This window comes from Cenococcum geophilum (genome assembly GCF_001692895.1).
Source record: "Cenococcum geophilum 1.58 unplaced genomic scaffold K441scaffold_66, whole genome shotgun sequence".
Lineage (NCBI taxonomy): Eukaryota > Fungi > Ascomycota > Dothideomycetes > Gloniales > Gloniaceae > Cenococcum > Cenococcum geophilum.
The window spans coordinates 446,298-517,406 of NW_027137624.1; the positions used below are offsets into that span (position 1 = coordinate 446,298).

The 71,109-nt window shown below is 40.6% G+C and overlaps 8 protein-coding genes across 8 annotated transcripts; 3 read left to right on the top strand and 5 right to left on the bottom strand.

Moving 5' to 3' along the window:
• Nucleotides 1–10,676: 10,676 nt before the first annotated feature.
• Nucleotides 10,677–14,334, bottom strand: K441DRAFT_668932 (uncharacterized protein). The gene is made up of 3 exons (XM_067650071.1): nt 13,527–14,334; nt 12,876–13,474; nt 10,677–12,825 (listed from the first exon to the last, which is right to left on the bottom strand). The coding sequence occupies exons 1-3, from the start codon at nt 13,995–13,997 to the stop codon at nt 10,875–10,877; spliced, it is 3,021 nt and encodes a 1,006-aa protein (XP_067498033.1). The 5' UTR covers nt 13,998–14,334; the 3' UTR covers nt 10,677–10,874.
• A 4,809-nt stretch (nt 14,335–19,143) lies between these two features.
• On the bottom strand, nt 19,144–20,825 carry K441DRAFT_668933 (uncharacterized protein). Its single transcript, XM_067650072.1, has one exon. The coding sequence runs from the start codon at nt 20,582–20,584 to the stop codon at nt 19,592–19,594; it is 993 nt and encodes a 330-aa protein (XP_067498034.1). The 5' UTR covers nt 20,585–20,825; the 3' UTR covers nt 19,144–19,591.
• Nucleotides 20,826–21,445: 620 nt separating this feature from the next.
• K441DRAFT_668934 (uncharacterized protein) lies at nt 21,446–22,807 on the top strand. The gene is made up of 2 exons (XM_067650073.1): nt 21,446–21,834; nt 22,098–22,807. Exons 1-2 carry the CDS (start codon nt 21,778–21,780, stop codon nt 22,455–22,457), a joined length of 417 nt encoding a protein of 138 aa, XP_067498035.1. The 5' UTR covers nt 21,446–21,777; the 3' UTR covers nt 22,458–22,807.
• A 246-nt stretch (nt 22,808–23,053) lies between these two features.
• On the bottom strand, nt 23,054–24,243 carry K441DRAFT_668937 (uncharacterized protein). The gene is made up of 2 exons (XM_067650074.1): nt 23,266–24,243; nt 23,054–23,191 (listed from the first exon to the last, which is right to left on the bottom strand). Exon 1 carries the CDS (start codon nt 23,909–23,911, stop codon nt 23,429–23,431), a length of 483 nt encoding a protein of 160 aa, XP_067498036.1. The 5' UTR covers nt 23,912–24,243; the 3' UTR covers nt 23,054–23,191; nt 23,266–23,428.
• A 2,024-nt stretch (nt 24,244–26,267) lies between these two features.
• On the top strand, nt 26,268–27,833 carry K441DRAFT_738189 (uncharacterized protein; the record flags this gene model as incomplete). Its single annotated transcript, XM_067654332.1, has 4 exons — nt 26,268–26,781; nt 26,917–27,452; nt 27,554–27,650; nt 27,710–27,833. 4 exons carry the CDS (start codon nt 26,268–26,270, stop codon nt 27,772–27,774), a joined length of 1,212 nt encoding a protein of 403 aa, XP_067498037.1. The 3' UTR covers nt 27,775–27,833.
• A 4,556-nt stretch (nt 27,834–32,389) lies between these two features.
• On the top strand, nt 32,390–35,873 carry K441DRAFT_621044 (uncharacterized protein). The gene is made up of 6 exons (XM_067645956.1): nt 32,390–32,838; nt 32,893–32,943; nt 32,992–33,187; nt 33,253–33,722; nt 33,773–35,578; nt 35,631–35,873. Exons 1-6 carry the CDS (start codon nt 32,563–32,565, stop codon nt 35,733–35,735), a joined length of 2,904 nt encoding a protein of 967 aa, XP_067498038.1. The 5' UTR covers nt 32,390–32,562; the 3' UTR covers nt 35,736–35,873.
• Nucleotides 35,874–36,429: 556 nt separating this feature from the next.
• On the bottom strand, nt 36,430–38,179 carry K441DRAFT_588223 (paraben-hydrolyzing esterase precursor; the record flags this gene model as incomplete). Its single annotated transcript, XM_067644705.1, has 3 exons — nt 36,430–37,688; nt 37,741–37,764; nt 37,843–38,179. 3 exons carry the CDS (start codon nt 38,177–38,179, stop codon nt 36,430–36,432), a joined length of 1,620 nt encoding a protein of 539 aa, XP_067498039.1.
• A 10,965-nt stretch (nt 38,180–49,144) lies between these two features.
• Nucleotides 49,145–51,495, bottom strand: K441DRAFT_668943 (uncharacterized protein; the record flags this gene model as incomplete). The annotated part of the gene is made up of 3 exons (XM_067650075.1): nt 51,428–51,495; nt 49,935–51,374; nt 49,145–49,796 (listed from the first exon to the last, which is right to left on the bottom strand). Coding segments are annotated over exons 1-3 (1,843 nt in total), but the record flags the coding sequence as incomplete, so codon positions are not given.
• Between the last annotated feature and the right edge of the window lie 19,614 nt (nt 51,496–71,109).

A 71,109-nucleotide genomic window follows, 5' to 3' on the forward strand; every position in this document is an offset into this window, starting at 1 on the left:
CCTTTATATCTCCGCTTTCAGCTTCTATATCTCTAGCTATTTTTTTATAGCTGCTTTATTCTCTTCTCGTAACACGTCTATAAGCAATAGAATCCCTACCTTATCTTCTTATAATAATACTAACTTCTTAGAGTATTCTCTTATAATGGCTCGTGGTCCCTAGACCGGCGGCAGTGTTATTAATCTCCTAGTGACGCCCTAGACAGCGTCTGTTGCTCCTACAGCAGTTTCCCTAAAATACTATTGTCGCTACGTTTATGCTCTTACATAGGATCCTTCCTATGTCTATAAGATGCCTTACTCCGGCAAAAACAAATTCAAGTACTCCTATTGTTGTAGTAGGAGAAAGACCTACGTCCTAGTATTTCCTATTCCGTCCTATTCTAGATTTCGCTAATTATACTAGATCCCCGCTATCTATACGCATAAGACTTATAGGCTCCAACGCGCCATCTAAGATTTCCGCCAATATCTTAATAGTGACAGGTGGGGACAGAAGGTGTCTTCCCTTATTTACAAACTCTTTAATTCTATAAGGGTTTCCACCACTATAGAGATGTAACGTTTTTGGACACATAGTATCTAGGAGCGCATATGCAAACAGCTCGTCCTTATTAATAATAACATTTATACTCTTACGCGGGCTACTCTGGCTAGGTAAGTTTCTCTAATAACTTGCTTAGGAACTGTGCTAACTCCTTTAGCTAATATCTCTCTAATCCCTACTTAGACGCCGATTTAGAACCTAGGGATACTAAGAATAGCGACAACAGTTAAAATAAACGTTCTCCTCGCCAGTCTCCCGCCTATGCTAGTCCTTCTAGCACCTGTTGTTCTAAGAAGAATATTAATAGAAGTGCTAATACTTCTAGGAATAGAGGAGCCGATAATACCGTTAATAATAACATTAAGATAAAAGAGGAGGCTCCTATTACTGCTGCTAGTGTTTAAGTTATTACCTAGCTCTTTCCTTTTTTTTGTAGAATAGCTTTATATAGTGCCTCTTAGGTACCTCTAGGATGCCCTATTATTAGGAATTAACTTTATACTTTAGGGATACCTTTATTCTAAACTTTGGTAACAATCCATATAAACGCAGTACACTACTATAATCCCTATATGTAATAAACGGGTAGTATTCCTATAGGTGCCTTATAATTCCTTAAAATTTCTAATTCTTTATAGGCTGTCCTTTTGCTCCTCTTCGTACTATTAACTTTACTGCGTATCTCTAGTGCTAGGCCAGATACTCTCCTTTCATCCCTAGGGGATCTTTCTAAATCCCCGAGGCCACTTCTTATAGTACTACTACTCCTTCTTATACAGCGTCTTCTTCAAATAGTATCCCTAGTGGTTCTCCTATAGGTCCCTATAGGCTTCCTCTTATAGGATTCTAGGATCCCTATTATAATAGCGAAACGTTTCCATTCTTAATGCCTATACTTACTCCTATAGTTTTAATTTATGGGGTCTTCCCTATTACTTTACCTGTAGCATATCTGGAACCATTTCTAAGTCTTTACCTTTAGTTCTTAGGAAGGTTTTAATTACAGTATCGCATTCTAGCCGAAGGTACTCCTTAGGTTCCTAACTATTATACGCCTAGGAGTATCCTTCCCAATAAACTAAAAATTCGCGCTTCTTCTAGCGCCATCTTTAGTCTAAAATATCTTCTACATTCCATTCCAGTTCCCTATTAATTTCGCTAGGTAAGGGCGGTTCCGCACTATCTCTTCTCCAGTATAGCTCTAGTAAGGAAATATAAAATATAGGATATATTAAATAAGATTTTGGTAATTCCAATTTATAGGCTTAGTTTCCTTTAGTTTTCTTAACTATCTTAAAGGGTCCGAGCCACCAATAATCCAGCTTCTTCTTAATGCGTTTTATTCGGATATTTTTCATAAATAGTAAGACTTCGTCTCCTATCTCGAATTCTTTCGGCATATATTTTTCGTTATAGTACCTTTTTTACACAGCCTAGGCGTTTAGTAAGTGCTTTTTAAGTTCCTCTCTACGAATTCTTATTTACTTAATTCTTTTAGATACCGCCAGTGCCTCTCTTTTAGAAACAATGTCCTTAACGTTCCAGGGGTTATTTGCTTTTACCCCAAACAATGCTTTATAAGGGGTCATTTTTATACTGCTATAGATGCTTATGTTATATACGTGCTGCGCTAGAGCTAACCACAATATCTAATTATCCTGTTAATAATTAACATAGCAGCGGAGGTAGTGTTCCAATAACGCATTTAGATGCTTTGTTTGCCCGTCTATTTACGGGTAAAAGGTAATGCTTATCCTTTACCGTATTTTCAACAAGAGACAGAATAAAGACCAAAATGCACTGTTAAATACGGTACCTCTATTAGACACAATTCCCCTTAGCGTACTAAACAAGAGCTACTGTTCTAAAAACAGGTCTGCCAGTTCTACTGCTGTAATCGTTATTATAATAGCAAAGTATCCTAAAAACTTTGTATACCTATTAATGATTACTAGGATAGCGTTAGCAACCTCTCCAGTTCTTATCTTGGTAGGGGGTAAGCCTATAATAAAATCTATTGTTAATTTTAATATAGGTCCCTGCGGAATAGGAAGCACTAATAACTCGCCGTATAGGCAATGCCTGGATATCTATATCCTTTGGCACGTATTATACCTTAATATATAGTCCTTAACCTCTTTAGATATTCCGTCCTAAAAGTATTTCCTTTAAACGGCCTTAAGGGTCCTATTGGCACCGTAGTGACCCCCAAGAGGGTCGTTATAAAAGACCTTTAGAATTTCGTCTTAAATCGCTTAGTCCTTTAGGACATATATAGCACCCTTAAAGCGCAATAGACCCTTTTAATCTTACTACTACAGCTTCTTAATAACTCTGGCCAAGTTAGTCTCTACTATATCTTTCTACCTCTCCCTAGAGGCAAAGGCGTCCCTTTATTAAGCTTAAAGGAGAAGATCTGGAAAGGTTTCGTGCAGATCGCTTACTTCCATTTCGCCTACCGCTATTACGGACTTAAGGCGTGGCACGAGACGTTTCGAACCATTAGTGCTAGCAGATTCTCCTACCGTTATATAGTGTGCCACGCTGCGGATAGGCATCTCGCCTATCCCCCTTAGATTTAAGAACTCGCAGCTAATGCGCCGTTAAGTTAAAGGTACCGCGACACCTCTAGTATATTCTATAGAATTCTTGCTAATTCTGGGGTACGCCAACTTTATAATGTCTGCTTAGTCTATAACCTAGTCTATAACTATATCCTGCGGCTCTATAATTATATTACTTCGTAGCTGCATTGCTGGGACCTCTGCCCTGCCGCGAAATTCTATAGTTCTAAAAAAAGAGTCTTCTTTCTTCCTAAGCAAATTTTGCAATATGGGGATTATTTCCCCTATACTATCCTAGATTCTCCCTATCTTATAATCCAAACGTCTTAATAACCTATCAGTAGGATTTATCTTTCCTAAGTAGTACGTAATCTTAAAATCGTACTATAATAGTGCCTCTACCTACCTGGCTTGTTAACCGCTTAATACCTTTATAGTTATAAAGTATTCCAGGTTATTATAGTCTGTAAGGACTTTAATAGGATAATTGCTTCCCATATAATAATGTCGCCAGTACTTCATTACTGCAATTATCACGAGTAGCTCCTGGTCGTGCGTTATATAACGCTGCTCTATAGGGGTTATTTTCCTTAACCAAAACGCTACAGAATGCCATTTTCCGTCTTTTAATTAAGATATAATTGCCCCTAGGGCAAAGCCGGATACATTCGTTTTAAGGTATATATATAGCTCCTAGTAGAAGTATATTAGGATAGGCGCCAACGTAAATAAATCCTTTAACTAGTCTATAGCCTGCTTAGCAGCTTCCCTAAATATAAAGGGTCCTAACTTCCTGCTATTCTTAGATCCTTTTAGTAGATTGGTAATTGGGAGTATTACTTATAAGTAGTAAACAATAAACGTTTGGTAGAAGTTCGCCGTGCCTAAGAAAACCTATACTTCTCTAAATGTCGTAGGGTAGGGCTATTCCCTAATGGCGTCTACTCGACTTTTCTCCATTAACACTCTATTAACGCTAATAATAAAGCCCAAAAAATTAATGCTAGTAGTATAGAACGTGCACTTTTTTAGGTTTATATAGAGCTTGTATTCCCGCAGTCTTTCTAATACTATTTGCACATAGTGCGTATATGCTTCGTAGTTATTAGAGTAGACTATAATGTCATTAAGGTAGACCATATATATTGTGTCCAACAGGCCTAATAATGCCTTATTAATATAGGCCTAAAATATCGCTGGTGCGTTGGTAAGCCTAAATAGTATTACTAGGTACTTAAAGTGGCCGTACCGTATTTAGAACGCTGTTTTCCACTTATTGCCGGCTTTAATCCGGATTTAATAGTATATATCTTTTAGATCCAATTTTATGAATATCTTCGCGCCCGATAGCCTATTAATAAGCTCCCCTATTAAGGGTAACGGGTAGCGATTCTTTATAGTAATCTTGTTTAGCGCCTAATAGTTAATATAAAGGCGAAGGGTCCCGTCCTTCTTAGGTATAAATATAATTGGCGCCCCTACCAGGCTTATAGAGGGCCGAATTCATTCTCTCTAAAGATTGTCCACTATATATTAACGTAGTACCACTAGCTTATTTTCTAACAGGTTATATAGTGGTCCAAAAGGAGGTTATTTGTCCCCTATATCTATCTCATGTTTAACTAATATAGGGTTAGGTAAGGTTTATGCAGCCTCCTTACTAGAAACATCCTCTAAGTCCGTATATTCCTGTAGAATCTCTAGTTTCTTAACTACGCATAGCCGAATATCCGAAAATGAATATCCCGTGTCCCTGTTCTTGGTGTTAAGAGTAGCATATATAGTATATACCCACCCTTCTTCTTGTATATAGTTTAAGAAAGTCTCTTAATCTTCAACTATAATACGCGGTTGAGACTTCCGATATTAATACGAGGCTAAAGGCCAATTAATGTCTGGATTAACTTAGTGAAGCCATAGGTATCCCAAAACAAGGTTATACCCCTTAATTTCTGCGGCATAGAAGTATATTTCCTACGTGTCCTATAGACCATTGCGGTCCTAGCTGGCCATAGAAAAAGCCTATTCCCCGTAGCATAGAATCCGGTGGCCTCTAATGCTTCGAACGGTGCGCACCTATAAGCCGCTAAGGTCCAAATCTAATTCTTTTATTAGTAATTAAGAAATAAACCCTATACTCGCGCCGCTGTCCATAAGGCAGTCTTACGTCACCTATTTATTATTAACTTAAATAGAGACAGGAATAACTATATGGCAGTTTACTCCCTCCTTCTTTTGCTGGCCTAGTGTAAGGGAGTAAAGATCTACTAGGCTGTCTCTTTTCCCAATTAAGCCGACTCTTACTTCTTTTGCTGGCAGAAGCGGCTTATATAGCCCTTCTTGCCGCAGTTATAACAGGTACGTGTCTCCCAGTTCCCCTCCTGCGGATTAGGTCTCTGCCTATTATTATTTTAGGGTTAACCAGCGTTGCTCTAAGGCTGCGAGGCCTGCTTACGTTATTCTTCCGCAGAGCGGTTAGGTCGGAATCTGCCCCTGTTATTAAAGCTAGGTCTAGTCCTACGCTCTTTATCATTGGCGTCTCATTCCTTTTACTTGCCTAAATGGTCTCTTTTAGCACTCTTAATCCGAGTAGCTTCAGAGATAAGCTTTTCTTAAGAGGTAGGAATTTCGCCCTTCTCTTATATGGCCTGTTAAATCTTAGGTCGTAGCTTAGCAAGTAGCTAATAAAGTCGTATAGCGTTATCCTATAGATCTAAGTAGGGTATATTATCTTCTAGTTCTTCTAAGTAGTTTACAAACTAGACCACAGTCTAACCATCCCGCTGTTTGGCGTCGTAGTATCGCTAGTTGTAGTCTATCCCTTAATTAGTAGGGTCTTAGACCTAATTAACTAACCAGGTCCTAAGTTCGCTAAATTTAAGGGGTATAGTAAGTTTCTTCTCGTAGCGTGTCTATAAACTCTTAACAGTGCCACGCAGAAAGGTAGAAGTAATTAGTGTCTAATTATACTCGTTAGAGTAATATTTCGGATCTAGCCGAAACTTGGTTTCGCATTATTAGATAAAACGATTGCAATTCCGAAGACTATTACTATAGTACTTATCAGGTTCCTTTATGCGGAATTTAGGTTTTTCTAACGTTACAGCATAGTATTGCGTTACCCCTTTAAGTCCGCTTCGTGTCTAGGGTGTTTATGCTTCCCCTAATTATCCTTACAATTGTTCTTGGTAGTCTTAATATGCTTATCTTAATCATATCTCTAACTCCTTTGTTTTTTATAGGGTCTTATATAGCGACCGCTCCGATAACTCCTTAGCGGTAATCGTTTCTAAGGGTCTCGTAAGGTTAGACGGACCAGCTATAGCTTCTTTATAGGAAGAGGGAATGCGCTCCTCTAGGGAGACTCTTTAAGCCTCTTGTGGTGAGGGCGTTGCTTTATAGGGTACAGGAGTATAGTTTGTTATTGTTAATTAATAGCCGTACGTTCCTAACGGATTGTAAGTAATTAGAATTGTAAGAGGCCAGCCTAACCGGAACATATAATTATTTAATTAATAGTGTTACTAGTAAATAGAAGGTAAGTCGAAGGTAAATAGAAGGTAAGTTAAAGGTAGAATAAGTTTTACGTATTAAAGAATAAATGCTTCTAACCACTTCTATTTAGAGACTAATCGCTAATTCTTCTCTAGAGGAGAACTAGCTCCCTATATAATCTTTCTAAGACGCCAGTAAAACCCTTTGCCCCTTATCTGTCTGACCGTGTCTTCTGGGACGTAGATAAAACATAGGTGAGACCTCCTTCTGGAACATAGATAAGACCTCCTTCTGGAACATAGATAAGACCTCCTTCTATCTCATCTAATATGTACCTTCTAGGGAATTCCGTTACACCTCTATGGTTAACGTAGAATTAAATACCTCTTCTTAGCTTCTTAGCGAGAAGGATAGGGGCGGCTGCTAGTAATATACTAGGACGAATAAATCCTTTATTAAGGTGCTCGTTAATATACTTTTTTATANNTAGAAGTTTATCTTTTAATATTAAGTAGGGTCTCTTATAAGGTAGCATTTTTCCTTATTTAATGTTAATAGTATAGTTATTAGGTTAATATAGGGGGAGTATATCCACGCTCTTTTATAAGCATATATTGGTAAAGTTATAGTATCTCTTAGGGAGGAGCTTACGGAGTTCTTTATTGGTAAGTCCTTTTTTAAGCTTTATAAACTTCTTAAAGTTTAAAGGTAAAAGTCCGTAGAGTTTTATAGGGGCGTCATCTTCTAAAAGGTTAACTATATCTATCCTATTACTATAGAGGATATAGTCCTATTCTTTATTAAGCTTATATAGTCGTAATTAGAAAGCTATAGCAATAATTTAGCCTTTTTTATATACTATATGGTAGAAGGCCAGGGCACTTATATAGTAGTAGTTAATTATAGGTAGGATAATAAGGGGTTCCTTAGGTTAATATCCTAGGGAGTAAATAAAGGCGGCTAGGCTATACCCTAGGCAAGTCTCTCTATAGTATTTAAAGTTAAAGGTTACTTCTCTCTTCTTCTAGTTAATAGTGGGGTTATATTATTTAAGCTAGTTTATTCTAAGAATAATAGGGTAGTTAGTAAGTAGTATAATATAGGCCTAGAGTTCTTCCTAGTGCCTATTTATATCTAGGTGGAGTTATACTATATAGGTAATCTTCTATACGATATAATTACTATTAGTAAGTTATAGGGCGCGGGCTTTAGTAAGGGGTAAGGTAGGTAGGTTATAAGTATATATAAATTAGATATCTATAAATTTATTAATAACTCCGCAATTAATTATAGAACGGCTTTTATATTGTTTTTTGGTAGTAGTTCCTATTATAGGTAAAACTATCTATTTTCGTCTATTTATCTTTATAGAGTTATCTATTAAGTAAGCTAATATATAGATCCCTTTGTTATTAGGGCGTCCTAACCTATAACTTAGGGCTAGGACTTAGCGTTTTCTATTTCCGTATTTAACTCTACCGCTATTACTACGTCTTTATCTTATATAATAGTAATATATAGTAACGTATTTAGTATTTAGGGTATTAGGTTAAGTATTAGGCAGCAGCTACTAAACCTAGCTATTAGGTAGTTTAGGTTATTATAATAATAGCCTTCTTAATAGCATTTATAGTAGCGTCCTAGTTTCTAAAGTAGCTCATGCTCTCTATCTAGGAGTTTTTATAGAAATGTTAGTATAAAGAAATTGATATTAGTTCCAGTAGTACTTAAGGTAGTAGGCGTCGGTGGCTTAGTATATATAGGCTTAGTAGGCCTAGGGGGCTTCTATAAAGAGATCTTTAGGTAAAAGTTAGTAGTAGTAATCTAATTTAGTTGTTATTTAATCTTCTATAGAGCTGCTACCATATTATAAATATTGTTATAGTTATAGCTAGCGGCTGCGTAACTAAGGCGATAAGTAACTTTTTTAAAAAGGTCCTTTTAGTCTTTAGTATTATCTTAGGCGAGGGCTCCGGTATATTCCTAGAATTTAATATAGAATTTATTAAATAATTTAGTAGGGCTTATCTTTAGGGTATATAGTTTAGCTTAGTTAGTAGCTAATAGGTTATAGTCGCGGTATATTAGGTTAAGATTATTAAGGACTTCTTAGTGGGACTACTACTTTTAGGGGCTACTAGTCTCCTATTAGGCGAAGAGTCTATTAAATAGTATACTCTTTATTCGCCTAATAATATAGCTAATCTTAGTATCTTTTATAGGAAAAAGGTAGGCGCTCTAAGTTAGTTTCTCACGGATTTATATCTTTTAGTAGCTATATTCCTTACGGTCTCCTTAAAAGACTAGGGGATTAAGGTAGCGTATATTAAACCCTATAGTAGTAATTTGGGTCCAATTATTATAGCTTTTATTATTACTACTTTAGTAGGGGTTCCTATTAGGTAAAGCTGCTTAGCGCTAGCCCTTTATTAAGCGTTAAGTAGGTAAANTTNCNAGGGGNNTAAANACTTNGNTGGCGTTATATNTAGTAAANAGGTNTCTAGCGTTGTTANNAATNTNCTTATTAAGCTAAGATTATAGGTATTTAATTATGCCTTCTCTTTTAATAATCGTAGTAATTAGTGCAATCTTAGCCTTCTTTAACTATTAGACGTCGCGTTTAGATACGCGGAGGCTATCTTTAGTTTCTTAATATATATTATTAGCGAGCGCCTTATAAGCTTATAGGTCTTAAATAATATTACAATCTTAGGTAATACGCATCTCGGCTTATATAAGCTTTAGGTAATAGTTCTATAGAAGGTAGTAGTATTTATTAGGGTCTTATACTACTATTTTTATAAACGTCTCGGCGTCTTATATTTTAATTTTAATAGGTAATAGCCCTTTTATTTACTTATCCGTAGTTATATAGTTACTAAAAAATAAGATATTATTAGTGTCCGTCTCCTTAGGGGTTAAAGCTAAGGCTAATAAATTAAATTCTTTTAGGATTAATTGGCGTTATAGGTTAAGTATAGGTATTAAATTATTCTTTAGGTTTAATATAGTAGCTAGTAAGGGATATTATCTTACTATTATAGGTTCCTTAGAAGTATAAAGTAAGGTAATTTATAGATATGCTACTTTTAATAGCGCCTATAGTATTGCAGAGACGTAGAATTAGTTATAGGCTAAGCGTTAGTAGTAAAAAAGGCGCAACATAATGTTATAGGACGGGGGCAGTGGCTATAAAGCGTATATATTCAAGGAGTCTACAAGACATTGCGCGATCGATCGTAAGGGTCGAGGGCGTAAGGAGGTGATATACTGTCACGGAACGAGGGCAGTGGCTACAGAGCGTATGTATTCGAGGAGTCTACAAGACGTTGCGCGATCGATCGTAAGGGTCGAGGGCGTAAGGAGGTGATATACCTACGCGTAGCTGACATAAGCTGTACGCGAGGTATACGCGAGAGCACGGGGCTCTCCTATAGAGGCCCCTGCGGTGGGGTTCCGTGACAATTTTATTCCTTATATTTTTAAAATAATGTTTTTAATTTTTAATTTTTATTAATAAAATAACTATATTAGCTTAATATTATAAATAAAATCCTTTTATATATTAGCAGCTATATTTAAATTTTTATTTAAATATCTTTAATAGGGGTAGAGTTATAAAAGGCTAAAGTTGGTAGAATTTGGTGTGTTTTGGGGTGGCTCGACCGGGTGGCTCGACCGGGTGGCTCGACTGGGTGGCTGGCTCGACTGGGTGGCTAAGACCTTATGGTAGACCCACCCTTTAGCGTGGTAAGACCGACCTCTCCCCGCCGTGTGATGCGCCATAACCGGAGGCTTTTTTTTTCAGCTCATGTTGGAAATGAGCGACTTTTCATTGACAAGGGATACACACGACTCGACAGAACGTACCCCTTCCTCTGACTCGATCTAAAACGCCACAGTAATACAGCTGCTCAGAGGTAAAGCCAAAATTTTACCAGAAAGGTGTTTGTTTCAGTTTGCGGGAAGGTCCATGCGGACGATCCAAGAGGTGCGAGAAAGACGCAAACAAGCATCCTCCCCTCCTCAACTTCAGCCGCACCAACAAAGCACCATTGAAATCTTGAACAATATGTATTCTCATATCCACCCCCAGATCCCAACTGGGGTTCGGCTTTCCAATAGGCATTACAACTTCCTATGTTCAAAAAGTCCAAAAAAATAAGGAATCAGAGAGTAGAAGATCCGCTATCATCATGGAGTAATAGATCCATCATCTTATCAACAGCCCGCTGAAGCCCTCACACCGCTCTCATCGATTCATACAATCACCTGCTCCCTTCTGCCGATGTTGGCGTCAACATCGCCGCACCTGTACTCACGCTCCTTTTACTCCACCCCCAAAACCCGCCGCCACCACCACCTCCACTCGACACCGGCTGCGGCGACGGCGTAACCGCGACCCTACTCGAAAAAAACCCACCACCGCCACTTCCCCCACTCTCACTCGGACTCGTCTTGTGCCCCGGGCTGCCCCCCGCGCTCGGCGTCATGACCCCCAGCATCCTCCGCATACCCTCAAACCGCGCCTTCAGCTCCTCAAGCTCCTGCCGCGCAACCGCCTCCGCCGTCTTCGCATTCACCAGCTCGAGCAGCAACGCCTCGCTGTCCGCGGGGGCATGATTCTCCGTCGCCAGCACCGCCTGCGTCGCCAGACTAGACGAGCGCTTCGCGAACTGCTGCTGCTTGACCGATCCCGATCTGCAGAGCTTGAACTCGCGCAGCCCTGTCGCCGTGCTGACGGAGCTGGCCGCCGTGTCCGCCGTGTCGGAGCGGCTGAGGCTGGGCGGCGTCTCCGGAGAGTTATCGGCAGACCACTGCAGGGAGGGCTTGCGGGCGTTTTGGCGGAGTTCCTGGATCGTCTTCTCCAGCCGCTGCTTCTCGACGTACGATTCTTGCAGCCGGTGCCGCGTCTCGCGGATCGTATCCTGGGCGGAGGAGAGCTCGGTGTCGCGCTCCGTTAGTTGGCGCGAGAGGGCTTGCGAGCGGGTTGTTTCGAGGTGCAGCTGCTCCTTTGAGCGCGCGAGGGAGTCGCGGAGGAACTCTTTGGTTTCGAAGCTGGATGATTTGCGGTTGTGCAGCTGCTGCGGCGCGAACCGCATATCTAAAGTGTCCACCATCTCTAGAACATCGTCTGGGAGTACGAGTTTAGAGGATGCGGCGTCAGCCATGAGAGAAGCGATTGGTGTTGTTTGGCGACGGGCATCACGGCTGGTACTACTACTTGATGTGTCGGTAGATTTGATACGATCAACCAATGAGCGGACGACGCGGTGATCTTCGCGTCGTTCCTCTCGCTCCTTCTGTAATTCTGCGGCAAGGGCTGATTGTTCACGCTGCATTTGGCTGATTGCAGTCAGGAGGTCTTCGATTTGGCTATGTAAGTCTTTGTCTTTATTTGACACGGGCATTCTGAGGGCAGAGGCCATCGACTCCGTGTTCGATTTGATGGAGAAAGCGTCGGCAGACGACTCTCTTGATGCGCTTGTTATTTCGGTCAAGGCTGTGCTGGCGATGCTCGTCGTGCTCTCCGATCCAGCTTCTATTGAATTCAAAGTGGATGCAAGACTCTGTTTAGACGGTGTCCTCCGCAGAAAACTGACAGGTCTTGAAGGGGCAGATAGTCCAGGGCTAAGCGAGGCAGACTTCGTGGTTGAGTTGGATGGAGCCCATAGCCGGCCAAGGAACGACGAAGCAGTCCTCTGTACACCAGGGAAAAAGCTAGTCCCCGCTCCACTATCATCCTTTTGGGCTTCCTTAAAGCTAGCTTCCAAACTTTGGAGGCTATCTCTTGTCACAACACTAGTAAAACTGACAAAATCGTTGACAAGCTCATCCGCAGACTTTGCGTTCCGTCCGTAGGGATCCCATAATGCCCGTGACAAAAGGAGCTGCATTACCTCTTCGAACTCGTTCGACGCCAAGATCTTCTTCTCGTTTCGCCGCATGATGGAAAGTGCCACACNCATGATAGTCTCGGATGCACCCTCAGCGAATATAACATCGTAAATCCGGAAAAGCATTGGCAATGGACAAGTAACCGCAAAAAATGACAAGAACCACTGGGACAAGTATGCGGCTTCCACTTGAAGGGAGTCAAGATGAGCGGCCAGCTTCGGCATATGTTGATGTAACAATCGTTGAAACTGATAGATCCGGAGGTGTAGCCCGGAAAGATCGGGCAGGAAGCATGATCGTAAATCGTAGTCTTCCATGAGCCTACAGGATAATTAGTTGTATCCATCATAAATCAAGTTTTGGGAGCATACCGGACAAGAACGCAAAAAGCTTCCTTATCGCCCATCTGCATTAGAAGCGGTCCCACTAGAAAGCCCAACCCCTGACAATACCCAATCTTATGGTCATATAGACTGAAGCATTTCAATACCCGTCCCATCATCTTCTGTCCTTCACCGTCTGAATCCCTGAACATTTCAACGCCCGGAAAACTTCGTCCGATATCTTTACTGATTATATTTTCGTACGGACTCGACTCCCCACACAGCTTCTCGTACTGGTCCTCAATTAAACGATCGCGAGCGCCTGTCATACTCTGCCAGACTACACCGCGCAACGGAGCCGGTATTCCACCTCTTATCTTATTCAGTGTTAGAGTCGGAAGGCGCTGCACGGTCTGTGGGTAATCCCTGACTAGAGCTGCCCAGAATTCGAGCTCAGTCATCGGCGGGGGAGAAGGTAGGAGGGAAAATCGGACGGAAGAGGGGTCTTCTTCTTCGACTAGTCGCTTGAGTTGGTGTATTGACGGTGGACGTGATTGACTCCTAGTTCGGGCTTTCAGCCCCGATTTTGGGTCTGTTGCAAGGGCATTATTTTCTTGCTCTAGACGAGCGAGAAGTAAAGCCATCGACTACATATATTAGTTGAGGAGTTCAATACAAGTGTGTTATAAAACATTATACCTCATCGGACCCTTCTTCTCGGGGTTCCTGTTCCTCTGTCTTCTCCAACTCTTCCCAGTCCACCTGGGCGCTTCGTTCAGAGCTGTTGCTGTTGCTCCTCGGTCGGTCCGGCGTGGTAGGCGTCTGGATGTGGAGTTCCCCGGATGAAGACACAGAGGGGCCATCGAAATCAACTACCGAGTTACTCTCTTCACCCTCACCTTGGAATTCCTGCTCTCTATTTAATCCTCGCACAATATCCAGCGATGATGGTCGAGATGATATCCTATTCTCCACAATAGTTATCTCTGCTTGCGGAAACGTTGTGGTGGCATCCTCTTCCCTCTCTGTTGTCTGGCCCGCATCAGACTCTGATAGACTGACTGTTACCATCGAGTCCGTTGGGAGAGGTTGACTGTCGACATGTGTTCGTGGAGATCGTCTGACCGCATCTGCGGCCGTATGCTCGTTTTCCACATTTTCGATAGCCATGGTAGTTGCACCTATGGCAATAGCATCTGGAGGGTGCGTTCCAGAATAGAATGTGGCGGTATTCGACGAGTGAGGCTTGACAGCTGTAAGAAACGCTCGCCCTTCTTGTTAGGATTTCTACAACGGGAAAAGACTCTTCAGGTCCTGTTTCAGGTGCAAACGATACTGCGGCGTTGGTGTTTCAAAGGAGTGTAAAGCCTTGGAGATGCCGCGTGACACGCGCCGAACGAGTGAGGCACGCTTTCACCAAAAAGCAGAATATCAATGAGTGACTAAACATCAAAACAATACACAGGGAGTCGTGTATGAGCTTGAGGGGGCGGTGGTGGGAGGAGAGGCCGACAAGCAGTTGAGTTTAGCTTATCAACTTCAGGAGGCCCTGTAGCCCTTGGCGCAATTCTGCATTCAGGCAAGGATCACCAATCGACCCGCGCAATCAACCGCGTTACCCTTTTGTCCACACTCTCATAGGAGAGAAGGAGATGTGCTAAATTTCTTTGATGTTTCCTTGAAACACGACTATTTCGTGTAGTCTTCGCGGACAGGGTGAAACTTCAAGCTAGGCTGCATGCAGCTGCAGGCCCCGATGTCGTACCTGCCAAGGCTGTTAGAACTGGGCGCTTCGAACGATTAGTACCCTCATTGTGATTCGTAAACTCTACGTCTGCTTTAAGCTGTAGAGCCAAGGCGTTCCAAGATGAATCTCTGTCCCCAGACAATGACGGCATCTTGGATACTGCGGACTCCAACCTATACCATTTGCTAAATTTCAAGAAACGACGGTCCTAATGCATAGGCAGCGCCTTTTCAAGAGACTAGCATGTCAGTTTAAACGCTAACGCATACTCTTCTCTTTTCTCATTCGAGCTTCGTAAACACCTCTTACGGCTTGTTGTCGACTTGATGACGATTGAACAAGTCCAGCCATCAATTCCGACTAGTTGAATGAAAGCTCGTCTTGATATTTATAACCAATTTTTAAGCTCTTCCAGCATCATGCAGCTGAAAGACACAATCCCATGCAAAATTTTACATCTTTGCTATTTATATTTCTCTACTCGCGTCCGGCGTCCAAAATTGCTCGTCGCTAACTAAATTGAAGCTCTAATTAACCATAAATTGGCCTAAATTTCTATAGGTATTCCGTTCTCGGTGACCTTGCATCGAGCCAGCTACATTAACCTTTTAACAAGAACTTCCGAGGCTATTTCTAGTGATCCGCTTACTCACCACCGCACACGCGCGACTTAGGGCCCACATAACATCGCGAAAGTTCATGTTCATTTGGAAATTATTCAGAAGCTATGTGCGACACACAGTCATCTAATATATCGCGTCCTAAGTAAAATCTTACCGCCGTTTTCGCTACGCGCCTAAGCCTTCGCCATGCAATGTAAGCTCCTTGCAGGATTGGGGGCGGGACCTCGGGAGATGCCTTGCTAATGCTGCAGGTAAGATAAAGCTGAGATGCATATTGTGGGGATCGTGATGCTTTGGGTCAACCACACCAGGAAAAGAGAAACGTTGACAACCCTCCACACAAAATTTTGGTGCTTTGCCTAATAGAGTCACACTTACTAAATTAATTGAGGTGAGTTTTCTCTTTCCGTTTCTCCGTTTCTGGGTTAACCTCCGGTTCTACAAATGGGAACGAATGCAGGCCCCTAGCGTCTCCTTCGTCAGCATAACATCGATAGTCCCAAACGCCACGTCGCGGTCAGACTTGATCCCGCCTCCAGAAAGTCTAGAGACTAGAAATAGAGAAATCTGGATTTACATTCGAATGCCTAAAAAATGGAGAAGGCACCCGGACATTCCAAGCATCTCTAAGCAAATAGGACAGCCATAACAACTCAGCTCACTCAAGAAAAACTCTCACATCCGCTCTCCAAGCTTCTTTAAGAAAATCTTGAAATCCATCCTATCACGCCAAAATAAAGCTCAGTATCGCTATCATCACCGCAGCGCTTGCCGCTCTTACTCATGCCGCTCCAGCTGCTGATCCGGCTCCACCGCTCTCCCAGAGGGCTTCGCACCCATCACTCGCGATGAAATTCTGAGACGATTGGCTGAGCCAGCGGATTCCCTTCAGAAACGCACTATATAAGGGGTACGTCTTTAACACTGTTTCCAGTGCCACCATCATAGAACCAGTCTAGTTAAAATCACTTTTACGAGCAGATCTTCTGCACCGGATCAAAGTAGAGCGGAACCTGCGGGTACAAGATCTAACCTGTCTGCTATACCGATGACTGCAGTACTGCATCTGGAATTGCCGCGTACTGTGTCATCCTCACCTCGCTGTGGCTTCGCAACCTTGGTTCCTTCGGCCCGATTCCGGCGCTACAGTGCTTATTTCTAAATACGTAATAGCCTTAACCAATTTAACCATTGAAACGGATCGGATGCTAACCAGGTTTTCTGCCTTATAGCAACGGTGGCCGCAATGAAGCTGTTGGCAGCATCAGCTATCCAGGTTCTGGTGACTTCAACTATGAGGACTGGTTGGGATCTCAGATCACGAGCTTTTTGGTTGACGCTAATTAAGACGCGCAATTAACATTTCATCCCGTTGGCGCCCTCAAACTCCGTTTGCTTTTGCGTTCCCTCAAAAATGAAATCATTTCATTAGGAGATGACGAGGCAGAAATGGTGACGTACGCGTTCTCGTAGTAGTCCGCCATGTTTGAAGACTCGATCTCCCAGTCGCTTTCACTGTTTTATATTATACAGAGCGAATCTATCCGCTGGATTTGGAGCCTGCGGGAAACTTGGATAGCATCTTGAAATGTCTTCGGCAAGTCTTTCCAATCGATACCATTTTTCGTATCCTCGATTATTTCTTTGGTCGTCTAGAGAGGTTAGTGATCGCTCCAGCGATAAGACAGGCCGGTGTATTTGCCGTAAGCAATATTAGGCTCGACTAGTTTAATCTTATCTGGGTCGTGGAGTCTAGTACTCAGTACCCGTCTAGGAAAAGCCGTATGGAGAGGCCACTTGCATTTCTGGTGCGACTGATCATTTTGCTTGATAAATTGAAATCATCCGTCTGAGTCTGAATGCGAAGAATAGTTTTGAAGATTGCCGGGTAATGGAAGAACGGCAGTTTTTGCGTCTGTCATACTCATTAACGACTATGTTGATGAAAATCCCGTAAATCATAATAGTATGGCAATGTACTTGAAGGCATGTAAAAGTGAAACGCTGCTATGAGTCGAAATGCTCTTAGGCTTTGCTTTGAATTTATGCCTGCAGCTTTCACATTTGTAGCGCAACCCTGTCGTACGTGAGACTAGAGCGTTAGCATCGGACGGACGATATGGATATCCGGTGCAAAGTGCAAGACCACCTTGCACAGCAAGTTGCAGAAGTTGAAGCCAGCCAGTGATGCCTCGAGGGCTTTCGAAAAGGCACACCGAAGGACGAGCTCCGTGGCTTGGGGCCGGCCATGCATCGGCGTACTCTGAGGATGTTCACGAGGGCCAAGATTGTTACAGATGTTGCAAGTCATTATTGGATTGTTGATGTGGAGGATGATTTGGCTAGGCGGAAGCGCTAAGTGTCAATGCTACTAGAATGATACCTAGACAAGTGTGTTAAAGCGAGTGCGACTCATGTGAGACTTAAAGAGGCTATATAATAGCATCGAATGCTGTAGTTAATATCTTAATCGTGGTACAGACGAGATATCATCAGGGCTGAATGCTGTGAATTTTGCGTGTCTCGTCATGGCAGAAGCAGCATAATCGTCGTAGACTCACAGAGTGCGACTCAACCGTTCGTCTTACTTTGGAATATTCTTAGCTTACGCCTGGATTTATGTGGGGGCTTAGAACAACCCGCCAAAGGTTAAAAACTAAGGCCTCAATATATAAATAACAGCATAGCCTACCCAGGGCCCTAAACTCCTGAGTAGCATAGACTTTTCTAAGTAGGACGAAAATAGCTACTAGAAAGTGGCTAATGGAAGCAGGACCTTTAGAAGGAGGTAACTCCTACTAGACTCCTAGTAAATAGACAGTAGTGAGCAAAAGGACAGAAATAAACTATAAAAAGTACAGGGGCAGGCGTTAGGACTCTTTTACCGTTTTCTTTACCGTTTTCCTACTGTTTTAATACCACCTAATAGTTGTCGTAGCCTAGTATTTTACTAGGAAACGGTAAACCTCTAGTTTAGATATTTATAAACTACTAGGACATAGCTACTAGTACATGTTAAGCTGCCTAGAAAGGATTCATGTATATAGAACTATAGCGCCATAGCCTAGAGGCTGCATGCGCAGTATTGTACGTAGTACAATACAATGGATATAAAAATAAAAATAAAAAAGCATAGACTTTTATATGCCATTTAAATCCATATTACTACCTATATCTAGATCCTACTACTTATAATAAGCTCAACGCATGTATTATAGATACATACTATGGCCCTAGGAGCTTATGCATAGAGCGGGAGAACCTTTCGGTTTGTGCGGGGGCGGCAGAACCAGGCCTACACCGTGGGTGTAGACACCGATAAATCCTTCAGAGAAAAGGGCCTAAACTAGGAAAGGTGATGCACCTGGAGTAACTTCATAATGCATAAATCATTGTACCTTTACTATATATATTATTTAATAAACGGTAATCATTTTCAGGTACGTATCAAGAGCTTGTGGCAAGGACCTGAAATTCTATCTCCCTCGTACCTCGTATTATTATTTTTTCATTGATAACTCTGTTGATTGAAGAGGGCTCTAGAAGCTCTCTATATACATAAGGTAGGTCCAGGCAATGGAAACAAATATCATAGGCAACTGAGACAAAATAGGTAACAGAAACAGGTGGTGAGACATAGGGTACTAGGCATCAAAGACAGTAGTAAGACGGTGGTAAAGAAATCCGATTCAGGTCAACATTAAGTAATGAGTAAAAAGTAATGAAACCTTGCAGCAGTATTCGCTGAATCTATAATTGGGTATGAAAGGAAAACAGGTAACAAAAATAATATAATACTCGCAGCCGTCTCGGGAGTCTAAATGTTTGACAATTAAAATAGCCTCCCCCAGCTATATTAGGGAGATCGAAGTTTTTTAGAATGTCAATATTATCGAGGCTCTCTTGTCTTACGCTGTCAAGATTAGATGAACATACACCTATCATTGGCTTTACTAATTTCTAATGAAGACTGAATGATAAATGACAGCATATTGTCGAACAAGACATAAGAGTGGTCAACCACCGCTGAATGGCGTCTAGGCTCCACAATCAGAGCCCACAAACCGCGAAGCACAACCACACCCATAACCACAGTCCACTTTCTCTTATCGAACCGGAAACAAGATAATTTCTTAGCCTGGATAAATCTCGTCCGTCGAAACCGCCTCAAAGAATAAGATCAACTGTACGGTAATAAAACGTCTCACTTATATGGGCGCCTTACGCACGAGGACAAGCTTCGTTCTCTGCGCGATCCTGCACACTCTAACCCCTTCATCTAAACATCTTTACCCCACGCCTGCAATCTAGTTTATCCCCTACCAAATATCCAGGACTACCGCTAATGGAACCATAGTACGTGCCGCATTTTCTCAATATAGCGAACGCTGCATTTATGACTGAAAGAATTTCACAGCAAAAGACGGATCTATAATATCTCCGTTGATCTGTCTGCTGTTATGTCGGGCAGTTATGCCTTCATAGTGTTTTCTTACTAACACATTACTGAAACTTCCGCCAATATTTCCGTTCAGTTGGTAAGAATTGTCAACTGAGCAGACATTTGAATAAGTAGTAAGAGACCGCTTGTTGGGGAATCCGATATGTTGATTTTGTTCAAGCGGAATGATTGTTGGGCTGCGGATCCCCGAGCTATGGGTTGGAATGCTATAGGTGGATCCATTGCTTGCATCAAAATGGGTTTCGAAGTTGGCTAAAGCCTGAGGTTCCGGAGCTCTCGACAGCAGACCAGAGCTGCCTCCCTCTCCACAAGGAGCCCTATTTGATATATTGCCATGAGAAACTTGCATAGAAGCCAAGTTTTCTGTCACATCCGCTATCTGATCCTGGATTTTGGCTATCTCAGATAAAATATCAGGAAAATTCTGAAGTGCCTTGTCGATCTGGTCGACTTTCCTTCTGACTATCGGCAATTCTTCAGCCGTTCCATTGCGAATCTCCAATAAAAAGGCGCCATACGTGCTGACGATGCACAGGGTCAAGGTGGACTTCTTGTCATTCAGGGAAGCAAAGCCTTTATGCATTTCACGCTCATGGTAATTGTTGAAAACTGCCTTCAGATACATCGTCTTCGATTTCCGCCCTGACCCAGAAACAATTCCATCGAGTATTCTCTGCAGTCTCTTAGCTTCCACAAGGATATTGTCCAGCTGATTCTCAACGCTAGGTGTGTGAAAAGTCTCGGTGGCTTTCACGAGCTGGGCGGTTTCGATCAACTGTTGGACCTGCTCTAATTGTCGGCGATAACGGTTCGACTTTCCATGCACTAGTCTGTAGATATCGTGAAGTGACGCAATAATCATGACGCAGTAATCGGTGAGCTGTGATGCGCTGGCAAGAACTCCAAGAACCTCGAGACCAGACATTTTCTGAGCCGCTGCTTTCGGAGATAACCTCGTCTCTGTCAGGTGGACAAAGTAAAAAATAAAAAAAGCTCTTGCAGGTAATAGACTTCTGGGCATCAAAGAAGGACAGGGGCTAGCATATTCTTGATAAAGTTGACCGAGCTTTTGCTGAACTTAGAAACCGCTGCCGAAGTTGGATGCGCCTTTCAATTTGTCCTTCTAACTCGAATCACCGATGGGTTGCGATAAAGGCCCAATATACTGTATCAGACGAAGAAACAAGGCAAATAATTCATCCAATCTCGCACAGCATCAAGCAAGATGCAACTAGACTATGTGGTGACACATGGCCGGGCGAAGATCAAAATCCTTGAAGGCTTTTAAGGCAAACACCAACAAAGTTGAACGTGGCAAGGCAACGGGTCAGCCATGGCCAAAGCCTGCATGATTTTGACGATTGAGTGTAATAATCCGTTGGGTTGGGAATTAGGGGGCAGTCTAGGGTTCGGCTCCGCGCACGGGCCGCCTTGCCTATTCAGAGATTTAATAGTTTGTACTGCCGTTATACTCGCGTGTAACTCATTATCCTGCATGACGCCTTATTGGTCGCTGAGTAATAGCAATACTTTAAACTCTCGCAATGAAAATAGACATAATGGGGCTTGGTTATTTCTGATGGACAGGGCTCGTGAGTACTGATGATCGAACCACCCAATTTGTAATCATTTTGTTGCTGCACGTTTTTGCCTGAAAACGCCACAAACGTATGAAAGGCACACCTTACCTCTGTGACATAGAAGACCCGGCATGACGTCTTGTAGACAGCCAAAACGGTGTATGATTTTTTTAAAAAAAAAGGGTTTTTTTTTTTAAAAGGCACACCCGGAGCTCACCGATGGACACCGATAGTCGCGCGAGGCAAACAAGCCCGAACTACCACAACGTCGTGGAAGATTGCAATAGGAGAAGCTGCAAGATCGCGGGAACACAGATATGCCAGCGCGATACGCTATCGCGATACCGAGCCCGGTTGCCTTCTTGAAAAGGACGAGCTGGGGTAACCCATGGTAAATATGACCCTTAACAATGATGAGGCTCGAAAAGGTGCGTGGTAAGTGATAGATTAAATAGATAGATTGGAAATTCGGAAACCGTCAGTAAACCCAAAGCACCTTCATCAGATTAACAGATATCTACCTATAGCAGAAGTTGAAATGAGCTCAAGCTCACCGTCGAACAAGCTTCAGAAGAAGAGCGGGAAGCCTCAACCGGTGAGCCTGCCCCACTCCGAAGGTCCCCTGGTCCTATAGCATCCGCCCCTCAGGGCAGATTTCGCCTAGCGTTCAACCTTGGTACTCTGTACCTTCTCAAATCGAAAGCTACCCGTCACGACTCCGTTCTTGTGCATCAAAAGTCAAGGCGATTTTCATACCTGAATGCAGCTTCTTTTACTTCCTTGTTGCCGTTATCTATTTGCAGAAAATGGAATGCGCCTTGCTCCTATAGATTCCTTCGCTAACAATTCTGTTTCAAGGCTGCCATGAATACGGGCTCTGCAAGAACGGCTCCACCAAGCTCCAGTGCGACAACCGACAGGCCCCAACCTCGGAGCACGACGGACAAGCCCCAACAAACCCAACCCAGTCCGCAAGCGGGCCAAGCCAATAACGATAAGCAAGTGTGGACAGGATGTGAATCTCATGGCGAATCGGACCTCCACAACGGGAATAATATCTACGGGACCGTAGATGGTACGATTTCTGGCACACAGACCTTCTCCGGAACAAAATCCTTTGACAATAGCAAGACTCACAACGGCAATAATATTGGGCTAAAAGCCCCAAATTATCACGGCAAACCTCCCCCCCAGCAATTCTTCCAGCCACCTTCCTAGACGTAAACGAATGTTAGTTTCTGCTCTTAGTGCACGTGGTATATCACATGCATTGATATGTCGCTGGGAGACACTTCGGAGATGCTATTTCCATTGCAGTGTTAACATTTCAGACCAATGGAGATTTGTGTCGCCAACAAGGCTGAGAAGCTCGAGAACAGTGACGGAAATGTCTGGGCATATAGCGAAAATGTGCTGCAACCACACATGGCGTGTACATTACAAGAGGTGATTGCCCTGTAAACAGTTAATACAAGACGGTTTTTTATTTTCACAGCAAGTGATAATATTTGGAACGTGCCGACTAGAGCGCACAAGAGCAAGACAGGCCTTCAACATCTGTATTATGATTAATAGAGCCTCAGGTCTATACCGTATGACCGAATTCTACCTACAGCCGCAGATCCTGATGTACTACAATGCACAAAAAGCGCTTATATTGAGCGGTGAAGGCCTGAGAAGTTGTTGAGCCAGACGTGCCTATTTAGCTAAAGAAGGCGACGAGGCTAAAAATAGGCCTATTAATTAGAATCCTATCATATATTTATAAGGGCGTCGTGATGCCCTCTCGCCCTACACATTCAGCCGTCTTCCATCTTTGTGCCAGGCGACCATGAGGGTGCTCCTAACACTCACTTTATATGTCGAGACCTGTCCGATAATATGCGCGATATCGAGAGTTCAATTTTAAATAAGATCAAACTTGGTATTCGCAGATATGACCGCGGGTAAAGGTGAGGGATTCATAACAGTATATTAAAGAGGTGTAGAAAGAGATAACGTATAAAGTTCTAACGTTCTTATTCAGTGAACCACCCATTCTATGATCCAACACCGGAATAAATACGGATAAACAGCGTCTATAGCATCACCAACCTCTCCGGTGCATCGGCGACAGGTCATCTGCACCGGGAATGGTGCCTCGTTCCCACTTCTAGCTACATCAGGAACATGGCCGCCGAAACAACCATTTACGGTAAGAGTTCTCTAAACTTCGAGCCTCGAGGCCGATCACGACGCGAACCTAAATAGCAGCAAGCACAACAACAACAACTTGCAACTATCATCGTCGCCCTCGCCGTCATCGTCCGGGCGTGGCCTAAATCGCTCTCGAGGTATTTGAGTATGCCCGTCAGGCCAGACTTGGTGCTGCCGAGTTTGCGGAACAGGTACGCGTTGCCAAGATGGGTATTGCGGAGGTCGTTGTCGGTAGGATAAGCCTGGCGGGGGTGGAGGGTGCATATGAGGTTCAAATGGTCTGGAGGGGGAGTAGTGGTTGGCCATCGGACGAAATTGCTGGCCTGGTACACCCAAGCAGGTACTACACACGAAAACATTTGTGATATTATACGTGCTGCTGACGTGGTTGGTGCCATGTCTCCCGTCGATCCTACAGCTGGCACCGGCGCTCGAGCGGTAGAAGAAGTCGGAATTGTTGTGTGTATTGTTTCCATTGTGGACGCGGGAGTTCCCATGGGCACTCACACCAGACCAACTGTGGGGAGGGTTGTGGGAATACGACCCTGCGTACGGTAAAGAGGAAAAGTGAGCCATTTTTTAGTTTAAGCTAACAAGCTTTCGATAAGCAAATGAACACTTCAAAAATTAAAGAGAACAACGAAGGGGAATATCAACAATTTGGAGACAAACGATGTTGTCCAGCCCCAAGGTGGCTGGATGGAACACGAATGAGATGCTGCACGATGTTTCATTTTGTAAATATATTATGAGGACAGGCACACCGGTTGCACAGCAGTACTTCAGGCTACCACGTATAAAACATGACTTCGGAGTCCCTCAGGCTTGAAGGCAGAGTTGGAGTAGTTATGTAAGAGTCTCTGCTGCTAAACCATACTCGACTTCTCTTTGGCAAATCCTGTTCGAACTATTCAAGACCAAAATTTCCACCAGAAGTGTAAATCTCAATATGGGTGCAGAGGTCCGTGCTTAGAGGTCCGATGCCCCTGTTTTAATTATGCTAACCATGGCGTAGATATCTTCACTGTTAACAGACCCAGGGGACGAGCCCGAGAACACTTGCCAGGTTTACCGCGATAGAAGAGGTTTTCTAGTCTATATAGGTCCCTCGATGTCAGCAGGTACGCGGTGGTTGGAAGAAATATCAGTGACGGGAACGTTAAAGGCTACCTTGACCTCACTGACTCTTGGAAGGATACGATGAAAACACAAGATACACACACTTTCGTGGAATGCCAATATACTCTGCACCTGAGAACACGCAATTCCTATGGGTGGAAAATGCAGCTTTCGATAATGGAAAGATGTTTAATGGTAACGTTGGACTTCAATGCGAAGCAGGTTTCAGTTGTTGGTGGATGAGAAACACAGTTTCGAATCAGGCTCGGATGCACAATGGTAACGCGAGAGACACGTTGTTCTTCTGGGCCTAGGTGCCTAATTCTAGATATAGAGTAGTCAGCAAATATTACTGGGAAATAACTCTTCTTTGAGCTTTCCCCCTCGTGCACAGTTGGATCTTCAGAAACATGCAGTTTAAAGACTGAAAGGGGAAGTGAAGGAAAGAGAGCCAGCAACTTGTTTCGGCCACAGGCAGCTCTTATCACGTCAAATGGGGCTGAGACGGTCGGAAGTAGCCGGACTTACCATATTGGCACTAGTAAATTCACCTAGCAAGGCTCAGCGCAGCCTTGTGGGAGTAGCCACACCGGTCACGTATCATACAATAGATTAAAGTGTTGAAAGCTGTTCGTATAGATATGCAAAGGATACTAATATAAATTTTCTTGCTTTGGTTCTCAGTGTTGGCAATTTTCAAGTCTAGGTCAGATCATTACTGCACATTTCGTTCAGCCTCAAGTGAATATCCTAAACAGCAAGACAGCCGTACAAGGCACCGACCCATACCAGTACTGTCTTTGATTTCTAATATGCCGTAATTTTTTTTCCCTCAGGTTTGAAGGTTTGATACGCGTCTATCAAACTCCACTTTGCTTTTTTGGAAGATAACAGACACGCAGAGGATAATTTGTACCTGGCAATAGTAGTGTAGAAACATATACAGGCTTGGGATGGGACACAAGAACCAAGCAAAGCACTGACTGACACTAAAAATGTTCACAGTGCGGATCATTCAGGCCTGGGTATCCATTGCAGTGTTGTCCCGGGTGGAATACGGTCATACGAGGACCCGACTCAAATCTTCCTTTGTGTGATTCGAATAGGAGTAACATAGCAAGAGTCGAGATCTTTTCGTTGAAAACCATCTGGTTAATACGAACAGTGTGGTCGAAAGGACAAAGACGTAGTCCTTGTCTCTCTTTATAGCGTTGGTCTTAATTAATGTTCCCCTTGACTTTGTTAACAATGTTTTCATATTCCTTTCCAATCACTAAGGCCTAGTAAACACAGTAGTTTACCACCATAAAATTCATGTTCGCTTTGTGAGAATTAAACGGATACTGTTATAGGTGTTCTAAGAGTGAAAGGATTGTATCACTCTCGCTAAGATATAGGAGAAAGTGAAACTTTGCGGCGAGACTTGGAAGTCTTGGGAGAGCAGGTGAATTTTCGAGCGTCGGAGGTTTAATATCTTGCAAACGTCAACATTACTCCCGTAATCTGACATTCCTCTCACACCGTACTCAGTCCCCCACTTGACATAAATACATCCTTTAAAAGAAAGCTCCCCCAGTTACTTCGACTTCACTGGACCCCCCTGGAGTGATAGCTTTCGCTGTTAATAGTTTGACACGTCTTTGGTATTAGATTTTTCCACTCTCAACAACGCGTCCACCTGAACGCACCTCGTAATCCGTGTCTAGTTCAGAAATGCCTCACACTCCTAAAGCCACACGGGGCTCACAGACTCCTCCCAGAAAGCCAGTCAAGCCGCGAGATCCAGCTAAGAAATCGACGGCAATCCCCATGGCTAGTCTCCATCTCAACTCACAAAATACGGCGAATAGTAGCGCTCGACCCACACCGAACTCGCATAAGTGGCGCGCAACCGGAAAGCTTCATACTACACTGATCCAATCTCGCGCTGGTGAGGATGGCGATGTATCCAAGGGTTCTACTGAGGCCTCCGTTGGCAACAAGCGCAAGCGCACTCCTGATAGCGCCTCAGCCACATCAAGGTCGGCCTGGCCCAAGGCCAAGCAGCCAGCCGCTGAGCATTCAGCCTCCACGGACTCCACGTTAAGCGGCGAGGAAGACGAACCTCTCTTCATTGTCTTAGACGAAGAAGATACTCTGGTTGGCGAGGAATCTGCCATTGACAATGAAATTACCCTTATCGACCCAGAAGGCAATGAACAAGCTGGAGACGAAACCCCTGATAGGGGTAAGAGCAAATCCCCCAAGATCCAACCAAAGCGGGTGAGACATTAATAAACCGCTCACGCACCATCCTTCCACCAGAAGGTCCAATGGGCTGCACGTGCTGAGATTCAATTCGACACTGACTACTTCGATCCAGAGAAGTATCAGGTCTGGTTCGTGCTTGGACGTTTTGTGAAGGGCCAGGATGGTAGATATTATGATCAGCAGGAAATGCTCGTCATGAAGGTCATGGACATCTCTAAAGACCGGAAGACAGGCAAGCCGAAAATGATTCCAGTCTCTATTAAGCTTCATCCGCCCAAGAACTGGGACGACAAGCGGACCATTCACCGGCCGAGTATTGACCGCTCCCAGAAGCTTCGCCGCATCACAGAGACCCGTCAACGAGAGAGGAAGACTCCTTATGAGCAGGAAGAGCGAGAGTTCATCGCCAGTCAGATGAGGCAAGAGAAAAAGCCTTCTATAAAGCTCTTAACAGCTAACTTCAACCAGAAGTTTCAGGGAAAGCCCGTCGGAAACTATCATAAGCCTCGTGAAGAACGGACTAAGGCCTTAATCTCTATCGAGTATAGTCGTAATAGGCACTCGTATAACGCTGGCCTCCCGCGCTTCGTAGACGCCCATAGTGGCGGGTTTGCAGGGGGATGGGTGTGGGGTGATGCCGGTGCGGGTGTAAGTTGGAGATGTGAAAGCGAACGGAGATGGGAGGAGTAGTCAGACCCAACCTAATGGCAAAGACTTCAAGGCCTGAAGTACCGGCTCCAACGATTCAGGGAGTCGATAGAAGGGCTCTAATGTATCAACTACGGGAGCCAATGGAGAAAGAGAACTGGTCTAGATATAAGGACTGTATGACACGGTTCCTTATTGGTATGTATACGATCCCTATAGCTACTTAGGATAAAAGCTTACCAACTTTTACTTAACAGCTCGAATTAACCAAGAGGAACTATCCCAAGTCATAGATCCCATCCTATTTGTGGATGAACGCTAGAGGCGCCTCCACAACTAGTTGGTCGCTGCTATTCTGCACAATGCGCATATCGCCCCTCCGGAACCCGAGGAGGAAAGGGGGAAAGAGGATTTGGAGAAGGATACGACGGTTGATTCATAGCCGCTTTGTTCTTTGGATGAGCTGTCAACCAAGCTTGTGCAGATCGTGGCTGATTGAATAGATCCTGTTTCGAGTGGGGCTTATCTCAGGACTGGCTTATTGCATGGATCTGCTTCATGTCTTTAGTGATACCCTTAATGAAGGAATTTGTTACGTGATGTTGGCTGTCCGGAATATAACTGCTTCGGTGAATGAATGTAAAGAAGCCACAAGCAATCGTGATCACTTATTTGTTGTTTTCAATACCTGTCCAGCGCCTCCCTGAATAACGCAAGGCATGTACTCGCACATAAGACTAGATCCTCAAGAACACTCTAAACACATTATTTATTTTATTTTAATGGAAACCCACTAACGCCTCTGAAACGAAATTACACGAGTCATATATCCTAAATAATCTCGAGGACACAAAGCACCAGATGGAGACGTAATATAGGCATAGAAGAGACCTTAGGATGGTATCAAAAAATTATGACATATCTCCGATACCTAAATCTCGCGACTGCAACCGACTAGAAAAGACGGCAGAGGCCAGCATCCTTCCGTAATGCCTCCTATCCAGAGCACGCTCTTATTGTATTATACAAGTAACAGCACCAACTAGCGCAAGCGCCGAGGCATTAACATGGCCTCGATCACTCAAAGCTCCCTCCAACTTCGAGACAGTACTTTCGAAAATCAAACACAAATCAACGTGCTAGCCAGACAAATCAGGCACATGCTAGGGGTGGCATCCGGATCAGTGCCGATCATATCCGCCCCTACCACCTCGTCCGCTGTACCCACCTCGTCCGCTGTACCCACCTCGCCCACCTCGCCCACCACCGTACCCTCCATTCCTGTCTTGATAACCACCACGTTCGTCATGTCTCCTGCCCCCACCATTGTACGAGTCGACTCCTTGTCCGCCTTGATATCCACCTTGCGAATTCCCGCCGTAGCCACCGCCGCCATAACCTCCGCCATAGCCATATCCGCCACCGTTCGTTGGAGGCGGTGGGCCACCCCGTCCGAACTGTCCCGGAGGCGGCGGCATCCAGCCACCTGCAGCCGCAACATGCGGAGGCGGAGGCAGTCCTCTACCAGCACCAGGAACGAAATTGGGGTTAAGGTGAGCTGCAAAGGGATTCGCATAGTTGATTGGATTGCCTCCACCGCCATTGTAACCGCCTCCGTTGCGGCCACCACGGCCTTGATGGCCGCCGTTTCGGTCGTCATTAAGCGGTACACCGCCGTAGGAGCGACCGGAGCGGTTTGCGCGGCTGCGGGTCGCGGCAATATCGCCCGAGTCTAAGGCTTTAGTCGGCATCGTTACGCCCCGTAGAAGCATAGACTTGTGAGTATGAGTTGCCAGTGGCATTTCGTAGTTGACACTAGGACAATGTTAAGTAAAGTGACTAAGGATCGGTTTATATGAATGGTGAACTTGAGATAAGCTTACCTGATAGATTGATCATCTTCAATATCTGGCATTTTCTTAGAGTCCAGCGGGAACGAGAGCTTGCTTTGGGGTATATAGGAGTCGTTCTTCTCGACTTTGCCGCTAAGGCCGCCGCTGTTCTTAGGGTTAAGCTTATGAGTTGTCTCCGCAGCTTTCTTGGAATAGAAGGCGGCAGCAACTTCTTCGTAAAGAGGATGATTAGTTGAGAACATAAGGACGTCTTTGCCCGTTTCGTTTCTCGCGTGCTCCTCGGGTGTTAGTAAAGGATACTTCCTATTCATTGCATCAAGGAGCCTCTTCTCATCGATAAATGGGAGAAGAGCGACACCCTGCCAAGCAAATTTCTTGCCGTTTAGGTCGAGTTCGAAATCTTCAGGATAGAAGTCGAGGATGTCACTATCCGGATCCGACATCAATCCTCGGAACGCTTCAGGAATGGCGTGATTTGAGGCTGCTGGAAGAACACCCATGAGCTGTTCATAAGGTTTGAAAGGTTTCCCTTTTTCAAACTCGATCTTCATATTGCCCATGTCGACAAAATCAGCGGCAAAAGGGGCATAGTGGTAAGGATAATACCAGACCCAGGAAGGACATCCCTGCATATAGTATAGTAAAACCCAGCAGAGACCCTCCACATAGGCTTTGCCCACCTGATGGCGATATTCGAGATCATGAGGTGAGACCTTAAACTTTTGTTCATAGTACCTGTCGGCATACCCTTCCTCCCATAAGCGCACAGTGTCGGGTGGGGGTGCATCCGGATCCTCTTTGGGTGTCCCTCCTCTATTGGGTGTGCTACGTCCAGGAGTACCGCTATCAGAATCCTCGATTAGTTCTGCCTTGCGTTTGCCCAGTACTGACGGAGGCTCAGTGCTGTTGTCTCCAGGGGTAGCAGTGGCTGCATCACCATCATCTTCGCCCTCAGCATTACCCTCAGTAACTTGGGGCGTATCTTCAGCGCCACTAGATTTTCGTCCTAAAAGTTGACTCTTCAGTGCAGCCGCTGCACTCTTGTTTGCTTGATTTGCTTGAAATAGGGCTTTGCGATTAACGAACATATCGTGAGTGATTTGTCTTACTTCGTTTGATTGGGCATCTTTTGGGTCGAAGAAAGGGACGTTTGCATATGTGCTGGTATCTTCTTTGACGCGTTTATAACTGTGCATAGGCGTGCCAGGGTCACTATGAGTAGCACCATTGTGTCCGTCAGAGTTTCGGCTTTCTCTACGCTCCTTTTCCAGTCTTCTTCTCTTCGCGTTTGCTCTTTGTCGTTCGTCATTCTGACGACGGCGTCTAAAAATGGCATCTTCTTGTTTCGCCAAACCTGATAGGATATACTGAGCTCTTTCGAGGTCAACATGTCCATCTTTCGTGACATAACCTCCCATAATTGGAATGTTGTCTTTCCAGATTGCAATTAGGGTATCGATCCCTTGTTCTCGGATATCAAGACTAGGAAGATGTGGCAAGAAATCGTTTCCAACGAAGAAGCACATAAAAACCCAGTCATCCAAAGCTCGTTCAAGATCAAATCTGAATGGTTGGTCTGGTATATAAAGTTCTGCTTCCAGGTATTCCCGGAGAATTGAGACATGAAGCCAGATGAAAGGCTTTAACGGTGGTTCGTTCTGCTTCTCATCAAACTCTCCCTGCTTTTTCTTGGCCTCGCCAGTACATTCCTGGGCGACATGGCCAGCCTGTCCACACATTGGGCAAGTTTTGACCTTACCTGATTCAAAGAAGACGTCCTCACGGAGGACTCGGAAATGGGGCTCATGCGTAGCCAGACCTAACATGATCAAGTCGGCATCTAGACCATAGATGACATGTCTCGTATTTGGGTCATGCTCTGGAGATCTGCGTTGAGAGCGGATGAAATTCATGATCTTATGCTCTCCTTCTCCTGGGACAGAAGCATCGGAGATGATCACTTTCATTCTTTCCCATGCCGGATCCTCATTGAGCTTATATGCGCACCAGTATCGTAAGCTTTCGGCCAGAAGGTGCATAAAAGGTGTGCCGGGTGTGATTGCGTTGCTATCCCATGTCTTTTTGACGATAGCTTCATGGATCTCGGTATCAACACCGCCCTTTTTTGATTTCAACATCTTTAAAAATTCAGCCTTATCTTCGTCTTTCTCTTTGGCCTCTTGTGCGGAGCGAAATCGACGGGAGCGTTGCTGGTTCATTTTAGCACGAGGGGCGACGCCATCTGCAGGGCTTTGTTAGCGGAATTGAAGTATTAGGTGGTATAGTTGTGAAGAGTTGGCAAATAGAAAATTAGCCGTACCCCCCTCAACGACGTATTATTGTAGTTTAAAACTGCAGCCGTCCTCAGGGGAGCGTCTTTTCCAAACAGATGCCGAATCTGTAGTGATTTAACATACCAACAGCGATCATAAGCAATTTCCTTGGTCGCACCATTCTGACCACTCTTTCAGTGTATTCAAAGATAGCCAACATCATCTCTTCCTCGGTCTCGGGAGCGGGTCTATCTTCGGGGTGGGAGCAAGGGTGAACAATGCCGTTCATATCGAGATAAAGGTTGTCGAACTCCTCGCCATTCGGATTCGGACCGCGTGTATCCATAGGTATCTTCTCGCCATTGATCTCAACCTGTTGTTCTTCAACAACTTGAGAGATGATCTTGGGGTACTTTTGTGAGAGCCATCGGAAGAGGGCGGGAACACCCATGATGCTGGTTTAATTGATCCGTTTGTTATCTTAGGCTGTTCTTTGGTCACTGGCGCAAACTGGTCTTGTGTGCGGCGAATCTCACTGCTCGGGAAATAGAATGGGAGAGTTATCTGTCAAGTACTTGATGAGTTCACCATAGCAGCTGTAGATCCTACAATGTCGCGAAGATTTGCTCTTTCACAGCTTCGGCGACTGTGATGGATGGTGTTGAAAGGATGAAGTCTCAGACATCTCGGTTTCGAAAGTCTGGGTCGCGTTGCGACAATAAATTACCATGACTCAGCATCACCCCGAAATATTTCCGGTAAACTCCATTGGCCTTACATTTCGGTGGTGATGTGTTCTAAACTACCACTACTTCAGGAAGCTTCAGACCGATGATCCCTTGAACCCGTTCTATTGCACAGGCAATGCTTTTACGGTTAAATATACCTTCTACTTTCAATCTTGTGTCTTCGACCTGGATTCCTTCCTCTCCGTCCACGCTCATTATGAAATCCTAAATCGATTTACCTCCCCAAGGCGCAACAATGCTGCGAATGTTGGAAGCTCAGGCGCCAGCTAAGCAGACCGCGACAGATACAATCGCTACTCTAAGCAGTCGGCTTGCTAGTGCAACGCTGCTGGAAGACCGTCGAGCAGCTATACTGGGTCTCCGAAGCTTCGCGAAAGAGTATCCTGCATCCGTAGCATCAGGGTCTCTTCGCGGTCTGATCAGCTGTTTAACAAAGGATGCCGAAGATGTGGACACAATCAAAGTTGTATTAGAGACGCTTTTGATGCTTTTTAACCCCCATGAGCAGAGTGTATGGCTCTAAGAAGTCAAGGCTACAGAAATCTTTATGCTAACGGGTGTCTAGCCAGAGGCCTCCGACGAAATTGCCTTATGGCTAGCAGATGAGTTTACGCAGGTCAGTATATATCTAGTTGTCTTTTAGCATGTACTGAGCTTATGGTAGCGTCAAGATAACATAACTATTCTTCTCGACCTGTTAGAATCCCACAATTTTTACTCTCGACTCTATTCTTTGCAATTAATACAGGCAATATCAAGCGCAAGACCGGAGAGGACACAGGAATGTGTTTTGACTGCTCCGCTTGGTACAACCAGACTCGTTGCGACGCTGGATGATCCACGAGATGCCATACGGAATGGTGAGGCTTATCCCGCTCCCACTCTTATACATATAGGATGGCTAACATACAGATTTATCTTACAGCTGGTTTGATTATATTGAACGAGCTTTCTGAGTCCTCGTCAGAACTTCAGAAGCTTTTTGTATTCGAGAATGCCTTTGAAAGAATATTCAACCTCGTACAAGCCGAAGGGTCTCTAAATCAGGGCGGGATTGTTGTCCAAGACTGCCTCTCACTTTTGGCAAATCTTGTCCGGTATAATGCCTCAAACCAAACCACATTCCGGGAGACTGGAGGTGTCGCGAGGTTTGCAGGACTTCTCCCAGGAGGACAGAAGAGCAAAAAGCCGAAGGCTGCTACTGAAGAAGATGAATGGACGAGTCCTCAGAAGGACAAGAACATCTGGGGACTGTTGGCAATACTTCGGATGTTTCTTGTGAAGGGAAGCACAAGCACTCTACCCAACCAAAATGCATTCCAGAAACATGGACTTTTGCAGCAAGCTTTGAACATTGCGTTTGACAAATCGACTACTATTCCCATTAAAGTGGAAGTAAGTATTGTATTGGTTTTGTATAGTCAACATTAGCTGACCGATTTAAGGCTTTGTATACCTGTGCCGACATGATCAGAGGAAATGCCCGACTTCAAGAAGGATTTGCCCAACTTCAAGTTGTCCCTATAATCGAACCCAGCACTACTCCCAATGGCGAGTCAATACCAAATGGCGTCTCTAGAGTCTATGTTATTGATGCCCTGCTTGACCTTGCCTTGAGCCCGGCGTCCAACGAGTTGTTTGACGCGCGATTCGCTGCTTGCGAATGTATTAAGGCATATTTCTACAATCATGTCCGAATTCGGCTCCATTTTCTCAAAAGAGCAATCGATGGACACCTCTCTGGCCAGGATGAGACTGCTAATGTACTCACAACACTGATCGCCGGCCCGCAGGGTTCTCAGACAATTGATCCATATCGAACATGGTTTGCGGCTACCCTAGTATTTCATCTTCTCTACGAAGATCGCGATACAAAAAGTATGTTAATGCAAGTCGCGGAAGGTGATGCAGAGAGTGGAGAGGAGGTGGTCACTTGCATCCAAGCTTTGACCGGTAATCTAATAGCTAGCTTGCAAGTCGGAGAAGATGAAAGAGTGTCCATTGGTTATCTTATGCTACTTTGCGGATGGTTGTTTGAGGATGCCAATGCTGTCAATGACTTTCTGGGGGAGGGTAGCAGTTTACAGAGCCTGGTGCAAGCAGCTTCTAAGCCCGGAAACGAACAAATAGTCCTCAGAGGGCTTTGTGCCGCGCTACTTGGGGTCATTTACGAATTTTCTACCAAAGACTCACCCATTCCTCGCCGTGAGCTGCAACCTATTCTTACAACACGCCTCGGACGTGAGCGATATCTCGATGCAATCGCGCAATTACGACAACACCATCTAATACGAGATTTTGAAGTTCTTCCTCATGACACCTCATCAGCGCATGGAGGTCTGCCAGAAGTATACTTTGACGCAACCTTCATCGATTTTCTAAAGGATAATTTCAGTCGGCTATCACGAACTATCGATCGTGATCCCGGTCTTGAAATCCATCAATCGCACGACGGTATCGACCGTGACCTCGTGGACTCTCTGCGTGGCCAGCTAGACGAAAAAATCCAAGCGCTTGAAAAAGCCCAGGCAGAACTACTCAGGATGGAACAAAAGCTCAATCAAGAGCAGGCGGATCACCGAAGGACCCAAGAATCGTCTATCACTCAAGTCAACACGATCAAGAGAATCAACGAGGATCTCCACAAGCATCACGACGCAGATGTCAAGAAGCTGGACCGGGAGCACCGAGCAACAATGCTTGATCTGGAAAACAAACATAGCCTCCAGGTCACTGCTCTAAACAACAAACTTCTACAGACTCAGAAGGAGACCGCCGTTGCCGTTGCAAAGACTCGACAGGAGTATGAGGAGAAGCTTCACGAGGTGAACAGAGCCAGAAGCGAAGTGGAACGTCGACTGAGCCAGGCCCATGAAGAGCGCAAAGAAGCTCTCGAAAGTATCAGAGGCTTCGAGCAAACTACTCGCCGGACAAAGGAGGAGATCGCTATAGTACGGCAGACTATCAGCACCCTTGAAGACACGCTTAGGAAGAGCGAAGCTCAGATCAATGAACTCAAAGAGGAACGGACGGGTCTGCAAGAGACTATTGAGAAGCAGAAAGCGGAGAACAGGCAGCTCAGAACCGAAATACAAGATCAGACTTGGAAGGTCAAAGACGCAGAGGAGAAGCTGAAAAAAGCAGAAGCGGCTGTGAAGGAGAAGGAAGAGGCGAGGAGTGCGGTACAGACGGAACTTGATGACTTGTTTGTTGTGCTCGGGGATTTGGAGGAGAGGAGGACGCGGGACAAGGTGAGTTTCAAATTCTGACCGGTTGATCAATTTGGCAGCTAATCAGGTACAGCAACGGCTCAAAGCGCTTGGGGAGGAGATATCCGATGCTGAAGATGATCAAGAAGATGAGGAGGGTGAAGATGAAGACGAGGATGAGGGTGAGAAGCTCGACTGATAATCTAGTTGGCAATCGCAGCTTTTTAGCGTGACACTTCGTAGATACCATATCTTTTTCAGGATCTATAGAAATGATGGCGGTGAAGCTTAATTAATTTTCAGAGGCAAGGATACCATTCAGAGCCCAAGTCACGTGCACTAGCTATAGTACTTTCTCGGTGAATGCTAATTTGCAAAGTCAAACTTATCTTCCTTAGATGGCCCATCGGGATCTACACCCGATATTGTTCATTGTGCTAACTAGCGCTTTGATCTCATTCCGCCATTTGATGACGTATCTAGAGAATTAGAGAAGTTAATCCATAGATACAACTCTGCTACCCTTTTCTCTACCACTCTAACTAACGGGCCCACCTTTCCAAGTGACAGTCCCATGAGGCTCGCCTGCCATTCAGCGAAACACGACCGTGTATAAGACGATCCTCACTTCTGCAGCTTCAAGACTTCCAACCAAACACAAAATCAGTTACAACGAATTGTCGCAACCGCATGCACACCCCACACTTCCCTTCTGTCGGGTAACTCTGCAAGAGCACTGCAAGATTAAGAAGAGTCGGTGAGGAGTTTGGAAGTAACATGGACTGTTGAGGAGGCTGAATGTATAATGAAGAGTTACTTGGTCTGAGGAGACATATGACCCGGTTAGAGAGAACCAAAGGAAATCATATAAAAACCCTCAACTTCTTCATCCTTTACAGCTTTGCAGCCATACTTTCTCCCGTCACCCCAACCTTCTGCAAAACCTTCCAAACCTCCAACCCCCTCTCCAGCCCCTCATCCTCCCCAAACTCAACTGTCCCCTTCGGCGTCAACCTCCTCAAGTGCAGCGGATGCTCCGTCCCCCAATCCATCTGCTCCCCATTGATGAATCGCGCCAACTTATCGTGAAACGCGTGCCTCACCAGTTTCTTCTCCTTACGCGTCAACAGCTCCCCATTCCCCCAGAACCAGATCGCCATATCCGTACCGTGCGTGACACCCCACTGCTTCGGCACCGACTTATCCACACACTTCGCCCGCCACTCGATGCGGTATCTATACACCAAACCCCCGGCCCCGTGCCGCACCAGCGCATTGACAAACCCGCGCTCCAGCGCATGGATCTGGATATCCGCGTAGATGCGCCCAAACGCATCGATCCAGTCCTTACAGTCCGGCGGCAGGCGTCCCCCCGGATAGTAATGGCCCACCAGGGCCTCGCACGCCGTCAGCGGGTAGTCCGCCTGGAGGCGCTCGAACAAGCTCTTGAGGCTGTTCTTGGGCGGGCGCCAGTTGCCGTAGACGAAGTGCTCGTCGCGGCACTCGCCGATCAGCAGCTTGACGCCGCGGCGCAGCATCTGGGCCGCGAAGCCGCCGCTGTCGATTTCGTGGAACAGGCCGTGCCGCACGAAGGAGCCGTCGGTTGTGGCGCGGAACTGGTGGTGCTTGACTTGTGCGCTGGCTTTCACGAGCGTTTTGGCGTCGAGGCCGCGCAGCTTGGTTAGCTTTTCGGTCGGGGAGAGGTCCAGCGGGATGTGGAGGGCGTTGAGGAGTTCGTCGAATTGCACTTGCGCGTCGGTCATGGATTTGGGCTGTAGACCTGGGCCGTTGGACCACATGATTGCTCTGCGAACGATGCTTTTGGAGTCAGAGACCCCGAGATCGTAGGCTAGTTGATGGAAAGTTGAGTGAGCGCCAGCAGAGTAGCCGCCAACGGTGATGTTAGAGGCATCGCCGCCGAAGTAGCTGATATTCTCGTGCGTCCACTCGAGGGCGAGCCGTTGGTCCCAGAAGCCGACGTTGGCAACAAGATCGGTAGGTCCGGAGTCTTGACAGAGTTCTCGAGATGCAAGAAACCCGAACAGATTTAACCGGTAAGCTGGCATGACGAAGATGCATTTGCAGACAGTTTCGCTGAGGAGAGCGGATAGGTCGCCGCTGTTGGGAGATCCAAATTGGAGGAAGCCACCGTCTGCATTGTCTTAGCAGACTCACACACTGAGACTCACTTTACGGGAACATACGTATATAGAAGAAGACTGGCCAGCCTATACAAAATGGTTAGCCGTGATGAACTGATGAAGTACGCCCGAATGATGATTTTGAATAATGGGTAGGCCTCAAACCTTCATCAGGAGGAGTTCCAACAGGCATCCAGATGTTGCACTGTAGGCAATCCTCATCCCAGTGTCTTGTATCAATATCTTTACCAAAGCCCGGTTGAGGGCAGACACCAGTCCCGCCAGCATACCGGCCAGGATTCACACGGGTGCCGTATCTGAAGCAGGATGGCAACGATCTAGGTTTCCGCCATCGGAAAGGGCCTCCTGGAGGTAATGCATAAGGAATCCCTCCGAAATAGTGGCAAAGAGGTCTTCCGCTGCTCTTGTCCTTGAATGTAAGACCTTCGACGAATCCGCGGTATTCGAGGTCTCGAAGGTAGGGCTCAGAGATTTTCTGCATCATTCAAGTCTATATTCGCATCTTTCTAATGAATTCATCTAATGATAAATCAGCAGGAAATAGTAATGCTTCGAGTCAATTGAGAGATAAAATGCACAAGTAGTAATAGCAATGGGGAGAAGCACAGGATGGAAGAATCTCTGCCGAAAGTCTCGTCAGAGCTTAAGTCACTAACTAATTTCGAAACGGTTAATTACTTGAGCACTCTATTTGGTTAGGTAGGAAGGCAATATAAAGCCAACCTTGCAGGATAAACGTAGCTAACCAGGAAGTGAGCCACCCGGCCACACAAGGAAATGCCTACCATTTTTTATTTCATAACAAATTACACCAAAATTAAAAAGCCTCAGCACATTATACAATGCCAAATTAATCCTTGCCGAGACTGCATATAAAATGTCATATAAGATCTTTCTTCTGATGTTGAGCCGTCGATTCGCAAGGCCTCTAGCGCCCACCCAGATCCACTGTGACGTGACAAGCTCCGCACCACTCAACCATCGCACAAACCCCAAAAGGTAAGCGAACGACTGGCAAGATGCCAGGCGCGGCTGTGCGGAACAATAATATCAGCAAGCTGACTCTGTCACCTGACATATAGCTACTTAGGCGTTAATAAGATTTTTTTTAAAGGTCTACCTAAAGGCGCGTATATAGGTATTTACCTCTAATATAATCTATCCCTTCAAACCGTAAAATGGGTCCTACTGTTATCTATAAGATCTAGCCAATAGAATCAATGGAATCAAGGCTCCGTGACCGTACTTTTGAATATGTGTTCGCGCACGGTCCAACTCTCTACCATTGGAAGGGATAGCGCCTAGAAAGCTATAGGCCTTCTACCTTATAATCCTACTACCGTCCTAAAGACTCTTACCTATACGGAGCCTCTTAAAAGCTAAGTGTGAGGTGAGATATGGGTAGGGAGCTCAATTGGTGGAACAATAGAGTATATTGCGAGAACAGACAAATCCTTAAGGAAAAGGAGGTATCTAAATGTGAGGTAAGGATTAACTCAGCATGCTTAGACTAAGAAACCAATGAATATCCGCAAGCTAACCTGTTCAATTAATCTATCTGTTTCTTGGTCTGAGCTACTTTAGTAAACTTTTGGAAGCTAAGCCGCTCTATTTATATAAGGTAAACTATTAACTTTAACAAAATTAATATAAGTAACCACTACGTCTACTATCTTGTAAATAGCTGCGTTAGGATCGCCTTAATTAGCTCTTTAATTAGTGGATTTTCTAAAACTAACTAGCTATGGGTATATCCAAAAAGCGTTAAAGAAACCCCTTTAATTTGTCTAGCAGGAGCTAGTTCTCTTAAGCTTTTAATAATAAACTACCCTCTCTATTAACTAATATTGTTAGATGATTAAAAGATACAGCGGATATAGTACCTAAGGGCATTAGCGGTCTCGTCTTACCCCTATTATCTCCCCCATTATTATCCTTAGCTTAAATACGGTCCTTAATAGCTACTAAACTATATAGATCCCCAAGAGAATAAAGAAGTAGGAGTTAATAAAATACCTATAATATCCATAATATCCGCAATATCCGCTAAGAGGATATCCGCTATAGAGAAGGTCCGGGTAATTATTAACTATTTTAGGCTATAGTAGGTATTTATAGAAGACCTAGTACTTAAATAAATTATAATAGCTAAAGGTTTACATAAGGCACTAAAGAAGAAAAGAGTAAGGGAGCTCCTTAGTAAACCTTTAGAGAATATTAATATCCTAAATATCTATACTAAAGAGATAGAGGGACGCAGTATAGTGGGTATTAGTATCGCTCTTACTATCTAGGAAGAGCTTAAAAAGCTAAGGGAGAAAGAGCTACTATTTAGCGGCTTAACTAATATACGGATATTAAGCAGCTTAACCTTAGATAGTGCTATTAAGCCGTAAAGACTTACGTACCTATACTAGAGTATATAATTATAGGATGTTAAGAGGGTTAACGCAAACATTTTCTATATTACGGTACTGGTAGAACTTAGCAGAATGCGGCAGAACTTAGCAGATAGCTATAGTTATATAACTTGAAGATTATATAAAACTTTAAGCAGCGCTACTTATCTTTTTCCTTTTCTTTCCTCTAGCTTTAGATTGTTATTTATAGACAATCCAATTATATAGACTTGCGCGTCCCTCTTGCTATACTTATACCTTAATTAACTAAGTTACTAATATTATCTAAAGCTTGTACTACTCTTTCTTCCTAAAAAGGAACTTAAATATATTTATAAGACTATAAATAGAATAAAGTGTTAGGTGAAACCTGAGTAGATAGCTATGTAGCTGCGAGGTATAGGCGACCTGTAGGCAACTCGCCTGTGAGGTACGTGCGCTGTACATACCTATGGAAACCCCTTACCTCGCACCTCAGACTCCTCCTTCTCCCTTAAGGATTCGTCTCTGTTTATACAATATACCTATTGTTCTATTATTGGACTCCCTATCTATATCCTTACCTTACATTTAAATCCTTACTAATCNCCTTAGGAGGATAGCCGGTTTAATTTCCTATAATCTACGATGCCTCCGAAGATAAGATTAACGCCTATATTTAACGGCAATACGCCCACGATATAATAGTAAAGCGCCTTAGCATCTAGTGCAGACGAAAACGCTAATAGCATACTAGCAGAATTTAAGCCACCTTCCGAATCTTAAGATTAGATATCTACAAACGCTAGAGACTAGTTTGACTTATATACCTGGGCTTAATAGGAGCTTAGTAAGGTTACTAGCGTTCTACCGAATACTGCTAACCTAAAGGAGCTAGATAAGCTGGCTAATAAAATAGCTAACTTACGGAGTATTATTAATTTAATAAAGCCCTCCTATTGTTTCTCTAGTAAAGAGTATAAGTCGCGCAGCGAACGCATATAATGAATAAATCTTAACGCCCTGGTTAAGAAGTTACTGCCTAATATTAGTGGCACTACTTAACAGAAGTTCGACCGGTGGGTTGCTGTAATTAAGAATTAATTTAAGATCTATAACGCTGACTATGACTATAAGTGACGTACGCGCTAGGCCATTAAAGGTTTTGTAAAAGAGAAGACAGTTACCTAACTAGTGTATTACCGTCTAGACACTAAAGATAAAGGTCCTTTACTATAGGATAAACTTAAGACTATAGTCTAAGACCAGATTAAGAACCCTATAGTAAGACGCTTTAAAAATGCTACTATATACTATATAACTGTAATAAAGGAGAACTAGAAGTTTAATACCTTTTTAGCCTATATGCGTAGCTTAGAGGACCTCTTCTTATATACCCCTTTTGTCGACCCTAATTAAAAGGTAGACTTTTGGTTCTTATACCTCCTAACCTACCTATAAGTAGAGCTCTTCCGCCAGAACTTTACTATACGGGTAAGAACTACTAAAGACCTCTTTGTAGAAATCCGCTATATAAAGTAACTACTTTACACTATAAAGCTCGCGGAAGACCGCGTGGCTAGTAGCGGTAGATCCTTACGTTTAAAGCGCGGTCGTAGTATAGACTCTATAGGGTTAGGCTTAGAGGACGGAACCCTAGAAAGGCGACGCTTTTTTAACTAAGCTTTAGGGGAGACTACTTAACAGCCGGATAGCTCTAAGGACCCCCTAGACGCTGGCGCTGCGAATATAAATTACTAGACGAACGTAGGTAGTAACCGTAAAGAATACTAGCGGTAAACCGCTATAAATAATGCCTAACTGTTAGGTAGTAGGTCCGTTTATAACTAAGGTCCTTTAACTAGGGTCCTTTAACTAGGGTCTATAATTTGCTAATAACCCGCTGGTAATTTACTAGTAGTAACCTATACTAATAGCTTATATATTATTCTACGTAGAGTATCTAGTAAGTATACTAGATACTATATAAGACTAAGATAACGTATACCCTAAATGTATATTATACGCAGGACATTATAACCTAATATTAGATGCTAAGATTAGGATACCGTATACCCTAAATATATATTGTACGCAGGACATCGCGACCTAATATTAGATTTGGATACTGTATACCCCTAAATATATACCTTACGCAGGCGTATTGCGACCTGACGCTATATAGGGAGAAAAGGAACGCATTATAGTATATATTACGATAGATACGCCCTAGGGCGAAGTCCACTTATGTGTTTAATATAACAATAGGTGCTAAATTAACCCTTAACGCTATATAAAAGTTGCGGGTTATAGACCTTATAGGCAGTCCTAGTGCTACTATACTAATAACCTGGCGCTGGCGGACTAGAGTATCCTACTATTTTTATTAAGACTTTAACCGACCTAATGGCGCTAGACCCTTAGCCTAGGTAATAGTCCCCCGCGATAACCCTATAAGCTACCTCGCTGGCACTAACTTTATACAGAGTTTCGTGCTATAGTAATAGTAGTAGTAGCTACCTTAGCCGAAATGGCTTATAAAATACCCTTAAGTTACTAGTCTATTTATAGAGTATAAGGGACGCCTTTATACGCTCTATACGCGACTACCTAGGGGCGAGTTCCTGCTAGCAATACTTAAGGACTCCTAAGGTATAATAAGGTCTAGCCTTATTAAGGACCTCTATAAATACCTAGGTACTATAATACCTATTAACGCTTAAATCGCACTATTATACACCTTATAGTGAGCTGTAGCCCTTAAGGCCCCTATATAAGCCTAGCGGTATTACTTACTTAACTCTATTATAGATCTCCCTAAGTCTAAGACACCTCTTTATCCTTATAGACCGTTTTATAAAGCTAGTATACTACTACCTAGCCCTATAGCTAAAGCGTAAGCAAAAGGTAAGCGCTATTACTACTAAGATATAGCCTATATTAAAGAAAGGCAGAGGACGTTTTAAGGGATTAAGGAATAAGCTAACGCTTATAGTAAGAGTTATAGTATATATATAGGGTAAAGTTTAATTTATTAATATCCTATATAAGCTACACTCTACTATAACCTAGTAACTTGCAAGCGACTTACAAACAAGGCTATAGTACACTATTAGTAACCCTAAAGTAATTAAAAAGTCCGTTTAAGACCGAGGTCCTTTAACCGGGGTCTATAACCCGCTGGTAACCTACTAGTAGTAACCTATACTAACGACTTATACTAGATAGGTCCGTTTATAACTAAGGTCCTTTAACTAGGGTCTTTAACCTGCTAGTAACTTACTAGTAGTAACCTATACTAATAACTTATATTATCCTATACCCGTCTATAACTGGGGTCCTTTAACTAAGGTTTATAACCTACTAGTAACCTACTAGTAGTAACCTATATAGATAACGCGTAAGGCTAAAGCAAGGGTTAGCGGTGGGTTTAATAGGTATATAGCCTTACTGTCCTAAATCTGGCCGTATATAAGTAACCTATAACCTACCTATAAAGTATATATAGTGCTACGCTAGTATAGCGTAAGGTTAAAGTAGGGTCAGCGGCAGATCTAATAGGTATATAGCCTTACCGTCCTAAATCTAGCTGTATGCGAATAACTTATAACCTACCCGTAAGGTACTAGCGATCTACCTATATAAGTAAACTTTTGGAATATATCTACTAAATTTAGGCGATAGTATTGAGCTATTGGCTCTACCTATTAAATAGACTAATTAGGATTTTCTATGCCGGGTATATAAAATCGCTATTAGCTTAGTGAAATGTAGGGAAGTCTTAGCAAGCCAAATTTAACTAATTAGATAACTTTAACCAGCGGTTAAAGTTTCTTAATATCTTTATACCGCGCAAGTGTACTACCTATCTCTCTATACGCAAAATTAGGATACTCTTTCCCTTCTAATTTTTTCCTTCTAAAGGTTTTTATAGGGTTTTATTAAGGCCTAAGTATATAAAGGATTAGGGATAACCCTTTTTAAAGGGGGGGGGTATTATCAGGTAAAACCTAAGTAGATAGCTATATAGCTGCGAGGTACAGGTGACCCGCAGGTAACTTACTTGTAAGGCACGTGCGCTGCACATACCTATAGAAACCCCTTACCTCGTACCTTAGACTCCTCCTTCTCCCTTAAGGATTCGTCTCTGTCTATACAATATACCTATTGTTCTATTATTAGACTCCCTATCTATATTCTTACCTTATATAAAGACACTAAATAGAACCTTAAGAACATTATTAGGACTATAAGGATAGGACAAAACCCTAAGAATATAAAAGGAATATAAAAGGAATATAAAAAGAACTTTAAGAACTAGATACGCATAGACTAAAACCCCTAAAGAAATTACCCAGAATTATCTAATACTTTTACTACTATACTAAGAAATATAGTAGCTGGTAAAGCAGCTGTAGGCCCCTTAAATACCTCTAATAGTAAAACATTAATTAACTCGAACTCCTAGGTAGAGCTTATAGTAGCTAATACTAAAATTAAATAACTTTAAGAGCTGCTTAAAACTAGAGATACCCTTATACCTAATAATAAGTTATTTAATATGTAGAGACTTGCTATAGTCCTAAAGGCCTTAGCTTAACGTATAGTATTAGTATTATTATAGTCCGCAAAGGTCGTAAACCCCCTATTACTTATATACGGAACTAACTCTATATTTAATAATTAGAAGCTTTAACTATAAGATAAGCTTAAAGTTAATATAGACCACTTCCCTACTACTTAAGCTAAAATGGCCTATATTTTTAGCCATACTAGCGAAAATATAAAGACGTATTTACGCCTACGATATGCTTAAGATTTAATAGACCCCTTCCTCTCTAGAGAAGAGATAATTAACTATCTGTCTTTTATCTATAAGGGCCCCTTTAAGGTACAAAACGCCCGCCTTAATTATAAAAGCCTAAATATAAAAATAATAGAGACCTTTTTGGCCTTTTAGACCTACTTTTTAAACCTAGCTAGCTAAGTTTAAATTCCCTATAAAGACCTAATGCTAGACCTCTTTAATAAGCTCACCCTAAATATATAGCGCGCTATACTACTAGTTTTTATAACTATATAGATACTAAAAGTACTTACGGACTATTGCCTGGCTATTAACTAAGACCTCTATTAATTTAAGGTATAAGCTAAGCGGTATAAGCTAGAAACTCTTTAAACTAGACTATAAGCATATTAAGAACGACCTATAGTACCCTAGCACGATCTATAACTCCTATAGTATTAACTATATAGCCTACTATTAATCTAGTAGCTAGCTGTATAGCTAGTCCTACTATAGGTCTAGCGTACACTTAGCCTATATATAGCGACCCCTATAAATAGGCCCTTAGTAATTAAAGAGCTTACTTTTTATACGGCTAAAAAAACTACTTTACTAAGAACTGCTAAATAAAGGTAAAAACGGATAAGGTTCTGTTAATCTAAAAGAATAGTATAAAGTTAGAAAAAGAGGAACTCTAAAGAAAAACTCCTCTTTAGGGTTAAAAGGGATTAATATATTATATATTAATCTAGGTTAGCTAGTTAGTAAAAAAAGCTACACTATCCCTTTGTAACGGGACTAGCCCAGTTACGGTGGGAATGTCTCGGTGAAACACTCGACAGATAAATTCCGACGCTTTTACCGAATTCTGCCGGATCAATCAAATTCTACCGAAGTCCGTCGAAGACCGCGTGCGCACGCATCGACCACCAAGCCCCTGACTATTTAATTATATGATTCTCTTGTTATTCCTTTCTCTTCTTTACGCAACGTCTTGTTCTTAGCGAGAGCTATATACCCTTAGATTTAGATAGAATTTATATTGTTCCTTCAAATCTTCCCCGAAGTCTCTTCGCGCCCTTACACCCTTATACTTTATTCCGTAATAAATATTAAGTTTTAACCTCTACTCTAGTTAACTTTAGAGTAAATGCCTTTACCTTAATAGATACCTAGTGCGCTATAAAGCTAGCTAACCTTTTTAATACACTCTTTAAAGAACTGCCTAAACTAATTCCTATTTATAGGTATAATGGATAGATAGAACTACCTATTATAACTATCTTATAAATTTACCTTTGTATTAATAGACGAAGGTAATATAACGTCTCATTCCTTATTATAGATCTAGGAAGTTATAATATAATCTTAAGAAGAAAATAGTTAGCCTATTTAGACTTATAGCTTAATATATAGAGTAAACGGCTTACTTAGCCTAAAACTCTACCCCTAACCCCTTTCTTTATAAAAGAAATTAGTATTATAATAGAAAACCTTATATAGCCCTAGATTAATACTATTTACTAGGTTAATGCTATATATAGGGACTAGGCCTTTAATAAAGATATATAGCTTAATCCGCAATATATCTATATACTACGCCGCCCCCACACTACCTATATTACGCTACCCGCATTAAAGACTTAAAAAGTTAGTAGTAACCTACCTAAGTTCCCTATAAAGGACTTGGGCCCTATATAGCCATAAAGAAAGGCTAGAAATATTAGACGCTATACTAAACTAATAGACTAGAAGGATAATTTATAGAAAATAGAATATAAGCTAAGGAAGATTATAAACTCTATATTGTAAAATATGGCTTAATAAAAGCCTATAAAGAAACCTACGAACTTATACTAGTTAATATCTACTATATTAGCGCTGTAGGATTCTACTAAAACTTAGTCTAACCTAATACCATTACCTTTACCACCAGTTTATATAAAATTAATTAAATAATTAAGGAAAAGGAAAGTAAACTTAGCGGATAGTAAAGTAAGCTTATAGATAAGGAGCTGGTAGAACGGAAACTGCTATACTAATACTAGAAGTTTAAAGATATATTCTCTAAGGTAATATCTAACCTACTCCCGCCTTACTAACCATATAACTATAAGATTAAGATTAAGCCAGATAAGGAAAACTCCCTTAGCTATGCCCCCCTTTATTAGCAATCTATTACTAAATTATAGGCCACTAAGTGGTACCTTATTAATAACCTATATAAAGGATTTATTAAGCCTAGTTAAGCCCCTTTTACTATACTAATTTTCTTTACTAAGAAGCTAGATAGAGGACTTTATTTCTATATTAACTACTATAAGCTAAATAATATAACCCGCAAGGACCGCTATCTACTACCTTAACTTAATAAAATACTAGCTTAAATAAGTAGAGCTAAGGTTTTTATAAAGCTTAATATCCGTTAGGCCTTTTACTAAATTAAATTAAACCCTAAATCTATAGCATTAGTAAAATACAGTACCCTACCAATGGCCTTAATGGTTAGTGGTTAACGCAATTGGCGCGCAGTTGAGGGCATTTGGCAACTTGACTGACTAGCCTATATTGTATTTTTTAAACACGCAATTAGCGCACAATCTACGCGCAATTTAATTATTTTACCTCTTACTTATAAAGATATTAAAGTCTTTTAAGTTCTATCTATTATAGTATTATTATATAATACACGTATAATTAAACTCCCCTTAAGTAAAATTTTTATAAAAAAAGTTATTATATAATAATTTTTTTATAGCGTTGCTAGGGGACTTACTAGAGCCTAGGCGAAAATAAGCGAAAATTAGAAAATTAAAAAATCTGTTAAGTTGCGCGCAGGTTAAATGTCAAATACGCCAACTGCGTAAGTTGCGTAGGCTCTGCGCAGGCTGCGCGTCAAAAACGTCAAAAGCGTCAACGACGTCAGCGGCGTCGACTGCAGCCATTTGGCGCCCAATTGACCTATTTAGCAGCATTTGATTTCAATTAACGGGTAGTTTAAATCTCAGCCTATGGATATTTTCCCAATGTAGATTTTACTATATTTTAGACCCGTTACGGATTATATAAATATAAAGTACTTCCTTTTAGACTGACCAATGGACTGGCTACGTACCAGCGATATATAAACGATATACTCTTTAACTACTTTAATAACTTCTATACGGCCTACCTAGATAATATTATAATTTACTCTAAAAATAAGTTAGAATACAAGGAGTATATCTATAAGATCCTATAATAGCTCCATAAGGCTAGCCTCTAGGCTAATATTAGGAAATTAAAAATTAGTATTAAGCATCTAAAGTACTTAGGGTTTATTAGTAGTATAGACAGAATTAAAACAAACCTAGAAAAAACGGCTATAATTAACTAGTAGGTACTTCTAAGTACTATAAAGGGGGTATAGTTATTCTTAGGTTTCTATAACTTTTACTAACGCTTTATTAAAAATTATAGTAGAATTACCTAGCCCCTTAGCCGCCTTACCTAAAAGAACTAGCCCTTTTACTTTAATACTATATATAAGTAGGCTTTTAATAAGCTTAAGAAACGACTGGTCTCTACTTCCTTACTTACCTACTTTAACCTAAAACGGCCCTTAATACTAGAAACTAATGCTTTAGATAGTATTATTGCTAATATTTATTCCTAGAAGTAGATAGATAGAGAATAGCACCCTATTACTTACTACGTAAAGACTATAGTAGATGCTAAGCTAAATTATCCAATTTATAATAAGGAAATTGTAAGGCATATTGCCGGGGTGTATGGTAGGGAGTAGGTAAGCCGAGCATAAGTCACAAGGAGAGTCGATAGAAGAGGACGATATAGTAATAAGGGTAGGCAATAGCCTAGGTATAGAGAGAGAGACAAACCAATAGGGGAGGAAGGAGGCTATAAGCCCGAGGAGCTTATGTTAAGATATGGGAGAAACAACAAGTACACGGCGACCGATCGGCAAGGCCTGGCTAGGACGTAGTGAACCCTAGCTTTGGATAAGCTGGAGAAGGAAGCAGTGGTTCCTAAGGAGTTCAAAAATCTAAGGAGGACGTGCTGTAGGCCTGCAGGGCCGCAGCTACGTGCAAATATGGCAAATCGGGGTTTTTCATCCTACTGAGGCTGCTCATAGGGTTTTTCCTCCCAACTGCAGGGGATTTCTTCCTGTAAATACACAAGTTTTCCCCCCTGGAACGGAGTAGTCTGCGTGGGCCAGTAGGATCCGTATCAGACGTTAATCAAAGAATTATTATTAAATAGATTTATGTCTTTGCATATATATCTTGTAAGGGTGACTATTGGGTATCTAATTAATTTATAGCTGCTAGCTGCTAGCTGCCTACAAAATGAAGAGCACCGTAAAATAATAATTGGAGCAATTTAGACGGTAGACTGTAGTCTCCTTGTGCAGGTATAGCTAAAGCATTCGCCATATATTGAGAACATTTATTGCCGTTCATCCGGATAGAGTACTATAAGAAAGAAACCCAACGCCAGTAATTCCATATCAGAGCTGTTGTATCGGATTAATAAGGTTAATTTGTTAGTGCTCCGTTACAAATCAGTGGTGTTTTAGTTAGCCTACGCAATTGCTATCCGAAACCGAGTTAACGCCAGCCTCCCTAGCATATCCCTCGTCAGCAGGGAATATCATACAATCCACAGATATGGCCTCGAACTTAACAGTAGGAGTAGTAGAATTGTTAGACACTGTGGGGGAATAACCGTTGGATGAGGAATCGGAAATGTAGAAGTCGCTTAGTGCATCGTCATCAAAGTCGTCAGATTCGTTGAAGTCATCAAGATCGTCTAGACCGTAAGGATTGCCACCATCCATTACTTCCGCTTGATTTTTGTACAATGTATTAGACAGTTTTATTAACTCTTCTTTCGACATGCGACGGACTGGTGTCAGGGGAGCATCTGATGCCTTACTATATATTAATGTTAGTTGTAGAAGTATATATTGTTTTACACTTCGTAAAACGACCCACCTATACCCAGACTGCGCATTACTACTCACTGGGTTGGTAGGTTGTTGGGGTAGTTAAGCTAATGATGTTAACACGTACTGTCTGTTGGCTTTATGTTTGGCTCTTCCCCGATTAATTATTTTTAGCTCTCCATCTCCCAGTATGCGGTTTATTCGAGTCGCATCTAGTGTTAATCCAGGCACCAAAAACTCGCCTTGCTTTGGGTTGCGTTTGAGGTGGGTGCTACCACGCCAGTGTCTATAGGCGTTGAATGTTTCGACCCATCTCTTTGATATTTGTAGTACAAGTGGGTGTGGACGTGGTGTTAGGGTAGTGTGCTGGACTTTCATGGACACGTATTCGTGTGGCTGCCAGCTTAAAGGCTTGCCTGTTTCTTTGAAGGTGAAGATAGCCGACGGAGTGAGACGTTCTGGTTGTTTGTGATTGGAGTTAGGAGACGGCATAGGGTTGTGTCTGTAGGGAACTGTGATTGCTGGGTCCTCGCCGGCTGGTGAGCGCAAATGTACATGTAGAATATAGCCATTTTTGTCCGTGTACTCTTCGTATTTTTTAATGGGTTCAACGAAGGGTTCAACAAGCTTGGCTGTACCGTCCCTCCAAGGCAACGCTTCCATGGTCATATAGCAGTTGTTCATGAATTTGTTCTCTAGATCCTGCGCGATGGTGATCATGTTCGCCGGGCTACAGCAGCGGCTTCCAAAGCACAGCTTGTAGATCTCACGAGAGACCTCTTGAGGTTCCATTAGTGAAAGGACCAACAAAAAAGGAACCGAGAACGATCCAAGATTGGTTACGCGGTATGGAAGTATATGGGCGACCGTAGTGCCACCAGCCGTTTCAGTGGTTAGCTGGCATCGTCCTTGATCGCGTGCATATGTAGGTGCTGCCGATGGGATAAGCAGCGTAGGCATTCGGGCGGCGCGAAGGTCATTGAGGTCCTTGTCAATACCTTGGAAAGGGTTAATGGTGTTGTTGGGGTTAAGAGAGCGCTTTCGAAGCAGCCCTGGGATCTTGCGATCAACCAGCTTCATTACCCCTAGAAAATCATCGGCCCATTTCATGCAGTCTGAATGCGAGTACATGCGGTCGTCGCTTACTGTTGCTAGTCCATAGGCACAAAGTGCCATCTCCATTATCCGGACAACAGCAAGACACTGTTTCGGTGAATTTACTTCAACCAGTGTGTTAAGAATCTTGATCGCATGATCGACGTCATGCATTCCTTCTAACACGGTTGTAAGAACGGCTTCCTCTTTGCCACCGTCCTCCAACCAAGCCAATTTGCCTATAGAAAAAACTTCCTTTAGTTGGTCTCTTGCAATATTCCATTTATCCAACAACGGCCGATAGTCCTGTTGCATTTTTCTGTATTTCTCCTTGAGGTCTTTAGGGACCAGATCGTCTCTAAGGGCTCGGCGGGCATCGCTAACACGGTCTTCCATCTCCCGGATGGACGGTGGGAGGAATACTGGGCCTGGCCGTTTTGGGACATATACAAATGGGTTCCCTTTTTCAACACTAATAATATACTAGTTAGAACAATAGACTGCCATGGGGTAGAGATGCTATACCATTTCTGTTCCACTTTCAGCTCCGACACTGTTAATTCATCCTTGGCCATGTCTGTGAATATCCAAACATTCATTGACCCGAGGTACGAGTGGTCTATATTTTCGGGTCCTAGATTTCAAACTTTGCCGAGCCAGGTCCTAATTGGTTAAAGAAAAAACTTGCGCGCGGTAAGTTATGGCAGAATCCACGTGACGAACATCAAAATATTATAAATATCAAAATATCCTAGTATTGCGCCTTCCTTTTTATTAATACCTCTATTAATACCACTATATACATGGCAGATCCTGCTGTAATTAAGTATAGCAAGTGCTATATCCGTAGGCCCTACCTTAACTTTGTCAAAGACGGCCCTTAAAGAAGCTTTTAAAGCTATGCCAGTTAGAAGCTTCGGCCACCGCGTGCACGCAGCCACCGTATGCACGGTCCTTCCCTACCAAAATATACCTTTTTATACCACGTATAACTTAATAACCCTTTAATAGAATTTTATAAAAATTTAAATTTAGCTTATTAAATACTAAAACTATAATCTTATAATCTTATAATAAAAAAATATATAAAATATTAATACTAAAATTAAAGTTAAAAAAGTACTATTTTAATATAAATTAAAATTACTAATATTAATATTAATAAACTTATAATATAACTATATAATATTTTTTTATATAATTAGTATATAAATAAGTTTTTTTAGCGTTTATTAGCGTTATTAACTATATTTTTTTAAATAAACTATACTAATGTTTAATAAAATTTAAAAACTTATATTTAAAATTAAAATAAAGCTATAATATACTTTAATATAGCTATAGTAAGTTATAAAAAATATAATTTAGTTTATAATTATATAATTTATAATTTAGTTTATAATTATATAATTTATAATTTATTTATATTTATATTTAATTTAGTAATAAAAATTTTAACTTTTATTATATATTATATAATTATAAACTAAATTATATTTTTTATAACTTACTATAGCTATATTAAAGTATATTAAAATATAATATTATAATATTATAGCTTTATTTTAATTTTAAATATAAGTTTTTAAATTTTATTAAACATTAGTATAGTTTATTTAAAAAATATAGTTAATAACGCTAATAAACGCTAAAAAAACTTATTTATATACTAATTATATAAAAAAATATTATATAGTTATATTATAAGTTTATTAATATTAATATTAGTAATTTTAATTTATATTAAAATAGTACTTTTTTAACTTTAATTTTAGTATTAATATTTTATATATTTTTTTATTATAAGATTATAAGATTATAGTTTTAGTATTTAATAAGCTAAATTTAAATTTTTATAAAATTCTATTAAAGGGTTATTAAGTTATACGTGGTATAAAAAGGTATATTTTGGTGGGGAAGGACCGTGCATACGGTGGCTGCGTGTACGCGGTGGCCGAAGCTTCTATGTCGGTTAAAGGCGCGTCTTCCCTATATACTACTTCTACTTCTACTTACTTTTCTAGGCCTCCAAATATGATTTAAATAAGCGGAAAGCTCTTGTAGAGTTAGGTTCTACTACTAAGAATCGTCCTATAAGGCGCTAGCGAACTGCTCTACCTAAAAATGATACTAAGAATGCCTTCCTACCTCGCGGCCAGAATAGCCAAGATACCCCTGAAATAGCTTAACGGCGGAAGATAATTAGGGCAATACAATAGGAGCACCGCGTCCTTAATTGGCGGGGTCAAGCTTACTTACTTACTCCTCCGCTATATACCACAGATAAAGCTCTAAATGGCCTAAATACGTCCTTACTAGAACTAGCTCCTATACCTACTCTACTACTAATACCTACTCCAACTACGGCCACACCACTACTCGTTTCGGCTGTTAATTAGGAGCAAATTAAGAAGTTTAGGAGTATACTATAGGCTAAATATATAGAGACGTGTAGTTGTTATAAGGAGTGGTAGTTCTAAATAGGCCTAGCTACGGAAGGTAATAATATAGGTATATATAAAGCCTATATTAAGGACGCCAATAGTCTTAAGGATTAAACCCTCTCTTTTTTATTTGGTGAAAGTAACGGGCTTAATCCGGGGCCTATTCCTAGCTTCCTGCCTATACTTACTGCGGTAGAGGAGCTTCTAATTGCGCGCGCATACGTTTATCTACAAGTCGTGCGTATACGCGGCCAGTAATATCGCTATACTAGCTACGTTTACTGCTTTAGCTAGAATATACTAAAGACTTAGAGGTAGCTACTACGGCTACCTACTAAACTCAATATACTGGTTGTAAGGCCTACGGTAATAGAGGGTGGCGAATACCTAAGTCGGTGGTTTACTAAATAGTATACCATAAAGCGCTCTACTATATTACTATAGCTTTACTTTCTAAAGGTTAATTATCCTAATTATTGCGACGTTAAAATATGCAGCACTTAGCTTACTAGCTTACCCGAGAATAGCTCTATATTAGATTAGCTACCTTATATTAATAAGCTAGAGTCTAATTTTAGTGGCCTAACAGCTTACCCTACTGCTCCTATATAATGTCCTTTTGCTATTAATCCTTTGCCTACTAAGCTTAGCAGTAATATACTAGACGGCGAATTTAATAATAATGTACTAGATACTTTAGTTCCTAATCTAGTACCTAACCTTAATAAATTAGAGCTTTTGGGTTGTAAGGTTTAATACTAATAAGACCTATAAGCGGGCCTAGAGGTTCCTACTGTGTAATAAACACCTCTCTCTAAGTAATTAGCTAGTTTTATTATACGCGGCGCCTTTCCTACTCTATTTCCTTATAGTAAAGCCAACTTTAATATACTATAAAGCTATATAGTTACCCTAGCTACATACGCTAAGCATATACTTAAGTATTAGGACAGTTAGTTTAGCCGCTACCCCTTATTTCGCTATTACGTGTTTAATTAGATTATAAGAGAGCAAGCCCTTAACGCTACCCGCTTCCTTTACGGCTAATTAAATAAAAATAGTCTATTTTTAGATAAGCTTAGTAATCTTATAAATAGCAATAGGGCTAAGCAGTTGCTAAATAAGATTATACGGTATATATAGAACCTTAAGGGCACTAGACCTTACTAGAGGCAGAAGAGAAATAAGCTTATAGCTTATACTAAAAATATTAAAAGCGGGTCTCTATTCTTTACACTTAGCGCTATTAATCTATATTAGTATAATCTACACTCTTATATACCTCTATTTAATAAATATAAGGCTACTAATAAGGCTTAGCGCTACCGGATTGCTTCTTAAAATCTTAACAATAATCTATATATTGCTGCTTACTGGCTACATTATCAATTCAATCTGTTTAGGAAGTACGTGCTTATAAGTCTATTTAATAGCACTGACTTTTAGTTCTAATATAAGTGGTAGGTATAAGGTAGCGGCTATATATATAGCTTCTTATAGAGTTTAACAGCCCTAAGGCTAGATCCGTCAGCTATTAAATTAAGGGCGGCTTTTGCTAAGTACTGGGCTACTTTTATATCCGTAATAAATCCTAATTAATCTAGGCCTCCTAATCTTTAATATCCTTCTACTCTTAGCTATAAAGAATAGTTTAATACTAGTAAGCTTCTTACTACTTACCTTAATCGATTTTAATAGCACCGTAATTACACCAAATCTTACTGCTTAAGATTAAAGAAAGGCTCTACTAGAGTAAAGGAGTGCCGCTTTTATTTTCTACACTCTCTCTATAATAAGGCTACTATATTAAAGGATTAAAATCCGCATTACTAGACGTTTTATCCGCAGCGTAATAATAAGCTTCTTAATGGTTATAATACAGCTATAATATTAGCGTAGATGGTAAATATTAATATGTTACCCGCTATAAGCGTATTAATAACAGTTAACTATATAGGCAAATATTGCAGTAAGGAAAAGAAGAAGTCAACTTCCTACTAAAAGCTACTTTAATTAGTATAGCCGCACGCCAATAGCCTTTATACCTTTAGTTTGGTAGTGGCTGGGTTTATAAATAAGCTTATTACTAAACGCGATTAGTTAGCGTAGAAGGTATACTATCTGCTTTTTAATATTTCCCTTTATAAAGGCTCTAGGAATATAGTAACTTTAAACTACTATTAGGAGGACGATTGAAGCGCTATATATAAGCTTAAGGATAGGCAACTAAGAGGGTATAGGTTATCTAACTATGAGAAATATAAGCGCTGCCTAGATAGGGTAGATGTCACGGAACGTGGGCAGTAGCTATAGAGCGTATGTATTCGAGGAGTTTACAAGATGTTACGCGATCGATCGTAAGGGTCGAGGGCGTAAGGAGGTGATATACCTACGCGTAGCTGACATAAGCTATACGCGAGGTGTACGCAAGAGTATGGGGCTCTCCTATGGAGGCCCCTATGGTAGGGTTCTATAATACTACCCCCCCTCCTATAGAGGCGGAGCTCCGGCGACGCTGTGGTTACTATATATATATAGAAGGGATACTTAAGGTATAGAAAAGAAGAAAAGGGGGGTATTACTAAAGGTTTGAAACAACGTTATGTAATAAGGCTTAGCAACTAAGAATCCGACCAATTAGATAACTTTAACCACTAATTAAAGTTCCTAGATATCTTAATAATATTCTGGTTACGTAATCGCACTTTGCCGCAATCTAATAGTAATTTGCCCTTACGTAGTAATATATAACGGTTTAACTCTATAAGGGCTCCTATAGAGGATTAGGTATAAAATCTCTGCTTAAGCCTAGTTTCTATAGGTTCGCGTGGTAAAAGTCGCTAATTAGATCCTTTGCATTTTCGAAGTCTTCCTATAGTTGCCATTCTGGCTAATCTATATTAAATCCTATATATATAGCTTTGTAGTAAAGCCGTTGTCCTCTGCCTTTGCTAAAGTATTTAGAGTTAATAATTCGTTTAACGGTCTACTCCTTGTGGTTCTTATCTTCGTTCTTATCTTAAATTAGTATTAGTAGGGGTTTAGGCTATATCTGCCCCGGTAAGGGGTTAGGCTAATAGAGGTATAGTAGCCATAGGTGAAATACAGGCTATATCCCGCGGGTGGCTAGGGCAGGTGGGAGTTCTAGCTTATATGCGGCTTCCCTATTAATGACTTATTTAATTAGATAGGGGCTAAGGTTCTTATAATTAAGTGACTTTATAGGCCTCTGCGTAGAGATATTATGTATATCTAGCTATACCTAGTCGCCAACATATATCTCCGGTGGTGGCGTTCTATAGTAGTTAGCGAAGTAGGCCTGCTTTACTTAAGCCTAGGCCATTTCTCCCTTATAGTAGTTAAGTAGATTTTTTATACGGTCTGCATGCTGGTCGGCGAGTAGCATCTTAAGGTATTTTCTATATAGCAGTTTCTTATTAATAGGTTCTGGTGGCTCTATACCAGATTAGGGGTAATAACCCTTATTCGCGAAGAACGGGGTAAGTTCTATAGTAGTTAAGACGTAGTTATTCGCTACGAATTTACCTAGTAGGAGGTAATCTACCTAGTTATCTTAACTATAGGCGACTACCTGTCGTAGGTACGCTTTTATACTGGCATTAGCGTTTTCCGGTTGCCTAATAGTTTTATAGTAAAAGGATATAGACATCTTAATGGAGATGCTAAGGCGTTAGCAGATTCGTTTCTATATATTAGAGTTAAATTATATACCTTAGTTAGACGTAATCGAGTTAGGTAGCCTATGTAGTTAATAGACTTTATAGAGGAAGGCGTTAGTAACATCACTAACGGCTACGCCTTTGGTTAGGACGTAGTGGCGCTCTTTTATAAGTCGGCATATTATTATAAGGATGTTCTTATAGGTACGGCCGTGTTGTTTATAGGGTAGTAGGTTAATAACGAAATCTATAGCGATATCTGCCTATTGTTATATAGGTACTAGTAGAGGGTACAGTAGTCCTTAGTACTTTGTATTAAAGGCCTTAGCGTACTTATAACCGTAGTAGGCGCCTATAAAGCGTTTAACTAAATCTATTATTTTTAGCTAGAAGTAGTATCGGCTAAGAAGCTTGTAGGTTCCTCCTTTACCTAGATAGCCGCTTAATTGGAAGTCGTAGGCCATTTAGATTAGTTGCTGTTATAGATTTTCTAAGTTAGGGATAAATAGGTAACCTCTATAATAGAGCCTATTCTCTTTTACTTCTAAGGCTGCTATATTAATCTAGCCTAAGCTTTAGAGGTTAGTGGGTAGCGTATGGGCGCCAGCGGTCTTTGCGGCAATAAGTTAATACAGTAATAGGTTAATAGAGGTGTTATATACTATATTAATAAGCTTGTTGATTTTAGGAGGTAACTTTAGTTCTGTAGTATAAAGCTAAGGTATAGTTAGCTCTATTATAGGTAGTATGCCTAGGGCCAAATTTCGTGCTTTTAGGATTGTCTGTTGTTGGAACTAATTATAGGGGTTATCTTTAGACTAAGGAAGGTCTTACAAGCGGCGTATTAGGCTATTAAGCTTAGTACCTTATACTCCTAGTCTATATACAATTTTGAAGTTAAAACTAGAGAGGAACTCGTTCTAACGTACTTGGCGTTAGTTTAGCTACTTTGTGGTTATAAAGTACTTAAGGTTGTAATGGTCCGTGAGGACTTTAGTTAGCTAGTTAGGCTCTACTAAGGAGAGTTCTGGTTAGAATTCTTTAAACGCTTATATAATTATAAGGAGTTCTTTATTATAGATCTTATAGTTACACTCTTATAGTATAAGCTTAGATAAGTAGAATGCGACTAGGTAAAGGAAACCGTTATCACCTATCTAGGAAAGGATGCCTACGTTAACGTAGTCTAAGGAGTCGGTTTTAAGATAGAGTTATTATCCTAGTATAAAGTAGGCTAGGATAGGTGCTTTGGTAAAGGCATTTTTAAGGTTTTAGAACGCCTTCTCGCATTTAAACGTCTAGGTAAAGCGTAGGTGTGTTTTTCTTCCTTTTATAAAAAGGCCCTTTGTTCGTATTATTACTATAAGTAGTGCTACTACGCCTAAGAAGTTGTATATAAATTTCCGATAGAAGTTAGCAAAACTAAGGAAGGCTTATACGTCCTTAATGTAGTTAGGGGCTTGCTATTTAGTAATTATGCGTACCTTCTTAGGGTCTATACGGACACCCTTAGTGGTAATAATTAGTTTAAGGTATTTTACTTCTGTGACTAAGAATTTATATTTCTTTAAGTCAATGTGAAGTCCTATATCCTTAAGGCGCTGTAGGACCTTTTAAACGTGTTCGGTATGCTTAGAAGGGTTATTACTATAAATAAGTATATCGTCTAGGTACGCGGAGTAGAAGTCATTAAGGTAGTCCCGTAAGGCGTTATTAATATAGCTTTAGAAGGTGCCTAGGCCGTTATATACGCCAAAGGGCATAACGGTATATTTAAATTGGCTAAAGCGCGATATAAATGCGGTTTTCCATTTATTACCTTCCTATATTTAAAGATAGTTAAAGGCGGCGATGATATTAAGCTTAGTATAGATTTTAGCTTGGCTAAGCCGCTTAAGGGTCTCCTGTATAAGCGGTACTGGGTATTAGTTTTTAATTATAATAGTGTTAAGTCCTTTATAGTTAACGCAGAATTAAATACCTCCTTTTAGCTTCTTAGCGAGAAGGATAGGGGCGGCTGCTAGTAATATGCTGGGATAAATAAACCCTTTATTAAGATGCTCGTCAATATACTTTCTTATAACTAAAAGTTTGTCTTTTAATATTAGGTAGGGTCTCTTATAAGGTAGCGTTTTTCCTTGTTTAATGTTAATGGTATAGTTATTAGGTTAATATAGGGGGAGTATATCTGCGCCCTTTTGTAAGCATATATTAATAAAGTTATAGTACCTCTTAGGGAGGAGCTTGCGGAGTTCTTTGTTAGTAAGTCTTTTTTTAAGTTTTATAAACTTCTTAAAGTCTAAAGGTGAAAGTCTGTGGAGTTCTATAGGGGCGTTGTCTTCTAAAAGGTTAACTATATCTATTCTATTACTGTAGAGGACGTAGTCCTATTCTTTATTAAACTTATATAGTTATAATTAGGAAGCTGCAGTAACGGTCTAGCCTTTCCTATATACTATACGGTAGAAGGCCGCGGTACTTATATAGTGGCAGTTGGTTATAGGTGGGGTAATAAGGGGTTTCTTAGGTTAATATCCTAGTAAGTAAATAAAGGCGGCTAGGCCATGTCCTAGGCAAGTCTCTCTATAGTATTTAGAGTTAAAGGTTACTTCTTTCTTTTCCTAGTTAATAGTGGGGTTATATTATTTAAGCTAGCTTATTCTAAGGATAATAGGGTAGTTGGTAAGTAGTATAATATAGGCCTAAAGCTCTTCCTAGTGCCCGTTTATATTTAAGTAGAGTTGTGCTATATAGGTAATCTTCTATGCGGTACAACTACTGTTAGCGAGTTATAGGGCGCGGGCTTTAGTAAGGGGTAAGGTAGGTAGGTTATAAGTACGTATAAATTAGGTATTTATAAATTAGTTAGTAGCTTCGCAGTCAATTATAGAACGGCTTTTATATTATTTTGTAGCAGTAGTTCCTATTATAGGTAAAACTATCTATTTCTATCTATTTATTTTTACTAAGTTATCTATTAAGCAGGCTGATATATAGATCCCTCTATTATTAGGGCGTCCCAACCCACGACTTAGGGCTAGGACTTAGTGTTTTCTATTTCCGTATCCGATTCTACTACTATTGCTATATTTTCGTCTTATATAGTAGTGGCGCATAGCAACGTATTTAGTGTTTGGGGCATTAGGTTAGGTATTAGGCGGCAGGTACTAAACCTAGCTATTAGGTAGTTTAGGTTATCGCAATAATAGCCTTCTTAACGGCATCTATAGCAGCGTCCTAATTTCCGGAGTAGCTTGCGCTCTCTATCTAGGAGTTTTTACGGAAAGGTTGGTATAAAGAGGTTAATGTTAGCTCTAGTAGCACCTAAGGTAGTAGGCGTCAGTGGCTTAGTATATATAGGTTTAGTAGGCCTAGAGGGCTTCTATAGAGAGGTCTTTAAGCAAGGGTTAGTAGTGGTAATCTAATTTAGTTATTATTTAATCTTTTATAGGGCTGCTACCATTTTATAAACATCGTTGTAGTTATAGCTAGTGGCTGCGTAACTAAGGCGATAAGTAACTTTTTTAAGGAGATCCTCCTGGTCTTTAGTATTATCTTAGGTAAGGGCTCTAGTATATTCCTAGAATTTAATATAGAACTTATTAAATAATTCGGTAGGGCTTATCTTTAAGGCATATAGTTTAGCTTAGTTGGTGGCTAGTAGGTTATAGTCGCGGTATATTAGGTTAAGATCGTTAAGGACTTCTTAGTAAGACTACTACTTTTAGGGGCTACTAGTCTCCTATTAGGCGAAGAGTCTGTTAAATAGTATACCCTTTATTCGCCCGATAATATAGCCAATCTTAGTATCTTCCGTAGAAAAAAGGTAGGCGTTCTAAGTTAGTTTCTTACGGATTTATATCTTCTAATAGCTATATTTCTTGCGATCTCCTTAAAAGACTAGGGGATTAGAGTAGCATGCATTAAATCCTATAGTGGCAGTTTAGGTCCAATTATTGTGGCTTTTATTATCGCTACTTTAGTAGGGGTTTCTACTAGGTAAAGCTGCTTAGCGCTAACCCTCCATTAAGCATTAAGTAGGTAAAGTTGCCAGGGGCGTAGAGACTTAGGTGGCGTTATATATAGTAAAGAGGTATCTAGTATTATTATAAATGTGCTTATTAAGCTAAGATTATAGGTATTTAATTATACCTTCTTTTTTAGTAACTGTAGCAATTAGTGTAATCTTATTCTTCTTTAACTATTAAATATCGCGTTTAGACACGCGGAGGTCGTCTTTAGTTTCTTAACGTATGTTATTAGCGAGCGCCTTACAAGCTTATAGGTCTTGGATGATATTGCGATCTTAGGTAGTACGCATCTTAGCTTATATAAGCTTTAGGTAGTAGTTCTATAGAAGGCGGTAGTATTTATTAGGGTTTTATACTACTATTTTTGCAAACGTCTTAGCGTCTTATATTTCAATTTTAATAGGTAGTAGCCCTTCTATTTGCTTGTCCGTAGTTATATAGTTAATAAAAGATAAGACATTATTAGTGTCTATTTCCTTAGGGGTTAGGGCTAATAAATCGAATTCTCCTAGGATTAATTGGCGTTGTAGGTTAAGTATAGGTATTGGATTGTTCTTTGGGTTTAATATAGTAGCTAGTAAGGAATATTATCTTACTATTATAGGTTCCTTAGAAGTATAAAGTAAGGTAATTTATAAACGCGCTGCTTTTAGCAGCGCCTGCAGTATTATAGAGACGTAGAATTGGTTATAGGCTAAGCGTTAGTGGTAAAAAGGCGTAACGTAATGTTATGGAACGTAGGCAGTGGCTACAGAGCGTATGTATTCGAGGAGTCTACAAGACGTTACGCGATCGATCGTAAGGGTCAAGGGCGTAAGGAGGTAATATACCTACGCGTAGCTGATATAAGCTGTACGCGAGGTGTATGCGAGAGCACGGGGCTCTCCTATGGAGGCCCCTGCGGTGGGGTTCCGTAACAGTAGAGGACGTTACTTTCCTTAATTTTCTCCTCTATTTTAATTACTCTACTTATAAGCGTTAACTAAGAGCAAGGCCTTAAGTTATATCGTACTTTCCGCAATATAAAGGCGATTTTTCCTATCTATAGTATCCTAAGTTCTGCTATATAAAGCTTATTCTTTATTACCCGTAAAGGAAGTATAAGGAAGTAGCTACTTATACTAATAGATTTGGGGCCCCTAATTATATAGTCTCCTATTAGGCTTATGTTAACTCTTATTAGTACCCACCTAACTACTTCTATAATTAGAAACTAGAGGAAGATCGCGAAACTACTAATTATATTAATAAGTTTAAGGGCGATTTCGCAGACAACTTAGAGCTATATTAGTCCTTTAAGGCCCTATATACCCGCGTTTAAAATACTAATAGAGTTAAAATTAAGGATCCTAATAGGCTTAGTAATAGGGAGCTTAATTATAACTACAACTAGAGTACGTATTAGGGTATATACCTGCAGCTTAATAAAAGGACTTATTAGTAGGAAGTATGGCTATAGCCTTTACTATAGAGCCGCCTATCCTAAATAGTAACTCCGTCCTCCTTATAACCAGGTTAGCGTCATATCTATAATATTATAGTTAATTACTATAGGCAGATCTAAGTGGGCCTTATATAACGGCGCTATTATACATTACTTACCAAATTCTGCTAAATTCTGCCAACCTATAATTGGCTCGCCTAAAGCTAGCGCCTTGGCGGCTTACCCTATATATTTATTTACATTAGTCCTAGCGACCCCTTTTCCTTCTCCTTAGCTTAGTATCTTTGTAATATAGCATTCGTTTAAGCTTCGGCTTAGAGGCATTTATTTAAGCTATAATATTATACTAGGCTTACCCTACCCTGCCTAGAAAGGCCTTAATAATATCCTACCCCAAAGTAAACTTCGTCTATAACGACGTATTAACGCACTATACTTAGACACTAAAACAACTCTATATTACCTAGAAAGGCCTAAATAATATCCTACCTTATAAGCCAGATAGGACTAGACCTATACCCCTAGAATTAAAACTAAAGCGTATAATACTAACGAACCTTAAAAAGTTAACGATGCTACCTAAAGTAAGCTTATTTAAGAGAGCTGCCTTTACCTAAGAGGAACCTAAGATCTAATTAGGATCAGAAATCGAAGATAATAATAATATTGTAGACGTACGCGAGTAGATTTACGCCCTTATAGCTAGCTAAAAAGCCAATTATTTTAAAGCAAGAAATATACAAAAGACCCTATAAGAGATCCTAGAAAGCCTTACGGCCCTATAAAATAGCCTAGCTTCCCCTTCTTAAAGCCCTAGCCAATCTATTTACTCTACTAAATATAATATACTAGGGAGTATGGATATAATAACGAAGTAATTAAAGTCCGTTAAGCTCCCTAACCCCCTACTACTATCTAATAGGATAGACCCTACCTTTAAGAATTAGAGGATTTAAATATAAGAAAAGCTCTATGTTAACTACAACTATTTTCTTTCTAAAGAAGCCAAAATGCTCTACCTCTTTGGTTAAACTACTAGGGACGCCTAACAGCACCTTTAAGCTAAGTTTAAGGACAAGTCCTTTATCCAATTTATATTTATTTATAAGATAATACGGCACCTAGCGGCTATCTATATTAACCTAAACAAAGTACAGGACGCCTAGTATAACTATAATTGCCTAATAATAAAACCGAACTAACCCTTTATTAAATTCTAGACTTAATTCCTATACCTTATAGGAGAAGGCTAGGTTCCCCTTAAGAACTACTAATTAGACCTATATAATAAGCTAATAATTCGGCTATAAGAGAAGATCGCTATAACCTTAAATAACCTACTAACTTATAACAGACTTATAGCTTATTATCTATTATTAAACTTAAAACTAAAGCGGATTAAAGACCGTCCTAATTAGCAGAAGCGACTTTATAGTAATTAGAACTCGCTAGCTACACCTATAGAAGCTAGAGTAAGAAGATAAGCTATAACTACTCTTATACTAAAAGCGGTTATAACTACGCACCAGTAAGTAATACCTAACTAGCTATATACCACGCCATTAACTAGTATTCGCCGCAATACTCTAATTAACCCTGTCTTAGCTACGTGCTATAACTATAATAAGGAGGATTACTTTGTCTTATTTTGCCCAGAGCTAAAGAATATAAGCAATATTAAGGAAATAGAGGAAGAAGAAACGTCTAATAAGTTAGGAAAAAAAGAACCCTAGGGAAAGTCTCCCCCCTAGGGTACCCTATTAATCTCAAAGAGATTAATCTTAGTTAGTTAATAGGTGGAAAGCATTTTACGGTTCTATATATAGTATTTTAAAATAGATATAGAGTTAATATAACCGCCCTTATTAACACTAGAGCAAATAGCTTTACCTTTATAAATACTGCCTATACGAATAATATTACCAAGTTTCTAAACGTAGAAGCCATCCGACTAGAGAAGCCTATTTAGGTAAAAGGCTATAATGGCTAAGCCAGTTGGCCCGTTAACGTATTCGGTAAGCAAGTGGCCACTGCAAGCATGTAGCCACCTCACCAAAAAAACCAAAAAATCGATCTTTAATATCTTAACAACAACTAAATAATAAATTCTAAAAATTTAGATTTAGACTTTCATATACGCTTTGCAACTCCTATTAAAGTTACATAGTAATTAGTTCAGTAGTTTTTAAGATATAGAGATTTTGCTTTATTTTGGCCCCAAAATCATAATATCTTAAAAACTACTCGACTAATTACTATGCAACTTTAATAGGAGCTGCAGAGTGTATATAAAAGTCTAAATATAAATTATTACAATTTATTATTTAGTTGTTGTTAAGATATTAAGGATCGATTTTGTGGGTTTTTGGTAAGTTTTTGGAGGTGGCTATATGCTTATAGTGGCCACTTGCTTACCGAATACGTTACCTATATCTTAAAGTTATATATCGCTCTTAACGGACGACATTAATATAGTATCCCCTTTTATATTCTAGACCTAGAGTCCTATAATATAATCCTTAGACGAAAATAGATATCCTATTTTAATATTTCGTTAAATATATAATAAAGAAAGTTTATTTAGCCGGAGGATAAACCAAAGTTACTTTCCTTTATTAGGGAGATCTAAACTAACTATAAGATACTAGCCGTAAGGGCTAACCCTACTTACTAGTAGGATATCCTGGCCTATAATCTAGCCTTTACCTAAGAAAACGCCCGCTATAAAGCTAGAAAGAACTCTATACCGATAAAAATACTCTCTTAAAGCGCTATATTTAAAGAGGACTCTATATACGGAAGCGGGATAAATAATAATATAGACAACGTCTAAATTACGCAGATCCGACCAGTATAGAAAAGAACGCATTAATAGGATATAAGGGATAACCTCCAAAAAATATAACAGGAGTTAAAAGAAATAATAATAACGCTAATGTCCTAGAAGTCTATAAAGTTATATACGCCCCTATTATTATATAACCCCCCTACTATAGACATCGCCGCGATTAGTACTATAGTATTCTACTTTAATATATACCAGAAGGACAACGAGGTCTTTATAATAAGCCTATATAAAATTAACCAAATTATTAATAATAGGGAGGAAGAGTTAGCCGAGGAGACTAATAAGGAACTAGTTAAACGCCTCCTTTTTACTATTTATATAAATTATAAGGATGTATTCTTAAAGGCGGCTTTAAATAAATTACCCCCTTACCAGATATATAATTATAAGATTTAATTAGAAGCTAATAACTCGCTAGGTTATAGCCCCCTTTACTAATAATTAATGGATAAGCTAAAAGCAATAAAGTAGTACTTAATTAATAACCTGGATAAAGGGTTTATTAAGCTAAGTTAAGCCCCTTTTACATCTCCTATCCTATTTATAAAAAAGCCTAATAGAGGCCTTCGCTTTTATATTAACTATTAAAAGCTAAACGCTATTACTTAAAAGGATTAGTATCCTATTCCTTTAATTAATAAGACCCTTATACGTTTAAGCTGGGTAAAGATCTTTACTAAACTTAATATCTATTAAGCTTTCCACTAAATTAGGATAGACCCTATATCTAAAGATTTAACCATATTTCGTACCTATTATAGCTTTTATAAATATAAAGTTCTTCCCTTTAAACTAATAAATGGACTAGTTATATACCAAAGGTATATAAATAATATTCCTTTTAATTACCTAGACGAATTCTGCACAGTATACCTAGATAACATTTTTATATACTTAGACAACAAACTTAAGTATTAGGTTTATATTAAGAAGGTCCTAAAGAGATTATAAAATGCAGGCTTATAAGTTAATATTAAGAAATATAAGTTTGGGGTAAAACGTATAAAGTACCTTAAGTTTATTATAACTATAAAAGGAATTAAGGTTAACTCTAAAAAGGTAGAGGTAATTTGTAACTAGAAGCCCCTTTATATAGTAAAAGGGATCTAGTCCTTCCTTAGCTTTTGTAACTTCTACTGCTAGTTTATCTATAACTACAGAATTATAGTAAAACCTCTTATTTAACTAATTAGGAAGGACACGCCTTTTATCTTTAATAATAACTATATAAAGGCCTTTAAAGAGATAAAAGATCGGCTCGTCTCTTCCTTAATCCTTTATTACTATAACTTAAACCTTAAATTAATACTAGAAACGGACGCTTCTAATAGGGTTATAGCGGGAATCCTATTACAGCTATATCTAGATAGTGAATAGTACCCTATTACCATTTTCTTAAAAATAATAGACCTAGCTAAGTATAACTACGAAGTACACGATAAAGAAATGCTAGCTATTATTTAATTACTATCCTAATAGCGCGTAGAGCTTAAAGGTATAAACTTTAGGATTAAGATATATACAGATTATAAAGCCCTAGAGTACTTTATAACTATAAAGCAGCTTACTAAATAGTAAGCCTAGTAGGCTAAAATACTCTTATAATTCTTCTTTATAATTATATATTATTTTAGTAAGTAAAACTCTAAGGCTAATACTCTAACCTAAAGAGAATAAGATATAGGACCCTAGGATAAGCTAAAGACCCTATACCGGACGCGCGCGCTTCTCTACCCTAAATAGCTTAACCCGCAAATCCTTAGGGAGCTAAACTTTTAGTAAAACTAGCTAGCACTAATAGAGGAGTCCTTAAATAAACTAATAGGGCTAATTAACTGCCTCTTAACTATAAACCGCACGGCTAATACCCTAAAGGCCCTTCGCAACTAAGCTATAAAAGGAAACCCTAATTTTAAAATGGAGGAAGGATTGCTCCTATACTAGGAGCGGCTTATAGTCCCTAATATTAACAACCTATAAACTAAACTAATCTATAAAGCTTATTGCTAAGTTTCTATAGCACACCCTAGTAAGAATAAGATACGTAAAATTATTAACTACTGCTACTACTAGCTAAGAATGGTTATAGATATTAACTAATATATATAGAACTGCGAAGACTGCTAGAGAGTTATAACCCCATAGAATAAAACCCTAGGACTACTTAAGCCACTCCTAATACTAGAGCGCCCTTAGTAGTATATCTCTATAGACTTTTATAAGCTACCTATAAACCGTAATAGATATAACATAGTTATAGTTATAGTTAACTACTTTAGTAAACGCCCGTTCTTCCTTCCCTATTATAAAAATATTAATGCTAAAGAAGCAGCCCGGCTATATATCTACTACATTTACCAAATTTATAAACTATTAGATACTATTATATCTAATTATAGGCTATAGTTTATATCGGCCTTTTAGAACAAATTTGCCTAGATCCTAGGCATTAAGCTAAAGCTTTTTACGGCTTACTACCCCTAAACAGACGGTTAGACGGAGATTATAAATTAGTACCTAAACTAGAGACCTAGGCCCTTTATTAACTACTTTTAGGATAACTAGTTTAAACTACTACCTTTAATAGACTACGCCTAAGCAACTCTACCCTATAACTCCACAGGATTTGCCCCAATTTAGCTAAAAATAGAATATTTACCCTATATAAGCTTTAACTAGAAAAGGCTAGAAGAACCCTAGACTATATAAGAGAAGCTATCCTATAATAAGGCCTAATAGTACATTAAACGCTTAGAGGAAGCCTAAATAGTAGCCTATAAGAACCTAAAAAAAGCCTAAAGGTTAATAAAATAGTAGGCAAACAAACACCGTTAAGAGCCCGACTTTACCTCTAGTAATATAGTCTAAGTTATAATAAAGAATTAAAAGACCGAATAACCTAACTATAAGTTAGACTACTAAATAGCAGGACCGTATAAGGTTCTTAAGAAATTAGGCAACTTATATAAGGTAAAGCTCCGGGATTTAATTAGGGTACACCCTATTTTCTTACTAAAGAAGTTATAGAAAGCTATAAATAACCTATTGCTTAGACAAAAGAACGAGCCTCCCCTACTAATTTAAGTAAACGGTAACAATAAATAGGAAGTTAATAAAATACTAGCCTATAAGATAGTACGGGGAATATTAAAATACCATATTTAGTAAAAGGGCTATAACTTAAACCCAACCTAGTACCCTATTTAAAACTTTATAGGCTGCCCCTAGAAGCTTAAAGAGTTTTATAACTAATACCTTAACGCACTTAGACCCCTAAAGTACTTAGACAAGTAGATAGAATGCTAATATAATAAAGATAATAAGTTACCGGAGGAGTATAGGGATAAGAACGCTCTATAGCCCTAATATAGCTATCTGCTAAATTCTACCAAACCCTACCGTTTTTTGCTAGTATTCTAAAAGTTCAGATATTTAGGAACTTTAACCGCTAGTTAAAGTTATCTAATTAGTTAGATCCTTACTAAGACTTTTAGCGGCTACTCTTCCTAGCCTAGCGCTTCTACTTAACCTATAGTTGCCTCTTAGTACTTAGTCCGAACGTGCTTATATTTTCTTTCTTTCCTTATCTTATATTTTATAATTTCACGTTTTAAAAGCCTAGTGCTATTTTATTTCTAACTAAGCCTAAGGGCAGGCTTTCTTTTAAAGAGGGGGGTGATATAACGGCGCTATTGCACGTTATCTACCAAATTCTACTAAATTCTGCTAACCTATAATTGGCTCGCCTAAAGCTAGCGCCTTGGCGGCTCACCCTATATATTTATTTACATCGGTCTTAGCGACCCCTTTTCCTTCTCCTTAGCTTAGTATCTTCGTAATATAGCATTTGTTTAAGCTTCGGCTTAGAGGTATTTATTTAAGCCGTAATACCTTAGCCCCTTCCTACTACGGATTAACGTTAATAGAGAGGTAGGAACCGGTAAATTACATCTTATTACTGTCCTCTCTACTACGCTCTGTAATATAGTAAGGGCTTATAGTAAGCTAATACTATTAGCTTAAGCGGCCCCTACTAGGGTAGCTACCTTTAATATTAACGGCAGAACTATATACAATCTACTAAGGTTGCTAGTAAATCGCCCATTTAATAAATTGCCTGCTGCTAGTCTTATATCTTTATAGCAAGCTTTTAAGGATATTTACTATCTCGTCCTTAATAAGAAATCTATAATTAGGCAAGTATATCTAGCCTAGATTAATCGCCGCCTCTATTAAATCTACCCTATACGCAATAACGACTATTTTAGAGGCTTAAATATCTTGCTAGTAGGCGATTTCTATTAGCTTCCCCCTGTAGGTCAGGCGGCCTTATATAATAATCTATCCACTAGGTATAAGGCAGTATTACTAAAGTGTATAGTAGGGAGTAGGTAAGCCGAGTATAAGTTATATAGGGAGTCGATAGAAGAGGACGATATGGTAAAGAGTAGGCAATAGCCTTGTACGGAGACGAACCAATAGGGGAGGAAGGAGGCTGTAAGCCTGAGGTGCTTATAAGAAGGTGCCAAGCCTAGCCTTCGGCTAGGCCTTAGCTACCCCTTAGAGCTCCTAGGCGATGCAGCTAAGTAAGGAACTAAAAGTACCCTTATACTAGGCCATTAAAGCTCGCTAGCTATAAAAAGGGAGCTTATAAGGCGATTAACCAAATAGCTGTTTTAGATTAAGTTATGCGGCAGGGCGGTAATGACGCTAAGAGCTCTATATTTAGGACCGCCCTTACAAAGCTACGTAGTAATTCTATAAGTAATCTAACCTAAAAGCTTCTTTTAACTAGGGCCTATCTACCAATAAGGTTGCGGACTTTAATAACGCAATTTAGCTATATAGCATACGCGCTACTATAGGTAAGTATAATACTACTTAGCTTCGCGACCTTTTACAGCCAGTAGTAGCTATTAAATTAGTTAACACTAGTGTAGGTATACGGAAAGTCACTCTTAATTAGTGCGATACTATAGAGAATTTAGCCCTATATATTGGCGCGAAAGTAATACTAATATAGAATATCTGGGTTAAACTAGGCTTAGTAAACGGTACTACTAGTATAATTAAAGATGTCGTATAAAAGGGACACGCGGATATTAAAAAGTATTAGCCTTAGTTACTACTAATTACAGTAAATAGGTATAACGGACCTGCCCTATTTACTTAGCAGAATAGTAAGAAAGTCGTCCCTATATTTTCTATACTTTATAAATAGGAGGGTATAAAAGGCTTTTACTCTTACCGTATATAAAAGCCAGGGCCTAATACTTAACTAAGTAGTTCTAAATATTAAAAAAAAGGGTAAGATAGCTAGGCTAACCTATATAGCAATCTTATAAGTTAAGAAGCTTTTAGGGCTTATATTTAAACGTAGGTTTAATATAAAACAATTTTAGTTATCTATAAGTGTTGGTTACATAAGGGGATATTACGTAGCTACGGTTTGTAAATAGTATGATAATTGTTCTGTATTGATTTCTATAAGGGAGGGCGAGGAGCTTAAGGCTCCTCGCTACGCTAGTGCCGCGGCAACACGTGACGGTAACTTGCCGCACATAACGGCAACTTGCCACACATAACGGCAATATGCCTCGTATGGTAACCACTTGCCTTCATTCCTAACACTAGCAACTCTTCTTTTATGGTTACTACCTATATATAGATACCGCTTAACTAGCGGAACAAATATTAATCCTCCTTACTTACTATTGCCATTATAACATAAGTCTTGCTGTTTTAAAATTTGCCTTTTAA

Excerpts from the sequence above, each read along its gene's own strand:
- K441DRAFT_668933 (XM_067650072.1), bottom strand. The coding sequence starts at position 20,584 with ATGTCTGGTCTCGAGGTTCTTGGAGTTCTTGCCAGCGCATCACAGCTC.
- K441DRAFT_668934 (XM_067650073.1), top strand. The coding sequence starts at position 21,778 with ATGAGCTCAAGCTCACCGTCGAACAAGCTTCAGAAGAAGAGCGGGAAG. Across the intron at positions 21,835-22,097 it reads AGAGCGGGAAGCCTCAACCG|GCTGCCATGAATACGGGCTC; the intron begins GTGAGCCTGCCC and ends TTCTGTTTCAAG.
- K441DRAFT_668937 (XM_067650074.1), bottom strand. The coding sequence starts at position 23,911 with ATGGAAACAATACACACAACAATTCCGACTTCTTCTACCGCTCGAGCG.
- K441DRAFT_621044 (XM_067645956.1), top strand. The coding sequence starts at position 32,563 with ATGCTGCGAATGTTGGAAGCTCAGGCGCCAGCTAAGCAGACCGCGACA. Across the intron at positions 33,723-33,772 it reads CTATTCCCATTAAAGTGGAA|GCTTTGTATACCTGTGCCGA; the intron begins GTAAGTATTGTA and ends GACCGATTTAAG. Across the intron at positions 35,579-35,630 it reads AGAGGAGGACGCGGGACAAG|CAACGGCTCAAAGCGCTTGG; the intron begins GTGAGTTTCAAA and ends AATCAGGTACAG.